A 72089-nucleotide genomic window follows, 5' to 3' on the forward strand; every position below is an offset into this window, starting at 1 on the left:
AGTGTGGGTCCACACACCTTCAGTACACAGGTTGGCATTGTGCCCTAAAGCTGAGCATACATATACTGTCCGACGTGGTGGTTTTGCTCCGAGGTACGTACCCAAGAGGAATGTTTGTACCCGTGTAAGACCAGGTACGAGGATGTTCGTAAAAGAACTGTTTACAATATGGAGCATCGGTGCACAGTCCAAACGACGAGTACCGAGAGGATCGGTGGGGTCGACTGGGGTATATTCAGAGAATGCAATACTACAGAGAGGCCAGAAACAAGTGAATGACAGTAACATGCACAGCAGGTTGGATCTTACCAACATAGGTCCCACCAAGTTACATACGACATGGTATCTTTTTTTTTTTTTTTAATGAAGTTAAGAATCACACACACACACCACACTTTTAGGAATAGATATAATGCACAAAAGAAATTTAGTTTAGTTCTGAAACTAAATTTAAGAAAAGCAAGGGAATACTGAACGCAGAAATCAGGATGAGGGTTCATCTTGGTTTCGGAGGAGCAGGGTCATAGAGTCAGGAGGGTGGACCTTATAGGGTTAGACGTAGGTTATAATCTTCTCATCAAAGCTCTAGCATTTTGCAAGAGGGACGGTAGCTTCGTGAGTACTTTTCTGCATTATTAAGAATAACAGTCGGGGCGCCTGGGTGGTTCAGTCGGTTAAGTGTCCGACTTCAGCTCAGGTCATGATCTCACCACTGGTGAGTTCGAGCCCCGCGTCGGGCTCTGGGCTGACAGCTCAGAGCCGGGAGCCTGTTTCCGATTCCGTGTGTGTGTGTGTGTGTCTCTCTCTGCCCTTCTCCCACTTACAATCTGTCTCTTTCAAAAACAAATAAACATTAAAAATAACAATCTAGGGGTGCCTGGGTGGTTCAGTCAGTTAAGCCTCCGACTTTGGCTCAGGTCATGATCTCGCGGTCCGTGAGTTCAAGCCCCGCGTCGGGCTCTTTGCTGACAGCTCAGAGCCTGGAGCCTGTTTCCGATTCTGTGTCTCCCTCTCTCTCTGACCCTCCCCCGTTCATGCTCTGTCTCTCTCTGTCTCAAAAATAAGTAAATGTTAAAAAAAAAAATTTTTTTTTTAAATAACAATCTAAGTCAAAGCAAGTTGTGCATGGATCGGTGGTGAGTGTGTTTCATAAACCAAGATTATGATTACTCCAATTCTGGGTAGCGAGAATCCAGTTAAGAAAAAAAAAAAACCCATCTATTTTAAACAAAAGTTAGAATGTGGTAAGAGAAACAAGATTATTAATTAGAGAAATCCCACAAAGCTTGGATTGGGATGACAGACTGAAGATGCCATTGGAAGGGACAGAGCAAAGGCTAGGAGCACCTACTAAGAGCCGCATTACCAAGGTATCTTCTAAAGGGCCGTAAGGAGTAAAAGGTTAAACAGACCTACCTGGAGAACGTCTTTCCTTTTGTAACAATCCTCTCCCATTTCAAAAGTACCCTCTGGCACCACTCAGCGACACCAGTATCTAGCCAGAAAGATCCCGAACAATGCGAACGCGGGTCCTTGGCTTTTCAAGACAACTAGTCTCTCGCCTGCTCGAAAGACCCGTCTCACGCTATCTCATTCCTACAAGGCATGAAATGTGAAATAAGGCCTTTTGCCTGGCAACGTGCCACGATGTATAGTCTTACCACTTCTGGAACCTGTGCTCCCCACAGCCCAGAACTCGGTAATGCATATCACAGCCCTTTGAAGGTTCGGTCATTTCCAGGCGATGAGCGGGTTTTTGTTTTTGTTTTTGTTTTTAATAAAAGTAACACTTTACCGTAATTCCATTGTTATAAATACAGACTCTGTCTCTGCTTTTTGGACTCCAAGCCGGGGAAAAAACGTCCTGTAACTCCAGGCTATGGGTCACGTTCCACTTTCCTGGCACACAGTAGGCCCTTCAGGAACATTTGCTGAGGAAACTGGCATTGTTTGCCAAATCATAACATGAAGACCCTGGATGTCAAGAGAAAACACCTGTCGGGAGAAACATTCTTCCTACAGGTTGTATTTATCCAGCAAAAACAAAAACAAAAACAAAAACAAAAACAAAAACAAAAACAAAAACAAAAAAGATCTAAAAAGGTATGAACATATGTATGGGATTACGGGAGCAAAACGAATTGTTGGAATTTGGTTCTGCCTTTGGAGATTAAGGACACACATAGCCATTATATGTGAGATCAGCTGCTGTGGGCAAAGACGTACCTTCAAAGTATACACAGAATCCAGGGAGTCAGAAAATAACACACACACACATACCCGTCCACCACCCACGACCCCCACACACATACTCAAATGATCTCGTACACACTCATATGCACACATACACACACGACTCCTCCCCCCCCACAGTCTCTCACACACACATTTAGTGACAGCGACTGACTGAGAGATTAGAAAATGAAGACAACCCCCGCCAACGTTAATGACCCTTTTGTTAAAGATGACAGCCGGATCCCCCGACTTTGATGTGTAACCTGAATTTCTTCACCCAAAGACAGCAACAGGAACAGACGTACGGAAACATGAAAGAAATAGGTAAGGCCTTTTCCTTAAGCAGTCAGAAGCAGGTATTTGCAAGATGAGTCACTTTTCCTGCCCACTTGAGAGCATAGTATCTGAAAGGAGAAAAATGTCAATTGCTTTTTGGAAGAAATTCATCAGTGAGCCCACGAGCAAACACGTGTCCCTATTTTCCTAACTGAGGTCGTCGGCTTTTATATCGGGGCCACCCCTCCTCTGCTCGCTACTTTCTTTGGCTTCACCCCACCCGCCCGGCTACTTGGTTCTTTTCCACCATCTAAGCATATGCATGTTCGTTTCCCTCCGAATTCCCTCGTGTGCTGGAGGCCAAACGTTAGGTCATTCACGTGTGCGGGATCTGTCGGCACAGCCCGTCCTCGGAGCTCCCGACTGCAGTCATGCAGCTGGCCTGACCTGACTTGTATGGGCTGAAATATGAAGGCACCCAGGGCATAAACAGCCTCCTGCGTTCTGCTGGCAGCCGGGGAGGCGGTGAGGGGCAGGTACATCGAGGGTGCTTATTTCTCCTTTTGCTCCCCGCCATCTGCCCCGACTCCAAATTTGTTGCCAGTGCTACCTCTCCCTACCGCCTTCCTTCAGGAGAAATAAATAACTCGCCTACCAACACACACTCTGAGGGTTGGGATCGGCCTACCAGCATGAGGTTCTGTTCAGGTGCGGGCACCCTGTCTGGGTTTGCGCCGAAATGCAAAGCAACAGAAGGGTATGGATAAGGGAGTGAGGGGGTGTGCAGGCAGCTTCATGATAATTCACAATAAAAATGGGTTGGCCAGGGTTTTTTTTTTTTCCCCTCCTCACTAACTTGTTAACTGTATTTCTTCTTAAAAATCTTTGCAGTGAAGGGGCATCTGGGTGGCTCAGTCGGCTGAGCCTCTGACTTTTGGTTTCAGCTCAGGTCATAATCTCAAGGTTCCTGGGATCTAGCCCCCATGTAGGGCTCTGTGCCGACAGCGCAAGGCCTAGTTGGGATTCTCTCTTTCCCTCTCTCTCTGCCCCTCCCCAGCTTGTGCACGCTCTCTCTCTTTCTCTCTCTCAAAATAAATAAATTAAAAAAAAAAACTTAAAAAAAATCTTTGAGGTGTAGTTCACACACAATAAACTGCACATACTTAAGGTGCACCCTTGGATGATTTATTGGCAGGTGTGTATGTTGTGAAACCATTGCGGCCAGATTGCAAATGCTTCCATCATCAACTCTAAATGGGTCCTTGTGCAGGCGGCCAGTTTTATTTGGAAGCCTTTTTGATTTTTTGTGGGGGGAGCATTTGACCTCACCTAGAAGCCCAGGGCTCACTGTGGGGGGGGGGGTCACTGATTGTATTTAAGAAATCACCTCTTCTGCAAGGGGGGGAAAAAAAATCCCTTCGACCCAACAAAAGACTTGCGACTTCCAGTGTGACTCACCCTCAGGCCTGGGGCACATACTCGGGCTCTGATAAGAGGCAGTCGATCTGTCCTCCGTTTGTTTATAATGAGTCATGCTGGAAACAGGCAGCTACTTTTCTTCTCTCCCATGTCACGGTTAGGCAAGAATCAGAGGCAGATACACCCCCATTCAAAGTGCGGTCGGCCTTAAAGCGTCCAGCGACTCCAGCGAAGCTGGTTTAAGGAGCTGTGACTCGATGGGGACCCCTACTGGTGAAGACAGGGAGCGCCGCGTCCCGGAGTTGAGGCCTTGCTTCCTCGCCCCACTCCAAGGACAGACAGATCCTGTAGGAAGTTACAGATTTGCAAGAGGAACGGGAAGGAACGGCTGAGTTTTCTGTGCATCCTGCCCAACCCCCGATTATTAGTGACAGAGTCGGGCGTGAGTCACAACCTTCAGCCTATGCCCACACTGGAGCGATTAACCACATAATTGCTTCAGCGATGGACCTTCTTCCAGCTACAACCCCCATCCCTCCCACCCCCGTGGTCGGGCTCTAGGCCCTGAGCCAGCCATCTTCAGCCGCATGAATTGTGAAGGCCCAGGTTCAAAAAACCGAAGTTTCTTTTATTCTTTTAGACAAGGCCTTCTCGGCCCCGATCGAAAATTCCTACACACAAGTCCTGATGGGGGGCACGCGGGATGTGTCAACCAGAATTAATGTCGCGATCAAATCAACATAAAGCAGATTTATCTGCTGTTTCCGTGTATTGCGGCAAAGCACTGTTTGGGGAAGAAATCACCATAGCAACCCAGCCGCCCCAGTTACAGTAAGCTCAGGGCGACCAAAATAAAAATCCTTCCCAGTCTTAGGATTGGCTAGGGAGAGCTACTGAACATCCACTTTGTTTGCAGACGACAGTAGCCAGCATACATTTTGGTTTCATAGTTCACTGCAAGGGATGCTTTAAAGAATAATAAAACTCCACAGCCAGATTACAAATGGAGGGGTTCTAGGCCATCCTCCCTGCCAGTTTAAACGCAAGCAGACCTCACTGCCAAACAGCAGCATTTTGTTGTTAAAACAGGTTTCAGAAAAGGGCTCATGGTGACTTCTTGTGGCCTGCCGGTTCCTTCCCAAGTTGGGGGTACATGGTACTATAAATGTTAGGTTTTAAGACGAGGCAAATCAGGGGCGCCTGGGGGGCTCAGTCAGTTGAGTGTCTGACTCTTGATGTCGGCTCAGGTCATGATCCCGGGATGGTGGGATTGAGCCCTGCTGAGCATGGAACCTGCTTGGGATTTTCTCTCCCCCTCTCTCTCCCCCTCCCCTGCTTGTGCTTTCTCCCACTTTCTCTCTCTTTCTGCCCCCCTCCCCCAAAAGAAGCCGCAAATAGATACAAAAATGGGTTTTCTGTGGTTGTGAAAGGAAAAAAAGTAAAAATCACTTTTGTTTCCCTCCACCCTCAGGACCCCCAACAGTGGGTTTTGCTTCCACTAATGATCTGTTCTCTCTCTAGCATCTTCCTTTTTTTGTTTTTTGTTTTAATTTTTTTTAACGTTTGTTCATTTTTTGGGAGACACAGAGAGACAGGGCGTGAGCAGGGGAAGGGCAGAGCGAAACGGAGACACAGAATCAGAAGCAAGCTCCGGGCTCTGAGCTGTCAGCACAGAGCCCGATGCGGGACTCGAACTCACGAACTGTGAGATTATGACCTGAGAAACAAAGTCAGACGCTCAACCAACCGATCCACCCGGGCGCCCTGCATCTTCCTTCTTTGGCTCCACTGCGCTCCTTTCTTCTGATCACCAACACACATGATCACCTTGGGAGTGCTGCTTGCCTGTCCTCCTTGTCTCCAGACTCACCGTGCCCCCGTCTGGTGTGTGCCCTTGGGCTCCCAGGAACCCCTGCCCAGGATGCCCTCTCGTCACAGTGTGAGGCCACCAGCGCGTCCAAGCTCAGCTCCCAGCCCCGTGGGTCTCCCTTGAAGTTCTCTGCCGCTTTTGATTCTGGTGGCTGCTACACATTGAGGATCTTCTAAGAGTCTGCCTCCTCTATGCTCTCACTCCCAAGATTTGGGCATTTTCTAATTTTCTCTTGCATCTTTCTCTGTGTTAACCATTTATCTGATGACTTTGGTTCTCACTTCCGTGCAGAGGTCAACTGCACCTTGAATTGAGACTGTCTGCCTATCGGCTATCTTGAAATCGACTTGGTCAAAACTGAACTTCGCTTTCTTTCCAACACAGTGGGGTCCTTCTGCAGACTCTTTGTTTCTGTTCACAGCATCGTCGTTTTTCTGAGCCTGGGACACCTGGGTGGATCATTCGGTTGAGCATCTGACTCTTGGTTTAGGCACAGGTCATGATCTGGCGGTTCATGAGTTCAACTCCCGCACTGGCTTCTGGGCTGGCGGCATGGGGCCTGCTTGGGATTCAATCTCTCCCCTTCTCTCTGCCCCTCCCCTCCCCTGCTCTCACTCTCTCTCAAAATAAATAAATAAACTTTAATGACAACAACAAAAAAAACCCCAGAACTTCATTTTCTTTCCAACACGGCTGGGTCCTCTTTGGTTCTGTTCACGGCATCATCGTTTTCTGAGCCTGGGCTTAAAGGCAAGTGTTTAGACTCCCTGGCATTGACTTTCTTTGCCATTCCCCTTCGATGCCTATTCAATTTCTGTCCTTCTTTCCATTTCCAAAGCTATAATCTTCATTCTGGCTGTCATTCTCTATTGCTTGGGTTATTGCAAAGCCTTCTGAATGGCCTTTCCACCTCCAGTCCTTCCTTCTAGGTAGAAAGGGGCCGCAGAAGGAAAGGGGGCCGTGGAGTTTGAGTCCCACCTCTGCCGCTTATTTCCTCTGTGACTTTCATTTTTTGCTCTCTCAATCTTACCGGCCCCATTACCAAAGCAGGGATGTTCCCTGCTTCAGGGCGTGAGGACGTACTTGGGGTAAAGTACCTAAAATATCTGGCACACTGTAAGTGCTCAATTAATATTTCCATTTCAAACTCGCTGCTCCCAGGCTGCAGTTGTAAAACAGACTTCTTGCTCACGCCCTTCCCTTATTTGAGCATTTCTTTTTCTATGAAAATAAGAACGCCTTGAGCCTAGCACTTGAGACCCCTATGATATGTCTCCAGCGAATTGCCCCAACTCTGCCGTTCTCGACTCCTTCTTTTAAACACCACCATTTTCTCCATGTCTTTGCTAAAGCTCTTGCACGTGGACATGCATGCTCCGCCCTTCCCTCTGAGGCCATTCTAGATCCCTACAGCCAGATGCGGCATCTTCCTCTGACCTCCAAAGCACGTCTACTTCTCTCGTGCATCTGAATTGTTTTAGTTGCTTGGGTTCTTTCTCTGACTTGCCTTCACTGCAAGGCTGAATGTCCCTTGATGGCATGTGCTGTTACGGCATCGAACCCAGAGCTGGCCCTCTGCCCTCTGCAGGAAACGCCTTACGCTGAAAACGAAAACAAACCTGCCCAGTCATGCTTCTCTTAGTCTACCGAACTATCTTCTTCCCTGAGCTCCGGTTGGGCGTCCCCCTGCCCAGAAACAAAGTTGCACAGAGAAGCAAATCTCTCAGTGAAAGGCACGCACTGACACCAAATTCTGTTGGAAAAGGGTCCCCAAAGATCATCATCTTAAATATACTGCACCGCTGCCGTTCCATCAGACCTGGTCTATTTACTGTTTTCATGAATCCCGGGAAACTCCCTTGGTGGAAATCACAAACTGATTTTGTTTACCTGTCTCCCAGGCCCTTGGGGAGCACTGTTCTTTTCATGTAGAAATATCTTTGTCGGGCAAATGGATCCTTGGGAATATCTAAAATTCCTCTTCTTTCTTATTCATGAATCAGTCTCCCGAACACTCATAGTCAGGGGCTATAGGGAAACAGAGCTGAGATGAAACATTCAGTTAAACTTTTGTAAACAGAGAAACAGGGGTCCACAGAGCATCTTAAAATGAGTCTATAGTTCTTAAATTTGATCCACTTATAGTCTGTAGTATTAACATCTTAGTTATCAAACAACAGTTCTTAAACATATGCATATGTATATTACCCACCTTCTAGTTTACAAGGTGCAATTTGGGGATGATTGAGGCTGAAAACACGGTTTTATCATCATATGGAAGCTCATGTTGGCAACACCATTTGCAAAGCATGATTTTTTCAGAAAGTTAGAAACGTGGCTCTCATACAAATAGAAACAACAACAAAAGGGGTCAAAGATTTTATTAGATTCAATGCGCGAGGAAACCAGTTAGATGTTAAGACTGATTTGAAAGAAAATTAAAGACCCAGAGATTGGTAGCTGGTCAGATGAACGCGGAAATAAAGTTGCTAATGAACGTAGCACTGGTTCCTGTCTCACCAGCCAATAACCTTGCAACACTACTGAACAGGAATCGCTTGTATTGCTTTCAGGTTTTCTACAAGTTAACCTCTAGTCTCATAAAGTTGTGAAATAGTAAGAGGTACGCAGCCATGGAAAATCAGATAATCCCCAGGGAGCATATGTGTCTGGACAACATCCAGCTCTTTTTTACTTTATTTTATCTATTTTTTAAGTAGGCTTCATGCCCCGCATGGAGCCCAACGTGGGGCTTGAACTCACAACCCCAAGATCTAGAGTGGAATGTTCCACTGACTAAGCCAGCCAGGAGCCCCGACATCATCCAGCTCAGTAATCTCTTTGACCTTTTTTCAAATTTTATATACTTGCTTTTGAAACTATTAACTAAGAGAGGCATGAAAACAAACTAATTTGCTTTCTCTGGGACATATTTGTAATGAAATGTTTGAAAGTGGGCACAAACCTCTCTCCCCCCACCACTCATCACCAATGTTTCAGCATGGGCTCTGGAGTCAGACTGTTTGGGTTCAAATCAAGGTTCCATCATTTACTGCTGGGTGACCCTGGGCAAATGACTTAACCTCTCTGCTCCTCAGTTCCCCCACCGTAAAAGAGGCTTTTAAATAATAGCACCTTTGTCTTTGTGATGAAAAGAGATCATGCACAAGGGCTCAGTAAATGTGAATTGAATTATATCACTACTACTAAAAAAGGGTTAATTATTCTACCAGTCTTTATTCCAATATTAAAACATTTTGCAAAATAACCTGTCTTATGCCTTGTTACAAAGGGATCGGTTCTACATTTTAAGATGGAAATGAAAATAACGAAATCCTCAAGATGAGCCAATTAGTAAGCTAATTAAATAATAATTAAACATAAGAGGTTACAATAAATTCTAGATGTGTCGCAAGGATTATTTACTTTCAACTCTGACGCTGAAGGAACAAGAATTTATGAGTCAGGGGTGGCAGGAAATTAATCTCTCTGTTGAGTTAAGATGTTCCAGGCATTGTGCTTAGCACATATTCATTACACGTCAACAAACGAGTGTTTTCAGAAGAATACTCTTTTTCTCCCCCACTCCTTAAGGAAATACGCACAAAATAAAAGGCAGTAAAGGAAAAATAACCGAAAAGAAAAATGTGCTGCAGCCTTAGAAAGTGGGTTTGTCACGCAAGTCAAACGCAGAAGCTGGGGTTTGCAATCATTTATTGTGCACAACAAAAAAGAAAGCACGTTACATATTGTCTTCCTTTCTGATTATAGTTACCAACATGTTGGTAAAAACGACCCGCTGGGAACACATGTCCTTTCACTATACATTGTTATTTTTATTTTGCCCACAGAATGCTGAGGAAAACACTGAATAAATACACATTTTATTAAACACACACACACACACACACACACACACACACACACGCCTCTTGTTACAAATTGATATGAATCAGTCTCCCTTTTGGCTTACATAACCTTAAATTAAAAAAAAAAAAAAACAGCAGGGGTGTGACCCACTAAAAACCTGTGGATAAAGACGGTTAAGTACTGAAGTTCAGAATTGGGCAGGAAGTAGCAATAAACCAAAATAGAAAGCAAAATAATTAAGAAAAATGACAACTCATGTTGAAGTCTGGATACATTTGAATGTATTCAAGACTGAAAAAAGAACTTTCCTAAACTGCTGGGTTTTAGGAGGATGTTTCTGGGCTAAACTGAACACAAAAGAGAAGAGAAGTTCCCTAAAGAAGTTTTCTGAGCCAGAGGAAAATCAAATTATGCTTGAAAAACAAAAGCAAAGACTAACGACACTCCTGTCTCTCTGCCCCCACCCACTTCTTTGGACTGACTTCGGGGTAGGCTTTCTTGCTGGAGGCCATTTATTAATTCTATATTCTGTTACCTCAACACAACCAAATCTAAACTTAACCCTCTGTGTCCCGATGGGTGCATGGATGGGACAATTATTTTCAGTGAAAGTGCTCTCCTATTTCATACGTGCTGCTTTTTTTATGCAAAAAGGCTGAAAAAACAGTATAATGCTGATCTCAGTTTTTTAAAAAAGGTTTGGAAAAAAGCTAAGCGTGAGTTCATAAGTGAACTAGATCTTTACTATTTTGAAAGGAAAAAAAAAGGCAAAGGTAACAATATGATGCTGGAAAATAAAGCGATACGTTAGTTTTGCAAATTCATGCATTAGTCCTTTGCCAAGAGTCTCACGTTGTACAAATGTGTCAAAGAATGTGATAAAAGTGAATACACGATGGTTGTACTGAAGGCTCCCCACAACTGGACACACATTAAGATGTATTTCCTTAGTGGGAACGGGAAGTGGCAGCGGGAGACTTGTGTCTACAACGAGCACGTTCGAGTTCATTAGAAACCATCGTCCATAAATTAAATACACGTGAGGCAGCACGCCTGCCTGTCTTCAAGGGTCCGGTAGGTTCAACAGCAAATGACAGAATCAGAGCAGGGAGACAACAGCGCCCTGAATACAATTAAGACTGTTATCTATGTGATACTAGATAACAAGGGCTGTTTAAAATGGTAGATTTAGGACTAGGGCTTATTTCTGAAGACTTCTATCGGAGGGAAACCCACATCAAAAAATGTGCTATGTTCGGATTTGCCTTTTATGTAATGGAAGAACAAAATACGGCAGGTGGGATTACACAAGAAGAAAACAAAAATAGCAATTTCATCTGCCACAAGCAGAAGAGCTAGAACTGGGTGAAGAAAAATTGTTAATAGCCATTTCCATTTGGGGCGGGATGTCTATTTTAATGTACTTTTAACTCTGACTGGACTCTGAAAGAAATACAAAATGTTCTCAACATTTTGTGTTCTATTCTCAAGGGTGTATATTTATTTTAATGTTCATTAATTTTTGAGAGAGAGAGAAAGACAGACACAGTGTGAGCAGGGGAGGGGCAGAGAGTGAGGGAGCCACAGAATATGAAGCAGGCTCCAGGCTGTTAGGTGTCAGCCCAGAGCCCGACCCGGGGCTTGAACTCAAGGACCCCGAGATCATGACCTGAGTCAAAGTCGATCGCTTAACCAAATGAGCCACCCAGGTGGCCCTCAAGGGTGTATTTTTAACTCTGGGGGGAAAAAATGAGTAGCCCAACTATTTATTCTACCTTAAACTAATTTTTGTTTCCTGTCGTCTTCTCCATTCCTCAGATCACTGTACACAGTTCCGGGTAACGACACGGTTCCTTGATATCTCTCAATTCATTCTTGTCCTACCCTGGCAGAGCGTTGGAAATCCACGTCTGCTTTAACCTTATCAACAAGTGTTAACATATGGAGGGATCAAGACGTCAATATGAGTGGAAAGGCCGGTGGAAAGAACGTCTGTGGAGGCTAAGACCGCTCTCTGTTCTGTGCTCCCGCGTCCACTCTGAGTTCAAACACTGTGACAAACGAAAACATGGCCGACGCGGAAAACGCGAAACTGCGCGGTGTGGCTGGCGGCACTGCTGTCTACGTCCGCATCAGCTCTTGAGGTAGAAAATTTACTACTCGTTACTAGATGTGTGAATAATACCTTAGTAAAGCTGAAATAGAAAAGTTTAAAAACTGCACAAAGATGCTATGAATGTCCTGTATGTGCACCTCAGTAAAAAGCTAACCTCACTCAATCGGAAGGTTTGAGAAGGAGATGGCTTTGTGAATTTTTAAGTGTGTAAATTTCTCTAGAATTCTTAGATATTCTATGCGCTGATCTTCCATTTACTTGTACTTCTTTCATCTCCACTCCAAGAAGGAAAACCCGATCTTAAAGACTCGGGGGGCCACCCGTTTGCTTGTCCCTGAGTCCTCACACAGACGCCAGCGAGCACGCTGGCCCAGGGACACGAAGCGGGGAGCAGAGGGTGGGCTGACGCTGCATGTGGAGAGGATCTGGCGCTGGTGGTCTCAGGCGTGTGGGGAGAGGCTTGGGGGGGGAAGAGGAAGTCTTAAGAGACTCTAACGAGCCCTTTGGGCTTAGAGATCTCGGAGACTCAGGAGGTGAGAGGTCTGCACGATGGCGCGTCCTCAGCGCTCCTTCACCATCAAATTCTGGAAACAGGGAACAATTCATCTCACGTTTAAAAGCTGCTGGCTTTGCACAATCGAGCTCTGGTACGCGTCACACACATTTGGGGGATGAGGAACCAGCCAGTTTCACGGGGCGCCATCTTACGTCTTACGTCAGTACGAGGAAGTCCCCGTGGGTTTTTCTTAAAGGGGGAAGCGCGCATTTGCGGAAAAGAGGGTGAGAACTGGCAAGGAATGGCAGACAAGGTTCCTTCTCGGCGTTCCGGGGGCCCGTCCTGGACAAAGAGGGGAGGGACATGATGGTGTGTCTTATCGGCCTGCGTGGGAAACATAAATTGCTGCTTGCGTCAAGAGCGGCCTCCTATAAGCCCCCACAAGACGCCTCACCTGATTCTGACTCCTGACCGAAGAGCGGGACACGCTGCCTCTGGCCCTGACGGCTCAGGGAGGGAGGCGGGCCGGCATGGGAAGGCTAAAATCAGTGCCTAAACACAAAGTCCAGAGGGGCATCTGGGCTTGTGGTCCGCTGACCCCAGAAGCGGACTGCGCGGTCGCTGGGTGCTGAAGAGAGCGGAGTTCTCAGCTCGTGATTCATCTCGGTCTGTTCATTCCGGTACAGGGTGGCTGCAAATCACAGTCACGGGATAAGAAAACGGCCGCCCTCGTTCACTTTCTCATTTTGCCTTTACACACAAACTCGGCATAAGGGGTGTGGATGAAGTCATAGAGCTGCTTCGCGTTCGAGGCGTTGCCCAAAATACCCGCCAGCTTGTCTTGCGACAGGCTGGCCAGCTCTGCGATGTTCTTGACGTGGTGCATCAAGGCGCGACAGTTTTTGGCATTTACCCCTGGCATTTTCAACAAGAAGTCCTGGGGACCCGGATTATACTTTTCTGACTCTGGGAGGGTTTCCGAATCCGCCGTGACGGCCATGGCCGTGGCTGCGTCGGGCTGCGGCTTGTTCTGTTTCAGCTCCTCGAACAGCTCGGCGGTGGCGTGGGGGGAGGGGCACCAGAGAAGCCGGAGTCTGGGGAAGTGAAGCGTGAGGAGGGTGAGCTTGGAACTGACGTCATTGCCGGAGATCTCCTGGTGGAAGGCACCTCGGGAAGTGAGCGAGAAGGGCTTGCTGGGGTCGAACTCGATCAGGAGCACTGGGCGCTTGTAGTAGCGGGACATGGAGATACACTGGCCGTAGAGGCGGCCGTTGTTTAAAGAGCCAATCAAATCACTGATGCTCTTGCGCTCCACGCACATTTCTGGAGTCAGAATGTAGTCTCCGACCTCCAGCGTCACCGGTTCAATGTCAATGCCCCGACGGTGGATCAGGGATGGGAGTTCGCTGCGGAACTCACGCATATCCACAACTATACTTTGCTGTGTACCGTTCTGCTCCTGGCCACCTGTTAACAAAAGGTGGCAAGGTCAGTGATGTCACTGAGGAAGAACTCTCAAGGACGAAGCAGAACAACTAAAGTTTAAAATCTGGGTTGCTGCTGCTAACCTCGGATCCGCTGTCATATAACAACCCATGCTTATTCCTCCTTTTTCTCTATTTTCAGAAAGGTCTGTTTACAGAGTCACTAAAGGCGATTTTCTCTTAAACTGAACAGAGTTAAAAGGAAAAGTCACAAATGACTCCCGAACACCAGCGTTCACTGTTGCCTTCTCTCTGCCCCTCTAAGAACGGTCCCTGATGGTTGCACACGGCCCCACTCTACTCCTGATTCCCACGGCAGAGTCTGGCACATACTAGATGCCTAAAAAGGCTCGCTGAGTAAACTGCCTTATAAGCTGCTGTGAGAACCTTTGGAGCTGTTAGTGCTTGTACCAGTGAGTCCGGAGGTGGGAAAATGGAAGAAGGTGGGAAAAACCGTAAGCCGGTAGACCAGAACTTCTCACACTTGAATGTGCACAGAACAGCCTGGGAGCAAGTTAAAGGCGGTTCTGTGTTCAGAGGGTCTGGGGTAGGGCCCAAGACACCGTGTTTCTAATGAGATCGCAGGTGGGTGCTAAGGATGCTGGCTGAAGGACTACACCTGGAAGGACCAGGGGCTGCTGTAGGCAGAATGGTGGCCCCTGTAAGATGCTCCGCATCCTAATCCCAGGAATGTGTAAATATATTACTTTACGTGACAAAGGGGACTTTGCAAATGTGACTAAATTAAGGATCTCAAGATTGGGAGATTATTCTGGATTACCCAGGCCCACCTCAAGGGTCCTTACAAGTGAAACAGGGAAGCAGGAAGGTCAGGGTCAGAGGCGCTGTCTTTGAAGGTGGAGGAAGGGCCAGGAGCCAAGGAGCACACGTGCCTCTAGAAGGCGGAAAAGGCAAGGAGATGGGGTCTCCCCTGGAGCCTGTGGGAGGGGCACAGCTGGCTTATACCTTGGTTTTAGCCCAGTGAAACCCATTTGGCCTCCAGAATTTGAAGAAAATAATCATAAGATAATAAATATATATGTTTCGGGGCACCTGGGTGGCTCAGTCAGTTAAGCGTCTGACTTCGGCACAGGTCATGATCTCACAGTTTAGGGGTTTGAGCCCCGCATTGGGATCTGTGCTGACGGCTCAGAGCCTGGACCCGGCTTCCGATTCTGTGTCTCCCTCTCTCTCTGCAACACGCCCCCACTTGTGCGCTCTCTCTCTCTCTCTCAAAAATAAATAAACATTCAAAAAAATGTATACTGTTTCAAGCCACTGGATTTGTGGCAAGTTGTTGTGGCAGCTGGAGGGCCTGGAGGACTGAACTCAGAAGGACAGACTTCTGTAAACGGCGTTCTGCATGGCTCCTACGTGCTCAAATCTCACTTCCTTCGTATGGCTGATGTTCGGTAGTTCTGCATGAAATGTCAGCAGCCTATCTGAGTCAACGAGAATCTTCTTCAAAAAAGACATAGATGCTCTGAGGCCAAGTTTCCCAAAGTAGGGTCCCGGGATCACTCCTATCAGGAGGCCCTGAGAGGCCGATCCCATTCCAGACTCACTGAGTCAGAATTTCCATGGAGGGGGGGCCTGTGGATCCGCAGCTCTGACAAGCCTCTGAGGTTATTCCCGAGGACCCTGACGTCTGGAGTCCTGCTGCTCTAACCGATCTCGCTCTGGACGCTACGTCGACTCAGTCATATTGCTTTCCTCATGCCACCTGGCTGGCAGCAGCCACCGCCAGGGGGAAGCGGGGACTTGGGGAGGGGGACAGGGTTATTCCTGGGTCACACCGCACTCGGAATTCAGCAGCTTTTGCTGGCATGCCACGGCGCAGACCGCAATGAGGGCACCACACACCCGGGATGTGGAGACGTGCCAAGAAGCAACACGTGGACACAGGAAGAGAAGTGGGGACGTGCCCCGCACAGCTCCTGCCTACCTGTGAGGTAAACCGGCTTCTCTGGGTGAAGGTAAGAACCTAATTGCCACCTGCACAGGTTCCTTGAGTTCTGTATCTCAGCCAATCACATTTGCGAGCAATGCCGGGGCGTGACGGATTCCGAGGTTGGGGCGCCTGGAGCACAGCCCCCTTATTTTACAGATGAGCAGCCAACGGCCCGGGAGGGACACATGGTTAGCGAATGTCAGCGCGGGCACCGGGTGTGGGAGCAGGCAGCCACCTGTACGAGGTTGCTGAGAAAAACCTCACCTCTGCGGAGAAGCTCTGGAAACCCACAGCCTCCTTTACAGGCGACGGGGGTGCCCAGCAAAGGGCAGGACTCACCTGCTTTCCGCGTGTCGGTGGGCGAGCCTGTGGACGCGGAGCCTCTCACCAGGTCCAGGTTCCCCTCATCTCTCCCTTCCCTCCCTTCAGGCACAACCATGCTAGCCTTCTCCCTGGGGCGGAAGATATTTTAAACATTTGTTTCAACTAATTTCAAAATTCCAGATTTTAAATTTCCATACATTATAAGAAAACGATCTGCGTGACTATAGTGGCAAAGAGAACACAAGAAATATGTTAGACCAGCAAGCACAGTAAATACACACGGATGAACGACGGGCAAAGGAAGGAGAAAAGAGTTTCTTGGTTGGGTGCTACTTCTGATCTTCTGGAGTCACAAAATCTGTTGTTTAGTTTCCATTCTGTGCGTCCTTCAAGCACTTTGACACATGACATAAGCATGCAAAAATGCCACAGAGAGATGGAGATTTTTTATAAAAATGTGCTAATGCGTTTCTGAGCGTTAAAAATAATGCAAGCCACTTATATTCCAATACTTTCAGAGTAAATCATAGGTAGAAATGTTAAAAATCCGTGATTAAGAAAATGAAAGCACAGATGATACAACTTTGATTTAAAAAAAACAGGTGGGAGCCCCATTAAATACTTGGAATTTTACAAGACAATCCAGAGTAATACAAATTTCCAACAGAGATTCAACACAAAGATCTACGTCTCAGGTGAGACAACAGAGCAGCACGGATTCATTCACTCGTGCATTTGCTGAAAAACCTTTCCGGAGTGCTCCTCCCTGCTGTGTGCTAGGTGCTTCGGATTTAAATATGGTTACACAACAAATCCTGTCTTCGAGGTAGCTCAGTATCTCACAGCTGGTCGACGGACAGGACCGAACTATCATAACTAAGGTTTGTGGTTGGGAACTACAATCCTCAATGACCAAAGAAAGAGCGGACCAGGTTTGCCACAGTCGTATTTTTCAGAACCAATGAAGTTGGTTATAGTCAATTCATGAGCCAGCAAGCGCTGTGTGGCTGACTGGTGCCGGGAACGGCAGAAAGGATGCACAAAGCCGGGTCTCCTCCCTCGTAGAAACGGAGTCGAGAAAACAGAGCGAGGGTGAAACAACAGCGGCACTGACCAACGGCGGTCACAGAGCGCGGCGTAAGGTGAAACAGAAGGGGGATATTTAGTACTCACTAATAATTTCAGGAAGGGCTGAAGCAACAAAGATTTTCCAGTTAAAGGAAATAAAACCAGATGGACCAATTTTGCGACCAACTCTGGATAAGTGATGTTTTAGCCACTACGAGATACCACCAAAGAACAGAAATTACGATTTTAAATCCTATATATACCCTTTGAAACAATATACAAAGTTATTATTAGTACAACGTTTTATAGCTAAATGGCCCAAGGGGGCGGCCACAGTACCAGTTCCATTTTTCCTATTTTTCTCAAAATCAGTGTCCACCGTGGCCCTGCTGAAATCGGCTTGGCAGTGGCCGTGGCCCCATCAGCCACTCATTACAGATCCGTGACACCCACTAGACTCTAGTTGAGGACAAAGAGCAATCTATTCAGAAAAATAATTGCTCGTTGACTTCTCTTTCTTTAACATTTGGGATTAATATTAGGGATTTTTTTTTCTTTATTTCCACTTACTTTACTGGTTACGCTACATATCACACATGGGGGCATCCCAATCTTCTGATTAATTTGTAGTCTGTGAGCGGCATAGTGGGTTAGCATACGAACCCGTATTTTGTGGAATCTGAAACCACTCACTGGCTGTGTGGTCTCAGGCAAGTAGTTTAATGGCTCTGTGGTGCCTCAATTTCATCTGCAAAATGGGGACAATAATAAAACCTACCCTAAAAGAGGCCCGTCAGGAGGATTATCCAATACATGTAAAGTACTCAGAATAGCGCTTGGCATATAAAAAGCATTATAAAAGGTTAGTTGTTATTATAATTCTACTTTTCTTATAATGTGGTAAGTTCACCCCTTAATTATCCATGATAATGCTAAAACACTGGAGATTTGCCTTCAAAGGATTCCACGAGGGTTTCAATGAATAAAACAGCCAGTTTACCGTGAAATGTTGTACAGCATAACAGCAAATGGAATCTGAGAAAAGATAAGCTCCTGAAATGGAGCCTGGATTGGGAGGAAAATCAGAAGTCTCCCTCAAATGAACAGAAATCTGCCATAATTATAAACATTCACTCCTTTGCCTTCAACATTTAGCATGATTACCCAAGTTCCATATGACAGAGAGAAAATAATTACAAGTGCAGACCCCTCTTCCCACTTAATCTAAAGTACTGAGGTTCCTTATTTTTACTTCAGCATCTTTAATGATATTTGAATAGCTTGTATAACGTGATGATGTAGGGAGGAGGTGCTGAACCGTAAGTCTCTTCCGACGGGCACGCATTCTGGCCTTCATGCTAACTCACTTTGGGATCACGAGCTATTCAAATAACCTCACCCCCGCCTTTGCAAAGCAGTGACCTCTCCAAACTATGTCTACTCGGAACGTTATGGCCAATCTTTCTACCCGGGGAGCGTTTTATTATCAATACTTAGGAGTGCCTTTTTTTTTTTTTCTCCTGTCATCGGTAACCCACTGATCTTGCCCAGACAAGCCATCTGTTCACTGCCAGTTTGCGGGATTCATTCCTTTCTGGTTGTTTTAAATAGTAGCACTGCTTTTATTCTTACGACATCACCCACGGAGGTCCTGGCAAAAGCACATTGTCTTTTTCTCACATTAAATTTCTCAGTATGGGCTCAGTGCAAATGCTCTTTCAGCACCACACCTCATATATATTTTCCTTTTCAAAACAAACACTTCTCAAATTCCCCAAGTTTTCTGGGAAAGTAAATATCTTGAGAGTCTAGATGGTGTAACTTCCTGATTGCTGTGTAATATGGGAAGATCTAACTTCTAATAAGTAGACAACCACCATTGAGTTAGGAGATTAGGCTGGACCACAGATAAAATTACATTAAACTCTGATATGGAAATGATCATGTAGACGGAAAGGCAGGGGACAGTCCGTATTCCAGATTCTGCCGGCTGGTTTCTAGGACGTGCCAGGCTTACCCACAGCTTATCACCGAGCCATTTGATGTGGAGGCTTGCTCCAAAACACGAATGGCCCGGGGTCCCCGGCAGCTTGCTACAATCTACTAAAAGGACTCTTTTCTAGATGAGGTTCCCTGATGTGTTCGACAAGAGGCAGCCTGGAGCACAAAACCTCACTCGCTCAGGCCTTCTCCCCCCCACATCCCACCAGGCTCCTTTGGCTACACCGCTGCTGGAAAGGCCCAGTCTCCTGAGGACTGGCCCTTGACCATCTTCTGGGAGTTGAGCTCTGAACCCTTGCAATCGTCTGCCTCATCAAGGGTTTTGCACGCCAGAGGCCTGGGGCCACCTGGCCCCGGTCTGATCAGATGCTTTATGCTAACTTGATGTGGTGTAAATACCCGCTTTTGCTCTGGGGGGCTGGAGAACTACAATCACGATGGGTACTCTGTGCTCACGTGACTGATCCCCAGTAAAAACTCGGGGCCCCAAGGCTCTGGTCAGCTTCCCCGTTGACAACCCTTAGCACGTGCTGTCACTCACCGCAGCTGGGAGGATGAAGCACATCTGTGTGACTCCACGGGGAGAGGACACCTGGGGGCTTCCTCCTGGTTTTTCCTGGACTGTGCCGCATGGGTTCTTACCCTCTGCTAATTTTAATCTGTATCCTTTTGCTGTAATAAACCATGACTGGGAGTATACCAGTGTTTTCTGGCTCTCGTGGGTCCTTCGGGTCGATCCCTGAATCTGAGGAGGGTCTCGCGGACCTTCACACGAACGCCAGTAACCTAATCTGAATGGTCTTAGCTCTAAGTGCTCATTTGGGACTTGGTGACCATCAACCAGAGCACGCTTGGGCAGAGGTGTTTTAAGAAGAGCGAAGGAACAGTGAGGAGGTACCGACCCACATCTAGTAGCACCAGCTCCGGTTGCATCTGCAAATCTCTGAAATCTGTTCCCTTCTCCTCGTCAGCCTAATCTTGGCTACCACCTTTTCTCCTGACTCGCTTCCCTGTTCCATCCCTTCCCCAGTTTGATGCCAGAGAGCGCCTCTAAAAATAGACTTCCCACTTAGAACGCTTCGGTGCTGTCTCACTGCCTCCACAGTCACGTTCTCGATCCTCACCAGGGCTTCCTGTATCTCGGCGCCTTCACGCACACTCCTCTCCGCCCTGTCGACTTAGCACCTGGGGCACATTCTTCACGCATCGGCTTACGCGTCACCTCTCCGACGAAGCCACCCGTTGTCCCCACACCGGGCCTGGTCTCTCTGGCACCCACTACCACACCCTGTTCTTTCACCACTGTGGCCGGGCTCCATACAGGTCCGCTTAGTGTAATACTCATGGTCACTTAACGCTCGTCTTTTCCACCAGAGGATGAGCTCGAGCAGCGCAGGGACTTCTGGCACTGCTGTGACTACAGCATGCTCCTAGAGGCACAGGGCTTGGCACCTCGGAGATGCCCGGTACATGTCTGTTGGCGGTTTTGAGTCATGGGGGAGAGAGGGTCTAGAAGGCACAGAAGAAACGCTAAAAGCTCTGGACAGGAAGAGGCAGCCTGTTGAATACCTGGTTGGTTATCACACTTTCTGAAATATTTTGCCAAAAAACATAAGTACACGCATATAAACCATACCACAGAGCCTGTTAATAGAAAATACTTTCATAGGCTGAAAGGACTGGCCAGAAGCTGGAAGAATCCACGGCCAAGGCACATCGTACTCACAGAGGATTTGGCGGGGGGGAAGGGTACTGCCCATGTAACGAGCTGAGCCCCTCCACAGGGACCCAGCGGCACGGATTCAGTAAGCACCCGTTTCCAAGAAAGCATGCCCCGGAGGAAGTGGGGTATGGGGACATTTTACGTGTACACTGAGAGCCCACAGCCAGTGTTAGAGGAAGGCTGTCCATTGTGAAATTCTGTGGGGAGCCCTGGTGGGCTGACAGCCAGTGACAATGATTTCCACCCTCTCGTTGCCACTGATACACTGCCAATGTCTGAGGCTTGGACGATTGGTCAGTCCAAGCCACAGTCTCCTCCACTCTAGCCTTTTCTCTAGCTCAGCTCGAGGATGCCCCATCCAGCCCCTGCCCTGGCTTTTGAGGCCCCTCAGAGATCACGTGGCCCATCTTCCCTCACCAAGCTGCCACCTCCTGGACAGCATCCCCTGGTGCGAGGTTATCAGATTTCCCCAGGACCTGGGGGGGGTAAAAGGTAGCTGACCGGTTTGTGCGTACCTCACTTAGAACATCTGCCTTATGTTACAAAGAAGAGCATTTTCGATTTGGATTTGGCATGCTGCCAGACGCTCGTCCTAAAACTCATACATGAATGTTTGGGTAAACGTCACACCGTCAAAAAAAAATGTCTTCCTGGGGTGATTCTGCCGCTGATGATCTGAAGTGACTGGGTTGTAAAAGCATTTCCCGGCCAAAGGGAAGGCAGTCACCCACCCCAGACCATGGAAATCTTACAAGGAGGAACTAAATCATCACTCCAAGGCAAAGGAGAAATCTCGTGCATGGGGGTATGGGAAATTTAAGAACGTTATTTCTTAGGAAAGTAGTCGGTCGAGCTGAATTTTTGGTGTTTTGCGTCACATGTCTTTACAAGCAGAGAAGCAGATCTCTCCACGTTTCCAATATTCTGTCAAACCATCGAAAGGCAACCCGAGGCGGGGGAGAAAGAAGAAAGGTGCATGTACCCCAGGGATGAAGCGGACCACAGGTTTATCTTGACGCGATCCTCCCAGGGTCCCCCCTCTCCATCCCTCCTGAGGGTGATAATGCTATGCCTCCACTCAGAGAAGCCCCTAGACCTTGAAAGTTTCCATGTATTATTACCTTATGAGTTTTTCAAAAGCTTCCTTTTCTTTCCGCAAAGCAGTGAGATAGCGCTGTTCTTCTGTTGAGCCTCCGTATATAAGAAAGTAAACCCTGCCAGTTAAAACAGAACTCTTTTAGGCTGTAAAAACATAATTTTTAATCCCTAAAAGGAAGAGCACAGCACAGCATTTGAAATCAGCAACCTAGAGGGCTGCAATAATAAATATTTGACCAAGAATAAAAGGTTCCATTAATCACACACCTAAAAACGAAGCTGCCTAAACCCCCACCTGTTAAAAGTCTCATTACCACATTTTTTTGCCCCCTTCACGGAAAGGAGGAACAGAGTTTAGGTAAACACTGAAATATAACTAGAGGGAGAGAGTAAGTCTTGCCTCAGAAGTATAAACAAATCAGAAAACACAGAATCTCGGCGGCTTCTCTTTTGTCACTTTTCTCTTTACCCCTCTGCCAAACGATAATTTGAAAAGCTGGCTGCTAGTTATAAAACGCAGCTTGTGAAAGTTCATGCCAGCGAGAAATAAACACATGCAATCTATATGACCTTTATCTTCCTTCTTGGTTCTCTTTTAACCATGTCTTAACAGAACCGAGTCAGTGCACATTTTATATAAACACATGGGCATGGAAGACATATGGATGCTATCAGCCTCAAGACAATAATTCGATATATTATTTTCTCTTAGGAAGGGCAGCTTTCCTATCTTGTTTGTTGCTAAGAGGCTGAATTAAGCACCTTGTCTGTCCTCCTTCTTCACCTTTTACTGGAGGTTTTCAGCCCTCAACTTTTCTTCCAGATGTCATACTCCTAGGTTATCTTTCTTTGAAGTGTGGACCGCTCAAAAACAAAAAAACATACAAAAAAAAACATTGGACAATGAGTCCAGAGACCTCAGCTGTCCCCCAGAAGTGCGACATGGCCACGGGCAAGTAACTCATCACTTCTGGGCCTCAGTTTCCCACTGATGGAGACCAGTGGAACCCCAAGGTCCCTTCCAATTCTCACATTTTGTTTTCAAATATCACACTGTTCCATTCTCAGGCAACAGACAACTTTACAGCGAACAAGCTATCTACACAGGTGATCAATAGCAAAGTATGAAAAATCTACCAGCCTATAATTATTTGACCAGCTTCGTCCAATCTCTTCATCCTGTGTTATTTCTGACCCACCTGCTCCATTCATCTCTGCTCGGGAAGGTTGTGTCAGTTAAGCCGCTAGGAAGGTTTCTTTTGGCTCTGTTTTTGGTTCAGACTGAGTTCAGGATATTAATTTTGCTGTTTATTTCCTTCAGATAATTGGAGGGCCAGAACACTATATTCTTTGAGAGGCATCATTTTCTCAATCTGATATTTCTCTAGATTTTTTTAGCTGCTAATTCTTGAAACTCAAGAAAACTTGGTACAATAATTCCCCAAACACTTTCGTTTTATGTGGATGTAACTTAGAGTCACTTCAAATTTATATGGATGACCTTTCAGAAGATCGAAATTATGGAGGTGAGTCATAACTACAGTAATTTTTGGTGGAGGTTATGATATTATAGATTTTCTGGCCTTGTTCAGATCCAGCACCCCAGAAGCTACAACCAATGCATAAGGCACACAGTATGGAACAGCAGGGCAGTAAGTAATGGGAATACAAATCATTCCCTAGATTTGTTGTTCTGCTAGAACATCTGACACGCTTCATATGCAAACTTCCTAGATTGGTCAGAAAGCAAAAGAAGGTTTCATAAACTCCACCCACCCATCATGACAACAGAATGTTAAAGACAATCCATGTGTAGCTGGTGCGGTGTCTGTGTTAAAGCCTGAAGAACTGTGAGATTGGAGCCTTTCAGAAACAGTTCAATGGATGGAATATTACTTGGCCACGAAAAAGAATGAAATCTTGCCACTGCCACAACGTGGATGGACCTCAAGGGCAGTGTGCTAGGCGAAATAAGCCAGACAGAGAAAGACAAATAAATACCATATGATTTCACTTATAAGTGGAATCTGAAAAGAAACAAAACAGATGAACAAACAACAACAGAGAGAGAGACTCAGACAGCGGACACAGTGATGGTTGCCAGAGGGGGTGTGGGGAGAATGGGGAGAATGGGCAGAATGGGCGACGGGGATGAAGAGGTACAAACTTATAAAATAAATAAGCCGCGGGATGAAAAGTACAGCATTGGGAATATAGGCGATGATACTGTAACACACTTATCATGGTGAGCATTTTAGAACATATATAATTGCCCAATCACTGTGTTATATGCCTGAAACTAATCGAATAGGTCAAGCTATACTTCAATAACAAAGATATATATATATATATATATATATATATATATATATATATATATATATATACACGCATCAAAAAAGAGAGAGGAAAGAGCTCATGTTCTTTATAACTTGCCTCAGAGGCTTCCCGGGCCTACTCGCCCGGTAAATCTCAAGCTGGCGAACAAACGTTAGCTCGGCGTCGTACAGAACCACGTATCTCGGTTCCACCTCATGCAGCACCCTTGTCAGAGCATAGGGGTCACTGCAGCCCAAGAGCGGGTGGATGATGGTGAGCGGGTCTTTCAGTATTCCATAAGCGGCATCGGATGACAAGTTTAAGTCAAATTCCTCGTGCTTGATTTCTTCTAAGGAACTGTCTGGGCTACTGCCCGTGTCTCCAGGACAGCCTTCCTTGGCATCCCCTTCCTCTTCCGGTTCTTCAGGCTTTCCTATCATCTGTGTTAAAGTTAACCGCCGCTTCTTCTTCTTGAGAGTCCTTTCTTTGGGGGCAGCCCTCTGTTTGCTGTGGGGGTCTTTAGGCCTTTTGTGAGATTTCGCCATTCTCTTTGCACTGTCCTCATTTCTAAATTGCACCCACACGTCCTCGGCTTTGCTGTCCCTCTCAAAGGTCTTCCTGTAGAGCCTCAACAAGAAGGCCTCTGCTCCGATCGTGATATACTCTCTCAGTTGGGAACACGTTCGCTCATCACTTGCACAAATCAGTACCTGACCTAAAATGACCAAACAGCGTAATGTTACCATTACCTCACGTGTCCCCCCACCGCCACCACACCCCCGTTCTCTGTCTGCCTGCTCGCCTCCTCCCCTGACAAAGAAGACACATCTTACCCCTTGGCGCATTTACAATTTGTTTAAAAAGGGTCTCAGATGCTTATCAAATGCTTTCCCTCTCTGACAGGATTAGTGAAATCTTTTGAGTAAAGTTGAAGCCAGAAACATTTAGTCTTAGGAAAGCCTAGCCGTGGTATAATGGAGGCTTTACAGAAGCTTTTTTTAATTAATAATTTTCCAGAGGATTTTATATGCCAAAATAAATTCCAAATGGATTACTGAGTCAAATGTTAAATATTAAATCATTAAAAAAAAAGGCAACTACTCTCCATCTCTGTGGATGGAGATGATTTTCTAGGCTTAAAAACAGTGGAAGATATCTCAGACAAGACTGATATCTATAATCTGAGAGGGACTCTATATAAGAAAAAAACTGTGCATTAAGAAAGCTAAAGACAGAAAAACGACTTTACAAAACAACTATCATAAATGATAGTGTCTTTAATATATAAAAAGCCAATACGAACCGAGGACATACCCTAATTTGGCCAAGGAAAAGAAAGACAATTCACCAAAGAGGAAAAAGCATTAAGAAAACATTGAGCTTGGGGCGCCTGGGTGGCTCAGTCGGTTACAAGTCCGACTTCAGCTCAGGTCATGATCTTATAGCTCATCAGTTCGAGCCCCACATCGGGCTCTGTGCTGACAGTTCAGAGCCTGGAGCCTGCTTCCGATTCTGTGTCTCCCTCTCTCTGACCCTTTCATGCTTGTGCTCTGTCTCTCTCTCTCTCTCAAAAATAAACATTAAAAAACATTTTTTACATTAAAAAAAGAAAACATTGAGCTTAGCAAACACCAAATTTCAAATGAACATTTTTCTCCAAATTAATAAAATTGTTACACATATGTATGTATATACACACATGAATATATGATCTCCAGTCACTGCTAAGTGAAAAAGAGATGAGCTCTTACATTGCTAGAAGAAATGAAAACTCATAAAAATTTCATGTAAGTCAAATGTGGTAATATGTCTCAAGAACGTTATCATTTGACTTGCTAATTATATATCCAGAAATTACATTGCACTGTGACCTTAACAATGTGAAACAGAAAATACAGAAAAGAAAACCTGGAGGAAATACACCAATGTGGCTTCTAGACATAATTTTTTTTCCTTTCTCTTTTTTCTTGGTACTTTTCAATTTTCCTAAGGGAGCAGGCATGACTTGGAGTCTTAAATCAAAGTACCATACGTTCTCAGATAGTATCACCAGCGTATTTACTCATATAAGAATTATGTGCTTGCCTTTACTGATTCATAGGAGTTCAAAGTCTCAATAGACTAAAGAAAAATCTAGTTTTTTTAAACATCTGGTTTTGGGGCGCCTGGGGGGCTCAGTCGGTTAAGTGTCTGACTTTGGCTCAGTCATGATCTCACGGTTTGTGGGCTCAAGCCCCACGTCAGGCTCTGTGCTGACAGCTCGGAGCCTGGAGCCTGTTTCAGATTCTGTGTCTCCCCATCTCTCTGTCCCTCCCCTGCTTGTGCTCTGCCTCTGTCTCTCTCTCCAAGATAAATAAACATTAAAAAAAAAAGTAAATATCTGGTTTTATTTAAAAAAATTTTTTAGCGGGTTTGGTCTACGATGCTAATCTACTAGTATACTCATGCTTGAAGAGAGGGGCCCTAAAACTGGAATTTTTTTTTTTTAATTTTTTTTTTCAACGTTTATTTATTTTTGGGACAGAGAGAGAGACAGAGCATGAACGGGCGAGGGGCAGAGAGAGAGGGAGACACAGAATCGGAAACAGGCTCCAGGCTCTGAGCCATCAGCCCAGAGCCCGACGCGGGGCTCGAACTCACGGACCACGAGATCGTGACCTGGCTGAAGGCGGACGCTTAACCAACTGCGCCACCCAGGCGCCCCTGGAATTTTTTTTATCAGGGCCACATCAGTGTTGATCCATAGAACAGTTGAGACGCCTTTGGAAAGACACTTGCTGAGAATATAAAACAAGCCCATTAGCTTTCTCCTCGGGGGATTCTAGATTGAAATCGTGGTGAATGTGTATGTGGAGATTAGCTGCATCTTTAAATAGAAGTCCTGAGAAGTCAACCAGCCCAGCAAGACAGCCTGCTTTCTACAAGGATGCAAGGATTCAACCAGGAGAAAATCACATCAAATGAACAGAAAGGAGGCTGCCACTAGGATTTCTGTGTTCATTCGGCACTTATTCTTTTACATCTGATAAACAAAACAATAGTAAGTTACTTTTTTTGTTTTTAATCTTTTTTTTTTTAACATTTATTTTTGAGACAGAGAGAGACAGAGCATGAACGGGGGAGGGGCAGAGAGAGAGGGAGACACAGAACCGGAAGCAGGCTCCAGGCTCTGGGCCATCAGCCCAGAGCCTGACTCGGGGCTCGAACTCACGGACCGCGAACTCATGGACCTCGAGATCATGACCTGAGCTGAAGTCGGACGCTTAACCGACTGAGCCACCCAGGCGCCCCAATAAGAGTAAGTTACTTTTAAAGGACTAATAACGAAGACTCATTTGTTCCATTTTGAAAGCAAACGTCCTCTTCTCTTTTTTTCCTACCTGGACCCCCAAGGGCTTCACTTTCCTTATTTTCCGCCTCAATTTCTTTCAGTACTTCGGTCAGAGCTTCCCACTTCGGGTTGCTTTCTAGCACCAATTCCTTTTTTGTTTCTGTATGGGAATAAAAGGATAACCTCATTCTCCAGGGTAGTATTCACCTGTAAAGTGTTCCACAGGCTTTCAAAACAACACAACACAGACAACACAAGCGTCATTCCAAAAGCTTGTTCTTTTGAGCTTCCTTCCTGATGCCAGATAGAAACTACTTTCTTGAAAAAGGTCTCTTTAAGGTCTAAATAGAAGATATTTGAAACCGACATTAACAGAGGTTTCATAGTGGGGCGCCTGAGTGGCTCAGTCGGTTGAGCGTCCACTCTTGGTTTCGGCTCAGGTCATGATCTCACGGATCATGGGTTTGAGCTCACATCAGGCTCTGTGCTTACAGCATGGAGGCTGCCTGGGATTCTCTCCCTCCCTCTTTCTCTGCCTCTCTCTGGCTTGCACACATGCTCTCTCTCAAAATAAATAAATGAACTTTAATTTAAAGGAAAGAGAGGTTTCATAGTGCCTTGAGAGAAAGTTACATGTACGTCATGAATTTCAGATGATTCTGTATTAGTTGTCAACCGTGATACTATATATAAGCTGCTACATAAAATGAAAGAATTAGTACAGAGGAAGAGTATTTATTATTTCTAATCCGCATGACTTTCACATTCCTGAAAATGGAATACAAGGAGACCACAATCAAACATTTCTGTAAGTACCCAAACGCATCACTAATGTATTTAAGTTTTGAACTAGACCTTTGAACTAGGCAGAAAGTCAGCATCAATCCTATCCCATGCTTTAAAAAACCAATGATATTTGTCATACCCACTAGATAAGTATTGGAATAAACCCATTCTCGCCTCATTCTGGTATATTTATTTTTGTACAGCTAAAAGGAATGTTAAATATTCTGTTAAGACTGTAAGTGCCAAAAGTAGTTATTATTCTAAAGTAAAAAAAAAAATGTATCAATCAATAGTTCTTATATAGCAGTAAGAACACTCCTGACTGATATTTGGCAGTTGTTACCCGGAATCCTCTAACAACGGATTCTAGGACTTGCCACGTTGGATACTTTCAACTTACGTTACACATAACACGCCTTTAACATACAGGCACGCATTCTTCACACAGCTGAAGGAGACTGAGGATTACACGTTGACTTGGTAAGAATTTTCACACCAAATACTTAAATAAGAGACACAGTTAAAGATGAAGCCTACAGGATACCTTGCACTTGTTCAATTTCCGTTTTTTCAGACACTTTGCCTTTTTTGTTCATTTTGGCATCTGGAAGATGATAAACCCTTGCTCGAGCATTAACAAACATCGAGGTGCTGGAGTCAAGAAAGAGCCAACCTAATATGAAAAGTTAAAAAAAAAAAAAGGCCTTCAACTTGGGATGAATTTTAAAGACTCTCTGATGGTCACATGCCCTATCTATACAACTGCCTGCCATCGTGTTCTCTGAACCGTACCTTCTCCCTTACTGAGGCCTCACTGTTTGATTAGGCCAGTGGGCTTTCAAAGTGTGGCCTACTGACCTCTGAGGGCCACCAAAACGTTTTCAGGGAGTCTGGACCTCAAAACTATTCTCAGATGAGTAATAATTCCTTATTTGGTTTTTTCCCCACTGTGTTGACATTTCTGGTAATGGTGCAAAAGCATTGGGGGGTAACACTGCTGGGCACCTGAGCGTCATCAAGGCAGTGGAACCAGAGTACTAGTGGTCAATGTGTTCTTCACTGCTGTGCATTCGTAGCTTATTACTTAATGTCCCTGATGAAGCAATAAAAACTATTAATTGTAGGGGCGCCTGGGGGGCTCAGTTGGTTGAGTGTCTGACTCCTTCTTTCTGTTCAGGTCATGATCTTGAGGTTGTGGGACTGAGCCCTGCATCAGGCTCTGTGCTGAACATGGAGCCTGCTTAATATCCTCTCTCCCTCCCTCCCTCCCTCTCTCTCCCTCCCTCCCTCTCTCTCTCCCTCTGCCCCTTTTTCCTGCCTGCTTGCTCTTTCTCTCTCAAATAAAACAAAATAATTTTTAAAAGTTAAAAACATTACTAATGGTAGTAAATCTTGGCCTCAGAGGACAACGGACCCCATTTTGAAAATCAACGGTCTTGTCAAACAGTGACAGAGGTCACATTAGTGGGGCAGATGTGGCTGGTAGAAAAACAAGACGGTAGTCAACTGTTCAAGTATGTTTCTCTACAAATCTCTTCAGTCTTCAGCACTCTAGCTGATGAAACCCTAAAGTCCCTTGCTGTTTCTTAGGAGAAAATGAATTTGAAGTTCTTAACAACTAAACTTCCAGAACACAACCTATTTCTAAGTTGGGGACTGCCTGTAATATACAGAGTCTTTTCTAGAAATAAGATTGCCTGGAATGGATATGAATATTTATTATTATACAGAACAGAAGTTCAGTAGGCGGAAACATTAGCTATCAATAAAACCTACATCCTTATGCTATGAACATAAAACGTAATTTGAAAGCTTAGTATACCGTGTAGTTGAATATAGCACTCCCCACATCTGATTCCCCAACAAAATCCGACACTTTATTCAAATCAGCTCCCATAATAATATTAGTATTTTTATCTCCCACCTGAATTCTGACCAAAAGCCTTCTCTGTCGCTCTCAGAGATTCCAGAAGATTAAGGAATGTGATACAATCATACTGAGAGAGATACTGCAGCAAAGTTCGTAATATCTTCAAATCCTGAACCAAGGACTTAGTCTTGGCTCCAAGCTGGTGCCACAAGGGATCCAGATAATGGCGGATCGTCTAAAACAAGAATACAGTTTAGTATGGCTAAAAATATATTCGATATAGCTATTATTTTTTTATTTATTATTTGAGAGAGAGAGCGAGCGAGCGAGCGTGGGAGCAGGGGAGAGGCAGAGAGAGGGAGAAAGGGAATTTCACACAGGCATCACGCTGTGATGTGGGGCTTGAACTCATCAACCATGAGCTTGTGACCTGAGCCAAATTCAGACGCTGAACTGACTGAGCCACCCAGGTGTCCCCAATCATTTGTTTTCATGAAACATCAAAGCTTACAGCTTAGACCCGCCCAGTTTCTGCCCAGTTTGGCTGTGACCCTATCCTGGATACATAAAGATGTGGGATCCAGCTGAACAGGGAACAGAGGGCACATACCAGGGAAACTACATATCAAATTAAATAACGACGTACCTTAACTTTGTGGTGTAAGTGATTTGCTTGGGTTTCCCACCCCCCCCCACCCATGTGATTCATGGATGGAAAAGAATTTGTTAAATTAACAAGGGACTACATTTGAATATTTTCTGGGATCCTAAAGTGTTGCCTAAAATGAAGGCTAGCTTTGGCATGTACTATGTAGGTATCTACGTATCCACTGCTACGTATATACACGTCCTTCACAAACTGATTCTTTTTTTTTTTTTTTTTTTACTCTTTATTTATTTTTGAGAGAGAGATAGAGTGCAAGCAGGGGAGGGGCAGAGAGAGAGGGAGACACAGAATCTGAAGAAGTCTCCAGGCTCTGAGATGTCAGCACAGAGACCGACGCAGGGCTCAAATCCACGAACGGCGAAATCATGACCTGAGCTGAAGTCGGACTCTTAACCGATTGAACTACCCAGGCGCCCCACAAACTATTTCTTAACTAAAAAGGATAATACCTGTAGCATGCTATGGAAGCAGTATCACTACACGGCACCTTACCCAACAAATTCATACTCAGAAGGAGTATCTGGGTGACCATATAGTTTACTGTCCAATCTGGGGCTCTTATGAAAATGAAATTATATTATTAATAATCACTCCGGGACAACAGACAGATCCTAGAACTATCCTAGACAAACTGGGACATATAACTGCATGCCTGCTTTGTAAAATAATCTACAAAAGTTAAATTTTCCGGGCACCTGGGCAGCTCAGGCAGTTGAGCATCCGACTATTGATTTCTGCTTGGGTCATGACTCCAGGGTTGTGGGATCAAGCCACGCTCGGTGTGGAACCTGCTTAGGATTGCCCCTTCCCCACCCCCCCACCCCCTCCCCCCGCCGCCCCACCCCGCCCCTCTCTCTCATTCATGCTCTCGCTCTCTCTCCTATTCTTTTTTTAATGTTTATTTATTTTTGAGAGAGACAGAGACAGAATGCGAGCGGGTTAGGGGCGGAGAGAGAGGGAGACACAGAATTCGAAGCAGGCTGCAGGCTCTGAGCTGTCAGCACAGAGTCCCACACGGGGCTCGAACCCATGAACCATGAGATCATGACCTGAGCCAAAGTCGGACGCTCAACCAACTGAGCCACCCAGGCGCCCCTCACTCTCTCTCTTAAACAAATGTTAATTTTCTGGGGCGCCTGGGTGGTTCAGTTGGTTAAGCATCCCACTTCGGCTCGGGTCATGATCTCACGGTTTGTGGGTTTGAGCCCCGAGTCAGTCTCTGTGCTGACAGCTTGGAGCCTGGAGCCTGCTTCGGATTCTGTGTCTCCCTCTTTCTCTGCCCCTCCCCTGCTCATGCTCTGTCTTTCTCTGTCTCTCTAAATAAATAAATAAATAAATAAATAAATAAATAAATGTTAAAAAAAATTAAATAAATAAAAAATAAAAAAATTTTTAAAATGTTAATTTTCTAACAAGATGAGAGTCATGTCTGCATTTACATCTGGTTGCTGAAAGAATACCCAAAATAATACTTTGACCTTTACCAGGGAATGAGAAACAGAAACTTAGTACAAAACCTATCAGGTTACATTTTGTTTTTTAATAAGGACGCACACATTCTATTAAAAGAATGGGAAGGGTTTTTTTGTGGTTTTTCTTTGTGGCTTCACATGCACTAAACTGTAAGAACAGAGGAACAAAACATAATGTAATTAGTTTTATGTATCATTATTTCAATAAAAGCACTTTCTGGAAGAATCAGAGATATGAGGAGTTAAATTTTTCCTTTTAAATAATCACTGTGAATTATTTCCAGTGACACAGAGATGCATTCAGAGCTTAAAAGACAGGAACTTGTTCCACCAAAATATAGAAAAAAAAAAAAAAAAGCTGCCTGGAATTTTTTTTAAAAGTCAGCGTTTTTTGGATCTACAATTCAATTTTAGACATTTACGCATCTGTATTAATATTCATCTACAATAGAAAACGTCAGTTAGAATAAAAGTTCCTTGAACTAAAAGTCTTAACATTTTCTCAACTGAAAACGTAATTTTAGGACACAGCAAGGTTCACATTCCTCAGTAATGAAAACTCGTCCCAATTATTTTTATTCCAAACAGAAGATCATAAATTATGAAAGCATTCTCATGTAAAACTCTTCTATCTGTAGATATCCAATGCTGTCATTTCAGAGCAAAAAGGTTATTTTTCCTTCTCTTAATTATACTTGAAATACAAGATAATCACTGCATAACGGCAAAAATAAAGAGTTGTGCTTACAGGTCAATCCATGTATCCTACTTCAAATTATTACTCTCCAGTAAACCGAACAGGTTGTACTTAAATCACCTCCAGATTAGTTTTAACATAACAACAATTTCTGGGGCGCCTGGGCGGCTCAGTCAGTTAAGCGTCCGACTTCAGCTCAGGTCATGATCTCGCGGTTTGTGAGTTCGAGCCCCGCACTGGGCTCTTTGCTGACAGCTCAGAGCCTGGAGCCTGCTTCGGGTTCTGTGTCTCCCTCCCTCTGTGCCCCTCCCCTGCTCACACTCTGTCTCTCTGTCTTTCTCAAAAATGCATATAAAAAAACATTTAAAAAAATAACAGCAATATCCTATTGAGGACATTGCAATTAGCAAAAGAACTTGGATTCTTTAAAGCTGTAACCTCACACACTGTGCTTACAAGGAAAAGAGGCAGAGTACCTTGTCAAACGGTTTTCCAATAGCATTTTCTAAAGACAAATCTTCAACTTCGAGCGATGGGTTGTGGCATTTCAGTTCTTTCAGACACGCATTTAGGATGTCCAGGATGGCAGTCTGTATGGCGAGCATGGCAGGCGTCATAGAAACGTGAATTTCTACAACTTCAGGTTTGTGCTGTTCTAAGAATGAGTTTACTGCTACATGGAACCTGAAGAGACAAATCGTTTCCAAACGTTTTCTCCGAGACCAGAAATAACACGGCTCTCAGTTTTTGCTCTCACAGGGTTTTTGGAAATGCAACTAAGACACAAACCAAACAGACAGCAAAATGACAATGTTTCCAGAAATACTTTTAATCTCAACGAAAGGATGCATTCGTTGAATAAGGCGGGGGGTCAGCAAAAATATGGTCTGGGCCCAAACCAGTGCCTGTTGTTTTTTTTTTTTTTAATGTTTATTTATTTTTGAGAGAGAGGGAGAGAGAGACAGAGCACAAGCAGGGGAGGGGCAGAGAGAGGGGGAGACACAGAATCCGAGGCAGGCTCTAGGCTCTGAGCTGTCAGCAGAGCCCGACGTGGGGCTGGAAACCATGAACCATGAGATCATGACCTGAGCCAAAGTCAGATGCTCAACCGAGTGAAGCCACCCAGGCGCCCCGTTTTTATTGTTTTTTTTTTTTTTTCATTGCCTGTTTTTAGAAATAGTGTTATTGGAACACAGCCGTGCCCAGTGTTTATGTATTGTCTATGGCTGCTTTCCTGATGTAACAGCAGACTGGAAGCATTGTCACAAACCACATGGCCTGCAAAGCCCAAAATATTTACTATCAGGCCCTTCACAGAAAAAGCTTGCCTATCCTTGAGACAGCATAATCAAGAAAGGCAAAAGACCCTGGCAATTACTCTCAAATGCCATGTAGTGTAACCAAAATACGTATCAGCATAGGTGCGAGATGTTTGAACATTGGAACCTTCCGGGTTTTCCTAGACATTTACAGGAATTCTTCAAAAATCTTTTCGCTTTGGGGCCCCTGAGTGGCTCAGTCAATTAAGCGTCCGACTTCCGCTCAGGTCATGATCTCACGGTTCATGAGTTCGAGCTCCGCGTCAGGCTCTGTGTTGACCGCTCGGAGCCTGGAGCCTGCTTCGGATTCTGTGTCTCCCTCTCTCTGCCCCTTCCCTGCTCGTGCTCCGTCTCTCAAAAACAAATAAACGTTAAATAAAATTAATAAAACAATCTTTGTGCCTTATTCCCCGACGGGTAATTTTCAGAGGGAGTTTAGTTCTCCTAAACCTGTTATATACCTTAGGCTCTAGATTCCCTGGGGGTTTCGCTAAACGTAGAAGAGGCAATAAAGTGGCTGCCCTTGGATGGATGTGACGGGCTACCAGAAAAGGAAATATCAAATCTGTCTCTCCTTTTAAAATAATCACAAATGAGGTAACCATATGTTTCTATTTGATGCACTTGGTATGGACCCGGCTATCGTATGTCAAGCGCAATTCCTATAAATTTTACATCACTTTCAAGTGCACACTTAAGTCGTAGTGGATTCTCTCACAGAAATCTGTCACATAAGGCTATTTACCTTGGCCACAGATACAGCTTCCCTACGAAAAGATTTCGCATCACTCTTTCCACGTGACAAAAACCAGTGTCAAAGGCGACAGCATTGTCTGTGAAAGCTTTAATAAAACCACGCTTGTTTTTCTGGCGAAACAGACGCAAGATGAACGCTTCTTGACAAGACTCGATTATCCTGTGCGCTCTATACACCAAGATGCCTGGGAGGAGATAATAATTTAGATTACAGAACAGACAAGGAAGTTCATGCTCGTTTTCATTCACTGACTTTACCACATTTCTCTTGAGCACGGGCGGTGTGCTCGTCTGGGCCGGAGATACAGCAGTGAACACACAGATGGCAATCTGTGTCCTTGTGGTACTTAACGATACACAATATAAACAAAGAGACGATTTAGTAAGTTGTACAGCGATAAGGGCTGGGGAGGAAAAAAGGAATCCGAGGAGGAGGAGAGGGAGTGTGTGTGAGAGGTGATGGGGGGCACCTTTAGGCAGGGTCGCCTCGTTGAGGCTCTATCTGGGCCAAGGCTAGATGGAAAAGAGGAGGTGAGCCTTGTAACCACGTGCACCAAGACCGGTCCAGGATGAGGGGACAGTAAAAGCAAAGGCCCTGGGGTGGGGTGTGTCTGGCACGGCGGAGGAAGAGTTTCTGAAAGCAAAGTGCCTCGCTGACTCTCCTTTCATATGTGAACCAGATGTGGACTACAGAAAAGAGGGCCATTTCACAAGTCTGGGTAACATCTGTACCACCTACTAGAATAATTCAATTTTTGGAATCAGAGGATATTCAACTGAGAGATAAACTAGTCCATTAAAATAAAGACCTTTAATGAATATATTTACTACATCTGGGTTTGGGGGTGCTGTGATTAGGACACTTCTGAGATCACAAAAACAAGGACAATTATTATACGTTTCCTTATTCATAAAATGAGAGCACTGACCAGATAATCTTTCTTTTGTGTGTATAATACATCCACGAGATATGACACATATATGCCATTTTGATGCAGTGTGATTAGCGAGAAATTAGGAAGACGTATGACATAAGAGTGCACGGATGTCATTTCTGAATCAAAAACTGAATTATTCTGTGATGATTCTTAGTCTTTGAGACTGACATCAAGCCAATTACCTTACATAAAAATTTGTCATAAATGTGCTTATGTGTTTTTGTACCAGTTCCCATGACTCCTAGCATCTGGGAAATGACATTAATAGTGATTTATGACCCCTTTTAGTAGTTCAGGAGGCTCAATTCAGATTCTGCTCTTTTGGCGTTTAAATTTTGGACTGAGGTGGAGAGAGCTACCATCTATTCTAATTCTAGCTAAGCACACTATTTTTCAGATGTGCTAAAAATCAGTAAGTGTTATTCAGGAATTTACAGACAAAGGGTTTTCGATAACTGCAATACGTGTGCATAACAAATTTACAACTCAGAAAAGATCCTGGACTTAAGACGCTGGCTTTTCCAAGTACTTTACTGGGCTACACTTTGCTGGCCTAGACTGAAATATTATATAAGGTTGAAGTGATAAAGGTGGGCTTCTAAAGGAAAGATGGGCCTCAATTTAAGACAATGTTCTGCTCCAGCTCACCTGGTGGCTCAGTTGGGTAAGCGTCTGACTCGTGATCTCAGCTCAGGTCATGATCTCACGGTTTTGGTTCGTGAGATCGAGCCCCGTGAGATCCTGCCCAGAGCCTGCTTAGGATTCTCTCTCTTCTCCCTCTCTACCCCTCCCCCGCTCGTGCACGTGTGCACACATGTTCTCCCTTCTCTCAAAATAAATAAATAAACAAACATTAAAAGAAGAAAAAAGAAAGAAAATGTTGTGTTCCAAAAGGCTGTCATTCTTTTGGAACCCAGATGGAAGAAGAGAATACTTGATCCCGGGCACTGGGGTCAGGTACTTTTGCAGACTGCTATTCATTTAATCCTCAGAATTCTAGGATGTAGGTATTATTATGAGATCAGGAGAGGCAAACAGGTTGATCAAGGTCATCCGCCAAGCAATGGGAGGCTAAAGGTCCCAAACCATGTGTGCCTGAAGACAAAGCCTGGTTTCTCCTAAGTGACACCCCCTGAGGACTCCCCACCACCCCCGACACACCGTTTGAAAAACCAGCAACAAGAAAACACGGCAGGTGTATTTCTGGGGGCAACTGCGGTCTCACCAAAGCCTCCTTCCATTTCATTCTGATGCTCCCACAACAGTTCGTTATCTCATCCTGTACTGCGAGTACTGCTTTCCACCTGCCTCCTCCACGACAAGGACATCACAACGAGCAGTCATCAGAGAATGCTTGACTGTGTGCTGAGCATGAAGCTAAGAATTTTATAAACGTGATCTCATTTCACCCGTGTGCTAAGCCTAAGAGGAAGGCACTGTTACAGTCTCCCATTTATGGGTGAGTAAACGGAGTCCTGATGACATTAAGAAACGTGCCAGGGGTCACAACTTTGGTACACAGGGGAGGCGGGGTCAAACCCAGAGGGAGCCTAGCTCGAGAGTTCACCAGTCTCTAGTTCATCTGTCTCCAGGACCTACCACATCCCTGCCGAACAAAGGACCCTTAGGACACTAAATGTTTGTTGAGTGAACAGAAAACTGGATTATAGCACTGGGCGCACGAACCTAACATGTAACATGGGAGGGTTTTTTTAAGTGTCCCGTGGAAAGTGTGTTCTGAGTTCTATTTGGGGATGTCAGGAGCCGTTTTAGCAATGAAAGCCTCCTGTCCCGTCTCCTGCCAGTACAACCAGGGTCACTATCTACACAGTTCTCTCTGCACCGGGGAGTTGCGTTTGGCAGGGACCCTTGGGTGGGGTATGGTGGCGGATACCACGAGTAGCAACGGCAGTGGCGGAGGTGGGGGGGCAGGTTAGGGCCGGGGACATTCAGAACTTTCCGGAGGGTTACATGTCTCAAGGACTGCTGTTTGGTCTGTCAGAGTTGTGGTCAAAGTGTCATTGCCAGCCTAGCGGGAGCGGGGGGGGGGGGGGGGGGAAGAGGGGGTTGGGAGGGGGGGAGGAATGATCCCTTGGGGAGCAGAATCGGGCGGGGTTCTTGTCTGGCATTGATTCACCTTCCATGCAGCAAAGCGGCGGCAGCAGCAGCGCCACCTTCATTATTGGCTGCTGATCAGATATGGGCCGGGAATTTTGCGCTTTTAATTAGGAACTACCTATAAGCTATAATTTGGAGGTTTCTTTGATTCATCCCGCTCTCTGCCTAAGTAGGCTGAACGGTTACTAAAAGTCAGAGCAATACTGACATCTAGTGGTAGTTCCGGTACACTGCCCCCATTTTAGCCACTTAAAGGAATATAAAACTAAGCTGAGAAGAAAGCAGCAAACAGTGGAAGACTTTACGATGCATCAGAATTTCTGGTTATGAAAAGCCAATGCTTTTTTTTTCTTTGCTATTATTTATAATTTAGTATGTACCACGCACTATACTGAGCCGTTTATTTTTACTCACTTAATCCTTAAGATAACTCTAGGAGGTGCTCTTTTTCTCAATTTAAGAAATGAACCCACAACTATATGGCCAACTCATTTTCGACAAAGCAGGAAGGAAAAATGGAAAAAAGTCTCTTTAACAAGTGGTGCTGGGAAAACTGGACAGCGACAAGCAGAAGGATGAACCAGACCACTTTCCTACACCATACACAAAAATAAACTCAAAATGGATCAAAGATCTAAATGTGAGACAAGACACCATCAAAATCCTAGAGAACACAGGCAGCAACCTCTCTGACCTTGGCCGGAGCAACTTCTTACTAGATATGTTGCTGGAGGCAAAGGAAACAAAAGCAAAAATGAACTATTGGGACCTCATCAAGATAAAAAGCTTCTGCACAGCAAAGGAAACAGTCAACAAAACTAAAAGGCAGCCTACAGAATGGGAGAAGATATTCACAAAAGACGTATCTGATAAAGGGTTGGCATCCAAAATCTATAAAGAACTTCTCAAACTCAACACCCAAAAAGTAAATAACCCAGTGAAGAAATGGGCTGAAGACACGAATAGATACTTTTCCAAAGAAGACATCCAGATGGCCAATAGACACATGAAAAGATGCTCAACATCACTCATCATCAGGGAAATAGAAATCAAAACCATGATGAGATAATACCTCATACCTGTCAGAGTGGCTAAGATTAACAACACAAGAAACAGCAGGTGTTGGTGAGGATGCAGAGAAAGAGGATCTCTTTTGCACTGCTGGTGGGAATGCTCTGGAAAACAGTATGGAGGTTCCTCAAGAAACTAAAAATAAAACGACCCTACAATCCAGCAATTGTACTATTAGGTATTTACCCAAAGGATACAAAAATACAGAGTGGAAAGGGTACGTGCACGGGATGTTTACAGCAGCATTATCAACAGTAGCCAAATTATGGAAAGAGCCCAAGTGCCCATCAACTGGTGAATGGATATAGAAGATGTGGTGTACCTATCTATACGATGGAATATTACTTAGTCATCGAAAAGAATGACCCCTTCCCATTTGCAATGATGTGGATGGAGCTAGAGTGTATTATGCTAAGTCAATCAGAGGAAGACAAATACCATAGGATTTCACTCATGTGTGGAAATTCAAGAAACGAAACAGATGAACACGTGGGAAGTGGGCGGAGAGAAGAGAGGGAGACAAGCCATTCTTATCGACAGGGAACTGAGGGAGGGGGGTGGGGGATGGGCTAGATGGGGGATGGGTACTAAGGAGGGCACTTGTGATGAGCCCTGGGGGTTGTATGTAAGAGATCAATCACTGAATTCTACTCCTGAAATAATATTGCCCTGTATATGTTAACTAACTAAAATAAAAAAAAAAATGAGAAAAGAGAACTGAGGCTCACCAAAATTACATAACTTCCTTGTGAGTGGTGGCATCCCCATTCAAAGCCAGGTGAGTCCGACCTCACCACCTGTGTCCCAGCTTATTACAGTTATAAATGTTATAAAAGTATAAAAACACTCTTCTTCAATCAGTGTACCATGAGCCACATAAAACATTCGTTCATACATTGATTCACTAAATGCTTCCTGAGGGTCTTCTGGGTCAGGGCAATAGTGGGATATACCATTATGAATGTCACAGTCGCTCTGCCCTCCAGAAGTTTACGGAAGATCACAGCTTATTCACACAACGTTCATCCAACAAATACGGGTTTAATACCCTGCGTATCAGGTTCTTAGCCTGCGATGAACAAATTGTTCCTTGTGCTTATGAAGCTTGTTATCTGAGAGTGAGACAGAAAAATAAACTGGCAAATATAATGGGTGGTTCTTTAGTGCTAGGACTGGGGAGAAGCACACGATAACCCGAGGACAGAGAGGTAGGGTCCTCAAATGAGCTTTGGGGGAGATCAGAAAAGGTCGCCAAACAGACGAATAATAATGAGAACGGATTCCTTTTCTATATTAATTCTAGCTGAAATGAAGCCATTATTTCTCAAAATAATTAAGCAACGACTCGGTTTAATTTCAAATCACGGGGGGGAGAAAAACTCTTTAAAGAGAAAACCAAATATTTTAGGAAATATACAAAGAATATCTATAAACATTTCAAGGCTGATTAGGTTGGAAAAGCAAATGCCAGCCAATTACGAAGTATTAACCAGATGGGAGCTTAGAGAGCAAGGAAAAGTCATTCTTACTTATTCAGGCTACAAGTACTTTTTAAGCATCTAAAATGTGTCCGGTATTGTGCTAACCCCTGGGAGTACGATGCTGAGTCAAAACACCCGGTGCTGCCCCCAAGGAGGTTCTAGTTTAGACTTTAGCAGTGGGGACAGGCACAAAAAAGTGCTAGTTTGTATCATTATACAAATAATGACAAGGTGTCAAATTCTTACCAGTGATTAAATCTGAAGGTATTCTATTAGTCAAGAAGTCGACCACAAGTATCCGACTTGTTGCAAATATCACACCTCCTTGGGTGTAGACCTCGTAGCGACTGTTACTTGTGATTTCATTTGTTACCCGACGAGGGAGGTGTTCCACTCCTTCAATCTTCAGCTGACTGATAAAATACTCCTACATCAAATCAAGTGTGATTAGCAGTCTGTTTAATACAGGGCAGTTTTTACTAGGCGGCAAGGTCTTTGTATTTAAAAAGAGAGACAGGGAACTTGAGGAATATACAAACCAAGTCACTGCTTTGGGTGATCAACCAATCATCCACATGCAACCAGGCTTTTATTTTTGTTGGGTTTTTGGGTTTGTGCTGAGGCATCACTGCACTTGAGTTATGAGCATTTTAACAACAATAACAAAGACTTTAAAACCCTCAGTTTAAAGACTTCGGCTAGCTAGAAAATACTTGCCATCAAAGCCAGGTTTGCAGGCAAGCACAGGGTGTGAGGAGATCGCAAGGAATCCTCTTCCCAAGCCGAGTTTTAGACTGGTGGCTCTGTCCCCATCCGCCCCAGCGGGGCTTCAGGTCAGTGGGAGCTTGGCCCTTTGTGTCTTCAGGGCAACCCCTCCTCTCCTGGGGGCCCTGGGTTGTGCCAGGTACTGGGGATCCCTAGACAAATCAGACAGTATCCCTGCCCGCACCGAGTCTGTGGGCATTCTTCTCAGCGGCCACCTGCCTCCTGGCCACCTGCTCTACCTAGGGGCGCAGCACACTTGTCAGACCAGGCTGTGCCACCTCTCAATAGCAAACGCCCCGTTTTGGCACAGGGGTGTCCGTCTTCTGTCCTCAGCGCCCTCCATTCCTTAACCGCCAGGTCCTCAGCTTCCAGCTCCCTTCCCTTCTGACCCTCCGCCCCCTCCCCCCAGCCTGGGTCAACCCCCTCAGACCCTCCTCTTCCCTCCAGGGCTCTCCCCAGTTTCAGCCTCTCCTTTCACATCCTGCAATTACCCTCTGAGACTCCCCCATCCCCGTCACTGTTCCCTTTTCCAGATCCCGCTCTTCTGACCCAACAGGCCCCATGGTACCCAGCCTGGGGCCTCTCTCATCGTCATCAAGGCTGCCTCTCTCCGCAGCCTTCTTTAGCCATCGCGTCCTCTTCCGGAACCTCCAATCCTTCTCTCTGCCCCTCGCCTCCGGTGGTGACTCCCCTCCCCCTCTCCGAGCCCCTCCGGCCCTCTGCGTCCTTGCACCCTCGGCAGGGACGTGCAGCTGTCTCAGAGACCCCCGTTCCAAGCTCTTGCACCAGTGTCAGAGACTTGCACCCTGCTCGGGACCCCTCGCACCCCCGGTGTCCCCGCGCCGGTGTCAGGGACTTGCGTCGGCCTCGAGACTCCTCCCACTCCCGTGTCCTGCCACCCGCATCAGGAACCCGCGTCCGCCTCAAGGACCCCTCTCATCCTTCTCAGTGTCCCCGCGCCCGTGTCAGGGACGTGCATCCTCCAAGGGACCCCTCCCACCCTACGTCCTCGCGCCGGTGTCAGGGCCCTGCATCTGCCTCACGGACCCCCATTCAACGCCCTCCCCCGGCGCTAGGGACCGCCGGCGCCCTCAGACGCCTCGGGCCCGCGCCGGGCCTGCACCCACTCGGGAAGCCCCCAACTCCCTCGGGGACCCCCTCACCCCCGCGCCGGCAGCCGCACCTCCTCGGCCGGCTGCGTGTTGAGCACCAGCACTAGGCACGCGGGGTGGCAGTGCAGCCGGAGGAAGTGGTAGAGGAGCCGATCCGCGCCGAGCCCGCGGGCGCACACTACCAGCCCGTCCGCGTCCAGTAGTTCCAGCACCAGCTGCCGCTCATACTCCAGCAGCGGCGCCATAGCGGTCGGCCGAGCCGGCGGTACCGGCTCCATGGGCGCCCTTCCGGGGCCGCGGCCGAGCTCAGCCGAAGAGAGCCGAGCGGGAGCCGAGCTCAGGCGAACAGAACCGAGCGGGAGCCGAGCCCAGACGAACAGAGCCGAGCGGGAGCCGAGCTCAGCCGAAGAGAGCCGAGCGGGAGCCGAGCTCAGGCGAACAGAACCGAGCGGGAGACGAGCTCAGCCGAACAGAGCCGAGCGGGAGACGAACGTCGGTCGAAGGAAGCCGAAGGGAGCCGAGCCCGACAGGTCGAGAGTCAGCCGCACTCAGCTGAGGAGGAGCCGAAGCCGCGAGGAGAGCTGACCGAACTTAGCCGAAGAGGAGCCGAGTGGAGCCGAAGATTCGTAGAGTTCCCCAGCAACTTGGTGCTTGCGCGCTCCTGACAGGTGTCCGCTCCAGACCTCAGACTCCAGCCCACGGCCTTTAGGGACTGCGTCTTGCCTTGTCCCTTCGATCGGAGGGTGGGGCGGCCTGGATCTGCAACTAGAACCCAAGCTACCCCAAAGCAAGGAGAGGAGAATTAAACCCAAGGAGTTTAGTTCCCCAACCTCGGCAATGAAAAAGCTGTCAGTTGTCCAAGCGCGCCTAGAATTAGTGGCCCTCTTTGCCACGGTGAGGTTTCAGTTTTACTTTTGCAGTTGGCCTCTGTCTCCCTGTAAACATTTTTTATTTTTGGAATGAGCAGAATAGTTTACTACTTTCAGGCCCTTGTTTCTCTCGAAATGTCTTGAATGCAATAATAATCTGTTTCTTAAAAAGTCGCTCCCGGGTGTCCCCCCAGCCGCCGCATCCTTTCTTCCACTAGAGGGACACCTTCGGAAGTTTTTGTTCCACACAAGGACCGCCTGATAATCCAACCAAAGGAATTGTTCTATGTGGACATTCCTTTCCCCCCAACTTAATTATTAGAAAATGAAAATCAACCGTTATTCCATTACCCAGAAATAGTCACTGTAATACTATGAAATGTGTATTTTCAGGTTTTTTTTTCCCTTCTCACCGCACAATTCTTTTACCGATGTGAGATAGTAAGTGAGGCGGGTTTCCAAGTTTGTCACTGATATGTGACAAACCTCGAGCATACTATTTAGTATTCTACAAAATCCTTTTACATGGCTGATAATATTTCTGTAATGAGGATATCCCACACTTATTTATCTAAGCCCTGATTAATGGACATTTAGTTTGTTTCCACCATCACCCCCTATTATAAATAATATTTCACTGAACATTTTTGCACATAAATTCAACCATGCTCCTAAGATATACTTAGAATGGATAATTAGTGGGATAAAGAGAACCAACATAAGGCTTTTCGTTACATTCATAGTGCCACATTGCCCTCTAGAAAGCCTGTACCAATCTACATTCACATCAGCAGGTGCAAGAGGATCTGTTTCTCTATCTCGTTACGGCTTAACCAGGATTTTACTCACATTTTGTCAAGATTAAAACAACGTGTAATAATTTCCTGAATGGGAAGGTTTGCCTGCAATTTTCGACAGGCAGAATTTCCTGTGAAACAAATATTAATCTCTCCAATTCTGAAAGTGACCGATGGAGCTTCAGGGAAGTTATACAACTTGGCCAAGACCACGGAGTGAGTTAGTGTATTGCTTAGACTTAGTTCAGGACGTGGCAAGCAGGAACGCACCACGTATTTAGGGTGTGCATGCGGATGAGGCAGTGCTGAAGTTCAAACCTGATTCCCATGCTGTGGTGTGCAGAATAATGGCTCCCGAAAGATGTCCAAGTCCTAATCCCTGGGACCTGCAAATATGTTCCCTTCTGTGGCAAACGGGACTCTGCAGATGTGATTTCAAAACGAGAAGATTATCTGGGATTATCCAGGTGGGGCCAGTGTAAATTACAAGCATCCAGGGAAGGGAAGGAGGGAGGCAGGAGGGCCAGAATCGGAGAAAAGGATTTGACAGTGAAAGCAGGTGTTGGAATGATGTGGAAGAGACCATGAGCCAAGGAATGCAAGCTTTAAAAGCCAGAAAAGGCAAGGAAATGAATTCTATCCTAAAACCTTCTTAAGGAGCATGCAGCCTTGCTAACCTATACTATAGACTTCTGCCCTCCAGAACGAGGAGAGAATGAATTTATGTTGTTTCCGGCCACGAAATTCATGGCAGCTACTTACAGCAGCAATGGGAAACATACACAGTCACTCACTATTTCCATGACACTGAGCTCTTAAGATATCCCCAGCAGACCAAAACCAAACAGAACAAAACAGAGTATAGATAGTGAAGCAATAATTTTGGAGGGGCAGTGGTCAACATACACATAACATTTGAATACTTGTATAGATACATATACACACGAAGATATATTCACTCAATAAACACTTACTGGGCACCTGCTACATGTCAGGCAGCGAACCAAATGCTGGAGGTTCATCAGTAAACAAAGCAGGTGAAATTTTTGCCACCATAGAATTTATCGTATTCGAGCGGGAGCTTGCGTACAAAAATGTTTATTCATCAGATCGTTTTGTGAACTATCATTATTTCTCAGATACTGCTCCTAAATGTCCAAAGAAGGAGGCTAGTTAAGATCTCTTCACACGTCTCTACTGAGTGGAATATCATATGGCTATTAAAAGGTGTATGTGGCAAGCTATCTCGTGCATGTTATTATATGCTGAAAAAAAGCAGTTACAAGACAATAATGTCTAGTACGGTCCCATTTGTCTAAAAACATTAGCAAAAAACCAATGTTTTCCCGTGACTGCTTAGGAAAGCTCTGGAATTAAATCTCTTAGCAAAAGCGATTGTTCCTGGGGAGGCGAAATGAGTGGCTGGCATTGCAGTAAGACCTTTACTTTTCCTTTGATTCCCTTCCATGATGTTGGTCTTGCTTACCATGAACATGTATTGCTTGTATAATAAAAATGAAGCCAAAACCAATTCCCAGGTGCTATATACATACTTCATCAGCGCTAAAGATGATCCTCTTGTGAATTCGAGATTTAATATGTGGGTGGTGGGCAACACTTAATGTCAAAAGTTGGCAGGGGCGCCTGGGTGGCTCAGTCGGTTAAGCGGCCGACTTCAGCTCAGGTCACGATCTCGCGGTCCGTGAGTTCGAGCCCCGCGTCGGGCTCTGTGCTGACAGCTCGGAGCCTGGAGCCTGTTTCAGATTCTGCGTCTCCCTCTCTGTCTCTGACCCTCCCCCGTTCATGTTCTCTCTCTGTCTCAAAAATAAATGAACATTAAGAAAAAAAAAAGTTGGCATCTGGGGAGGCAGACATAAATTCTCACAGATTCTGTCTCGACTAAAATTTTAGTCTTTCCAGTGGGCAAACGTTTTCAACATAAGGTGACGGGACTCTTCTTGTCCCGTGCCTCTGTCGCCACAGTTCTCCTAACCTTTTTCTTGTTTCTTAGGGTGTTCTGATCTCCACAGCCATTTCCCCTCCAGGACACTTTGTAAGTTCTAGTTCTTTTTTGCCCGTGAGGACACAGGGCAGGTAGTTGGCCTTTGGCCTTTGGCATTGGGCTGGGAATGAGATTAAGCATCATTTTTTCCCTCTGCCCTGAGATAGAACCCAGCATATCTCAGTTAACCTTAGGTTGACCACGACTGTGATTTCTCTTAGCGACCTCAGCCTTGCTCATACCTATGCGGAATGTCTGCTAAATCCAGAAGCTGGATAAAAAGCGAATGTTTCCTGAGTTTAACCCTGTCCTAGGGCCAGAGTACCTTTGAGTCTCTTAGAGTTTGCTTGTGGTGGTTTAAGGGTTCAGGCTTTAAGTCAGGAAGACCTGGGCTGAAAACTCAGCTTAGGTACCTACTAGCTGTGTGACCTCATGCAAGTTACTTAACCTCTCTGAGTTGCCTCATCTTTAAAATGGGGGCTGATAATAAGAACTACCTCATGTGATGGGTAGAGAAGTTAACTGAGATGAAGAAAATAGCAGGACGTGAACATTCAACCAATTTTAATTTAAAAACTTAATGACAACCATTTTATTTTTTATATGTTTATTTATTTATTTTGAGAGAGAGAGAGAGAGAGAGAGCGAGGGAGGGGCAGAGAGAGAGAAGAGGGAGAGAGAGAATCTGAAGGAGGCTCTGGGCTGTCAGCTCAGATCCCGCTCGGGCTTGAATTCATGATCCATGAGATCTTGACCTGAGCCCAAATCAAGAGTCGGATGCTTAACTGACTGAGCCACCCAGGTGCCCCAGTGACAACTGTTTGAAAACACTCTAACCCATTCTAGGACCTGAAGCACATGTATTCCTACGGATTAAAACCAAACCTTCCCTCTTAATGCTGAGGAGCATTTGGTGCCTGGATCATCCCTGCCCTCTAACAAAGGGAAAGTTGCTAACCTTTGGGGTCCAGTTTCAAAATGTTTTAAAGATGATTATGAAAGGAAAAGAGAATATCAAGAGTTTTACGCAGGGATAAAGAGGTTGCAGGTTGAGAACGTGATGGAAGATAGCGGTGTTGGGAGTGAAGAGCAAGCAAGGAGGTTTCTATGTGGGGCCCAACGTCCTGGGACTGCCTCTCAGGGAAGGTGTCCAGTCCACCATCTGGAAGGGCGGAACTGAGAGGCGAGGTCTCTCAGGTCACGAGCCACAGTCTCGCTTGGCTAAGAACCTTCCATCCGGAGCCTATAACATCCCCCCCGCCAAGTCTGTGTACTAGGGGTTGGGTTTACAACTCACGGCCCAGCTGAGACGACACTTGAAATTACTCACAACACATAGAATTGCAATGCATCTGCTGTATTAAAATTTCATGGGGAAAGCAATTAGGAAAACCTAGAGGCTTAGATAATGTCTTAAAAATTGGGTAACGTCTTACCAGGTAATGAACAGAAAGACATCCTGAGCTAGAGTGTGCTTTTAATGATCGTGCAAGTTAGGACAGCTACTCAGCTAGAGACAGGTGGGCAAGTGACCTAATCATGGCGACAACAACCAGGTCACGTCTATTGTGGGCTTGCAATGTGCAGACACTGTGGCTGGGGCGGGGCACATTACTAACCACCATCCCGGCTCTACCTCGCTCTGTTCAGCTCTTTCCTCTCCCTTATTCGGGGCTGGGGGCTTCTTCTACTGCCATGATTCTCCTTTGAGTTCAAGGTGTCCTGGGGCACAATGAGGTGGTGCCCACTAAGATCATAAGGTAGCTACTATTATTTTCCTTATTTTACACGTAAGGAGAAGAGGACATAGGAGGGTAAGGAGCTTGTCCACGGCCCCCAAGTGGGAGCAGGAGCAAATTCTACTTGACTTTGAAAACTGTGGACACCCCCGCTCCCCCTACTGCCTCCTTAGATGCCTAACACGGGCAGGCCATGAATGCCATCCTGAGTCACTTTGACTTGAACACGTGACTCATATGGTCCACATCCTTTCTATGCTTGTACATCCCTTTAACATAAACTCAGAATACTCTTGGATCAATTCCTCCATGATGACAGTAGTAGACTTGTGTCTGTGGGTGGCAACCACACTTTAAAAAAATTTCTTGGGGCACCTGGGTGACTCAGTCGGTTAAGCATCCCACTTCGGCTCAGGTCACGATCTCATGGTTCATGAGTTTGAGCCCCGCGGTGGGCTCTGTGCTGATGGCTCAGAGCCTGGAGCCTGCTTCAGGTTCTGTGTCTCCCTCTCTCTCAAGAATAAACATTTAAAAAAAGTAAAAACATTTCTTTTTTTAATGTTATTTATTTTTGAGAAAAAGAGACAGATACAGAGACAGAGCATGAGTGAGGGAGGGGCACAGAGCAAGGGAAACAGAATTCGAAGCAGGCTCCAGGCTCTGAGCTGTCCACACAGAGCCTGAGGCGGGGCTCAAACTCATGAACTGCAAGATCATGACTTGAGCCAAAGTCGAACACTTAACCAACTGAGCCACCCAGGTGCCTTGCAGCCACATTTTTAAAAAGCTACTATGAATTCAGCAACAGTTTCAAATAGATCTGTGGTATATTAAACCGGACAGCGTCTACGAGCATATGCAAATTTTTAGTATATGACCTTGAGAGGCCTGTTACGATTCTGTCTGCGGGCAATGGATGGTACGCGTAGGAGGGAGGAAACCATTGCAATACCTACAGAGCTTCGCCGGGGACCTGAGGTCCCTGGAAGACCCACTGGTGTGTGTTACTTACATTAATTGTCTGAAAATGAAGTCACCTGTGTACTAACACTGTGTCATTATTCCACCGAGAGAAGACTTGCATTTGGTTAACTAATTATTATTCATAGAGGCACAGGGAATTTAATCATTAAACTAATCTCTTTTCTCAGAAATAAGGACTTTTGATGACTCTAATTAAAATAAAAATATTTTTACTGTTTGACAACAGAAAAGGAAAAAAAAAAGTAAGAATGAATCTGAACCTGAAAACCAATTACTTGCCCCTCTTTGCAAGGACATTAAGAAATGATAGTGGTTCTTATGGATTAGGCAATTAGCCTTCTGTAGGAATTTATGAGGAACCCCGAGGAAACTCTCCCATGGGGAAAAGAATATGTGAGTCAGGCAAATTTTGTGAAGTGTGTTTTTCTTATTTTTATTTATTTATGTTTTAATTTTTATTTTTTTAACATTTATTCATTTTTGAGAGGCAGGGAGAGACAGAGCATGAGCGGGAGAGGGGCAGAGAGAGAGGGAGACACAGAATGTGAGCAGGTTCCAGGCTCTGAGCTGTCAGCACAGAGCCCGACCCAGGGCTTGAACTCACCAGCAGAGAGATCATGACCTGAGCTGAAGTTGGCCGCTTAACCAACAGAGCCACCCAGATGACCCAGGTTTTTCCTTAATTTTAGAGACATTCCTTTTCCCTTACCGTCTTCTCCCTCTTAGAATGTATTCTGACAAGGAACAGAGGACTGGCTACATAGTTTGTGGGGTCCAGTGCAAATGAAAATTCAGGGCATCTTGTTAAAAAAGTAATGGCAATTTCAAGATGGCGACAGCAGAGCGTTCAACCAAGCCTGGGACCCTTCAGAGCTTGGGGTCCGGGTGGCTACGCAAGCCCTGACCATGGCGCTGACCAAGAGCTTTGACCTTGTGAATAATAATGATCTAAGAGCTGTTCGTCTTTGTCAGTAGGCATTGATGACGCTGTTGAAATCCATTTGCCTGACTTGGAGTTAGTGTCATGTGTGGGGAATGGAGAGTAGGGGTGGCGGTGGCGGGGCCGTTTCCCTGACATCTTGTTCATGAGGGGACTTACACAGAGACTTTCGGTGTTTTCTCCAAATGTGGTTCCACCTACCGTCTCATAGAAGCACAGACGGGGGAAGAAACATAGGTAGAAGATGCTAAATATGGGTCCGATTATTGGACCACATTGCTTGTAGTGACCTGTGACAATCTTTAAAAAACCATGTCATTTTCCTATAGGAGTTTGTCATTGGGGTAGGCATGTATACAGAATTAAATCTGTAAATTATAAATAACAATCAGCTATCATCCCAAGCATACATGCAAAAATATTATGATTGCCAAAATGTCCTAATATCTGGCTGCAATCCACCCGCGGCCCCCCCCCTCCCCCCCCCGCCGCAAAACCCTGTGGCTTTTTATTCATCAAAAACAATTGATTTTGGGGGCGCCTGGGTGGCGCAGTCGGTTAAGCGTCCGACTTCAGCCAGGTCACGATCTCGCGGCCCGTGAGTTCGAGCCCCGCGTCGGGCTCTGGGCTGATGGCTCAGAGCCTGGAGCCTGTTTCCGATTCTGTGTCTCCCTCTCTCTGCCCGTCCCCCGTTCATGCTCTGTCTCTCTCTGTCCCAAAAATAAATAAACATTGAAAAAAAAATTTAAAAATAAAAAAAACAAAAACAAAAAAACAATTGATTTTGTTAAGTGAAAAAAGCAAAGTACAATGTGATGTGTAAGAAATTTTTTGTGAGTGTAGTGCTTGAATATACATAAAGAAAGTCTGGCAGGATATATAAGAAGCTAAAGTTGTTGGTTTTCTACTGGAATTTTCAGATGGGAATGAGGAGGAATGGGAATTTTTTTCATTGTTTATCTTATATTTGTTGTTTTGAACTACATAGTTAAAAAACATATTAAAAGTTAAAACTGGGGCACCTAGGTGACTCAGCCAGTTAAGGGCCCGGCTTCAGTTCAGGTCATGATCTTGTGGTCCATGAGTTTAAGCCCTGAGTTGGGCTCTGTGCTGACAGCTCCGAGCCTGGAGCCTGCTTCAGATTCTGTGTCTCCCTCTCTCTCTGCCCCTCCCTTGCTCACACTCTTTCTCTCAAAAATAAATACACATTAAAACAATTTTCTAAGCTAAATACAATTAACATAAATTAAAATAAAACGTAACAAAAAATAACACAAATAAGACATCAAATATGCATTGTGCTGTATTTTGGGGATAAAAGTACTAATTTGTTAAATAAGTGAAATTAAATTATAGCCTATTAAAAACGTCCTGTAATTGGTGCTCCTGGGTGGTTCAGTCGGTTGGGCATCCGACTTCGGCTCAGGTCATGATCTCGAAGTTGGTGGGCTCGAGCCCGGCGTCGGGCTCTGTGCTGACAGCTCAGAGCCTGGAGCCTGCTTCAGATTCTGTGTCTCCTCCCCTCTCTGTCCCTCCCATGCTTATGCTCTGTCTCTCTCTGTCTCTCAATAATAGATAAACGTTAAAAAAAAAAATTCTGTAATTATTTTTTCATGGCCTGGTCTTTTCCTGACCTCTGAGATGCTTAATTTGGAGTTTACTTCTTATATCTTCCTAAGAAATCCCATGGGGTGAAGGTGCTTTCTTACTAAAAAAAAAAAAAAAAAAATGGGCTCAGGAAATTCAGTTGATTCATTTCAAAAGTGGAATTTATTATTATTTAATGTAAATATATTTAATGTAGTTTTACCGCACAGGGAGATAGGATATAGAACCCTGACATTTAGAGTGAGGCATTATGTTTAGAAGTCAAGACATGTACTTGGAACAACAGAAAGGAGGAAATAATTTGATAGTTTACCTATCCTTTTGGTGGGAGAAATGAACTCGTGGAAGAGCTTATTCATGGGAATTACTCTTTAAGACAAATAAATCACAAAGCAGGTTCTCATCCTGCTCCTAATGCCAGTAGCCTCCGGCTGAGAAACCTGTACATTAAGAAGCATCCAGGGACGCCTGGGTGGCTCTGTCGATTAAGCATCCAACTTCGGCTCAGGTCATGATCTCGTGGCTCATGCGTTTGAGCCCCACACGGGGCTCTGTGCTGGCAGCTCAGAGCCTGGAGCCTGCTTCGGATTCTGTGTCTCTCTCTCTCTGCCTCCCCGCCCCCCCCCGTTCACCCTCTGTCTCTCTCTCAAGAAAAATAAACATTAAAAAAGAAAACAGAAACATTAATTCCCCACCTGCTGGAAGCATTGAGGGCCAAAGGTTCTCTGTCCTAACCTCTAAGACTTGTTCTCAGAAGAAGCCTGTCACTTCTTGGGGCTAGCCACGTGTAATTAGAATGGACATATTTGGCCGTTGGCAAATCCCCACAGTGGTTTCTTGGCTATCATCATGTGCCTGGGCCGGGCTGGCGGACTAATTGGCTTCATCGAGGGATCTCCATGCTCCACATTCTCCAGATATTTCCTCTTGGCCACGTTTGTTTCTTGGGAGAAGAATCCACCCGTGTGTTACCAGCTTCCAGAGCTCTGGGACTTTGGCCAGGAGGTTGCTGCAGAGGAAAATCTAATACTGGTGATGCCTTGCCTCTGGCTTTAGTGGAGCTGTTCATCTCTACTTTAATATGCTTCTTCCGGTCTGAGGTAGTTTTCATACATATCATTTCTCCTTTTTAGGAGCTTATTTCAAACCTGCAATGGATGTTGGATTTTATCAAACAGTTTTCAGCATGTCTTGGTACAATCATGATGTTTTCCTTTGATCTGTTGAAGAACTATGTTGAATTCTCGATTTCCTAGTATTAATCCATTCTTGATTTCCAAAGTATTTTAGTTAATTAGCTAACAGCACATTTGGAAAGCAGTGTATCTGTGGGGGTAACCATGGTAACCAAAAGACTCTCCATGTCAAGGTGGTTCAGCCCAATGGTCCTGGCTGGCAAAAGCAGGGGGTCTGGAAACAGGAGGCCATGTCTTGGAATCCAGTTTCTGCATCGTACCAACTTCATGGCTGTGGGCAAGTTTCTTGAGCCTCAGTCTTTCCACTTGTAAAATGGGAATACAGGAATGAAAAGTAAATCATGGGACTATTTTGAGTGTTAACCGAGTTAACCTGACACATGGTCATAGCTTGGCAAATATTGGGCGAAGGATTTCTTTTTAATTTTTATTTAAAAATTTTTTATTTTACATTTATTTATTTTTGAGAGGCAGAGAGAGCGCGCGAGCAGGGGAGGGGCAGAGAGAGAGGGAGACACAGAATCTGAATCAGGCTCCAGGCTCTAAGTTGTCAGTACAGAGCCTGACGTGGGGCTCAAACCCACGAACCGTGAGATCGTGACCTGAGTGGACTGAGCCCCCCAGGCGCCCCAGGGAAGGGTATTTTTGAATGAAGTAGATGCTGACAAGAGCAGAGCAATTTGGTAACCATGGATGTCAAAAGTCAGTGTGTAGGTAATTTTTTAAGTGTGAGCTGCAGCTTTAAAAACTATATTTCATATCAAAATGTCAAGATTCTGAGAAAACCCATATTTCTCTTCCAATCTTTTTATTCACCACCCATTTTAGTCCAAACACCAGTTACATATTAAATTATATTATTAAAATTAAATAAAGAAAATGTATTTGGATGAAACTTTTTCTTACTTCTTTCCCCAGCAAAATTACTATGGCCCCAAAGAATGAAGATTGTAATGAAATAAACGGAAATTGAATATTAACTTTGTGAGTGAATTTATTTTGAGTTAGCAATAAATCCAAGGGAAGGAACTGAAGAATAAATGTATAGATTCAATTTAGTTAAAATATAGATGCATTCTGGATTCTATGAGTGTATGTGTATTGTATTTGTATCGATCTATATGTAATATAGACCAGTGAGTTTGTGCTTTGCCAAAAGGTAGCACATAGAGTACATGTGAATACCATTGCAAAAAGTTAATCTTGATGTGTGTGCCTGTGACAATTAGTATGCTTTGTTGTTTTGGTTCTAACTGACCAGCATTAATGCAGATTTCTACCTTGATGGGCTCAGTAATAGATCATGTAGCCTTTGTCATCTTTTCATATCCTATTCTTGAATATAGTTAGTGTTTACTATCTTTTTGGGATGCGAGCAATTGCTTGTTTATTTTGATGAAGGAAATAAATTACCTTCCCATAATATCAGAGTGAGTCCCTCATCTCATTAGATAACGGAATTTAAAAGACTCCGAAATGATTCCAGACTAGTTAATAGCATCTTAATTATCTCACATCATTTCAGGAGAAACAAAACGTCCCTCTGGGGTATACTTTGTCTTGGTAGGAATAATGACTGATGAAGGTCTAGGGAATAGGCATGTATTAATGTATCAAATTCTTCAAGAAGAAACACACAACTCAATCAGATGTGTTGACTGAACTCCTGCAAAGTGGCTTGTTGGAGGTGAGAGGGGACAACACCCATTAACAGGAGGAAGAGGGACAACACATGTCTGGGACAGAGTAGACAAGGCCAGTAAAGGAACTGGTTTCCTCTCCCATGGAGCACGATTGGACAGTTGAATTCTCTGGGAAGAGTTTCCCTTACAGGGTGAGGGGAGGAAAGAAGTAAGAGAAAGCCTGTCGGAAATTGATCGAGGGCAGGAGTGAATCATGTTTCCACTCAAACTCTGAGCCTGACTGACACACTACCAGGGCCAGGCCCAATGGCTTTGGCATCACTGCTCATGTCTCCAGATGTGCAAGCACATAGGAAACCAACTGACGTACGAAAGTAGAGTGATCTCAAAACCGTAGGATCAAACTCAGCAATCAGAACAAGACTCGCTGGGGGAGCCTGGGTGGCTCAGGCAGTTAAGTGTCCGATTTCCGCTCAGGTCATGATCTCACCGTCTGTGGGCTCGAGCCCCTGCTTCGGATCCTCTGTCCCCCTCTCTCTGTGCCCCTCCCCCACTTGTACTCACTCTCCCTCTCAAAAATAAGTAAACATTTAAAAATTAAAAAAAAAAACAAAACAAAAATCGCCTTGCGAACTAGGGGTGTTGCAAGAAACTTTAGGATATGTCTCATATTTTAGGATATTTCTAAAGTATATTTTAACACAATTCTTTGGAGCATTACATTTGGAAACATTACATTTGCGGGTAATAAAGAGGAAAGAGGTGGAGACTGGAAGGATTGTATGGAGAGAAAATCCACACTGGATAAATGAAAATCTGCAGTGGACACAATTGCTATACAGAACACAATTGTCTGTTGTGGAAAATGGAATCAGAGCAGTGCGAGACGTGTTTAAAAATTTCTCCCAAAACCCAAAGGGAGAGGACAAAGACATGAACACAGACTTAAGAAAAGATCAAAGAAATGCAGACTAGAGGGAGAAGAATGAGAAGAATTTCAGAAGGAGCAAACAGCACATAGAGACGGAATCATTCAAAGGAATAATAGAGATGCCTTTTTTTTTTAGCTGAATAATGTTAAATTTATGGTTTACTGAGCACAGGCCAAAACAAACTTATGAAAATAGACTAGCGAAGAGTATAACCCACATAGCATCAAGGCTAAGAGGGTTTTATGCTTGATTCTTTTCCACACGTGTCAAATAGAAGGAGTTTGCAGAATCATACTGCCATACGTTAGACAGTGACTGTAAGTTGTACCCTGATTCCAGAGGGTGTAAACATGTGATAAAATGTTCATTTTCAAATCAATCAAACAGGCTATTTTGATGAAATGTTTGAATGTTTTTTGAGAGAGAGAGGGAGAGAGAGCATGTACATGAGCAGGGAAGGGGCTGAGGGGGAGAGAGAGAGAATCTTTTTTTTTTTTTTTAACATTTACTCAGTTTTGAGAGACAGAGAGGGACGGAGTGTGAGTGGGGGAGGAACAGAGAGAGAGGGAGACACAGAATCCGAAGCAGGCTCCAGGCTCTGAGCTGTCAGCACAGAGCCTGACGTGGGGCTCGAACTCAGGAACTGTGAGATCGTGACTTGAGCTGAAGTCGGATGCTTAACTGACTGAGCCATCCAGGTGCCCCTAGGGAAAGAGAGAATCTTAAGCAGGCTCCATGGAGCAGGGCTAGATCTTATGACCTTGGGATCTTGACCTAAGGTGAAATCAAGAGTCAGACACTCCATTGACAGAGCCACCCTGGCATCCCAAAATGTTTGAATGTTAAGAAGAAAAAGAATATGATGGGCATTCTGACAGGATAAAAGACTACTTACTTAGGAAAAAAAAAATAAGGCTAAGATATTTCTTATCCGCAAAACCAGTGATCAAAGGTAAGGATCTGGCTCCTCTCTTGTTCATGTGGGAAGGCAACAGACAATTTCAGACATGATCAAGATGTATATCTTTTTATTAAAAATATTTATTTATCTTTGAGAGAGAGAGAGAGAGAGAGAGAGAGAGAGCACAGGAGAGGAGGTGCAAAGAGAGAGAGGGACACAGAGGATCTGAAGAGGACTCTGCACTGAGAGCAGAGAGCCCAATGTGGGACTCAAATTTACAGACCTCGCGATCATGCCCTGAGCCAAAGTCCATCACTAAACCAACTGAGCCACCCACGTGCCCCAAGATGTGTATCTTAACATACACTTCCTGAAAGTATTTACCATCACACTCCAGACAACTAGAAAATCAATCAAATTATAGAAATTAAGAATGTGGAACTCAAGGTATAAAATAACTGCTTACACGAAGTCTAAATTAATCCTAATATAGCTATAAAACAATGCAAATATTTAAAGAATCTATCAAGTGAAGCATATAATGTATAAATGTATTAATTAGGGTTCTCTTGAGAAAAGAAACAAATGAGGTGTGTGTGTGTGTGTGTATGTGTGTGTGTGTAGATTCTAAAAAGATACAGGAAAGTCAATGGTATAATTCCAGTCCGAAGGCTGGCAGCCTGGAGATCCAGGAGAGTGGATGATGTAGATGAGGTCTAAAGGCAGTCTGCTGGAGACTTTTCTCTTACTCATGGGAAGGTCATTCTTTTTGTTCTATTTAAGTCGTCCTGACATTATGGATGGCAATCTGTTTTACTCTATTAAGATGTTAATCTTGTCCAAAATTACCCTTGCAGAAACACCCACAATAATGTTTGATGAAATATCTGGGTACCCGATGGTAAAGTTGACACATACAATGAACCATTACAGTAAATAAAAGTACTTTAATGATGATAACCAAGATCTAAGATGACAAATTAAATCCATAATGCTGGGAAACATTGAGGAGAGGAGTGAAGGAAAGAGGGGCATACACAGTGGTGTGCTGGTAAACCAGCTCTCTGCAAAAACAAGTACTAAAATGTCACTAAATGTAGAGGTAAGAAGAGATGTGTATAATCAGCTGTTGTGAGTCAGTTCAAGGTGCCTCCAGCACATCCTATCCACGCCCAGCACATATGTTGAATTTTCACCTACTTTATCTCTCATCTATGCTTCATTTTCAGTTTGCGTTTGTCTGATAGATCTTCTTCTATTATTTTAATCTGCCTTTTTGGTATATACATTTTAAGCAAAATAGAGTTTTCGTTTATTTATTTATTTTTAAATGTTTATTTATTTTTGAGAGAGATCCAGGCAGACCACAAGTTGGGGAGGGGCTGAGGGAGAGGGACACAAAGAATCCAAAGCAGGCTCCAGGCTGCGAGCAGTCAGCACACAGCCCAACACGAGACTAGAACTCATGAACTGTGAGATGACGACCTGAGCCCAACTTGGACAGTTAACCAACTGAGCCACCCAGGTACCTCTAGAGTTTTATTTTTAATAAACCTTATTTGAAACTTCTTTTGGGGGCGCCTGGGTGGCTTGGTCGGTTAAGCGTCTGACTTCTGCTCAGGTCACGATCTCACAGTCCGTGAGTTCCAGCCCCGCGTCGGGCTCTGTGCTGACCGCTCAGAGCCTGGAGCCTGTTTCAGATTCTGTGTCTCCCTCTCTCTCTGCCCCTTCCCTCTTCATGCTCTGTCTCTCTCTGTCTCAAAAATAAATAAATGTTAAAAAAAAAAAAGAAACTTCTTTTAAAACCTTATTTGAAATTCCTAACCATTTGACAGGGAAGTGTAGCCCATTTATATTTATTGGCAATGTCAGCATGTTTGGTCTTTTTTTTCTTTTTAATTTGAGTACTGCTGAGACATAATGTTACATTAGTTTCAAGTGTACAACATAATGATTCAACAAGTTTATACATTACTATGCTCACCACAAGTGTAATTACCAACTACCATCCATGTAGTTACCATACTATTACAATATCATTGACTATGTATCTTATGGTATGCCTTTTATTTTCATGACTTAATCATTCCATAATTGGAAGCCTCCAACTCCCCTTCACCCATTTTGTCTATCCCTCTATCCCCCTTCCCTCTGGCAACCATCAGTTTGTTCTTTGTGTTTAAAGGTCTGATTCTGCTTTCTATTTGTTAATTAATTTGTTTTGTCTTGTAGATTCAACATATAATGAAATCATATGGTATTTGTTTTTCTCTGACTTATTTCACTCAGCATAATGCCTTTGAGGTCCATCCATATTGTCACACATGGCAATAGCTCACCCTTTCTTACGGCCAAGCAATATTTCATTGTACATGTTAACCCATTTAGTCTTATATCTGATATTTTGTTTTATGATTACTGCTTTTGTACTTTATCCTTCAAAAATTGATTTTCATTGCCTCTTTTTCCCTACTCTATAATCTTTAGGGTTTTCTAAGTTTCCTGTAACACAGTTTTCTACAGTGTTCTTTCTGTTTTAAACTGTCTCCAGTGTGGATTTTAATTCTCCTATTAGAGTTTAGATTTCCTTAAATTCTTTTAAAATTTTATTTGGCTTTTCCCCCTGCATTTTTGCCTTCATCTCTTATGGCCTCCTACTTTTGTTTCATAGAGGACTCTCGATTTTCTATCTATCTGTCTATCTATCTATCTTCCTTTAAATTGATCAATATAAAATTAATTGCAATTTTAACAATATTTAAAAAAAATTATGTCCATGTCTTTTAGAAGATGATCGTTAAGTTCTGTTTTTCCTCTAAGTCTTTAAGGTAATGTTCTCTTTCCTTATGCTTTAATACCTTTTTATAGCCTCAAATGTGAATCGTAATTTTAAGGTTTTTGCACCATTTAATTAACTATTCCACCTAAATATTTCTGATGGATAATAAGATTTTTGATATTTTATGATGATGTATCATGGGTACTGAGTTGCAGAGCACTTAAAGAAAAGTACATTCTGTATGTCTTTGAAGTCCTGGAATAAAAGTAGCTTTAAAATAACTCATGATCTATAGAACTGACTTTTATGTACTGACAAGAAAGTATAGATATAAGAGGAATTGTTAGAAATGTATGTAGATGAAAAACAAAATGGCCTCATTTTATTAGTAATATTTATTAAATCAGAAAAATTAAGTTTTATTTTAGCCTTTCCCAAAACCCTGTTCAAAGTTTGATATTTTAATATAATTCATAAGATTTAGGGTTTAACAATAATACAAGCAAGTTGGATATTTACAAATTTGTTTAGTGAAGAAATCTCAGAAAAAAACAACCCACCAACTTATTCAAAGTTGTCTTGCCTCTTCTTGCCTTTCTCAGGAACAGTGAATTTCAAGTGCATTAGCACCAGAAATTTATGAATATACAAATATCTATGCTCATGCATCAGACTGAGCAAGCCCCTAGTTACAGTGGAACAGCTTTATATTTCATATAAGATGTATGCAGCTTTCCAAATGTTGTTTGTTTCTAAATGTTCCTATAGAGGAATGTGAGAGATGCCTATTTTTACAGTCTTAGAAGGCACATACATTTTCGGCTCCGGGAGTGAGAAACACCTGGTGGGGTAAAAAGAGCCAAAGATACTCCATTTGGTCTTCAGAACAGTTATCAATATTCCACAAGAGCACCTGTGCTGAGAATTAGCCCGTTTTTGCTCTCAGACACCCTACTGCGTGATTCTCCTTCTTGTTGCCAGTGTGCAGGCGAGGGGTGCTTCATTAACGGGTCTTGAGTTAAATATCATTCTAATAGAGCTGCAGGGATTTCTGCCCACATGCACTTGGTGAACGTGACCCAGAAGTTCCTCTTAATTCACTGCTTTGGTGTAGTTCAGTATCTAAAGTGACAGTGGGCTTTAGGGATGGAACGTGTACCTCAGTCATGTACATCTGGATTGAGGTCCACTGTTGGCCTTAATTAACAGTGTGGCCTTGGTAAGTCACATAGGGCACCATTTGTTAAGTGATTTGTCTTAAGTTAGAGTCCCCACAAGTAGACACCGAGAAGAGGATCCTTGTGTGTATCAGCAAGGCTTCAATCAGAGAAGGAGAACCACAGAGAGTAATGCGGAGAAAGGGACTTATTAGAGGGCTGAAAAGTGGGACAACTGAGAAATTATAACCAGGAACCCTTTATTCTGAGTCTCTGTTGCCTTATCTATAAATGTGAGATAATGATACCTTCCTTTGAAAAATGCTAAACACTGCAGATTGAGTGCTCAAAAAAGTAAATTTCCTTACACAGCTAAAGCAAGCTCTAGGCAAAGCCATTAACTAGGTCATTGGCTCCAAGAATTTCATTTTGCAGACTGACACAGTAACTTTAAAACATGGTGAAAGTTATGAGCGGCTGCCAACCTTTTATTTTGCCAAGTTAGGACATTAGATAAGCAATTACTAACTATGATCACCATCAAGTCAAAAAAGAAATGACATTTTAAAACAAAAAAAAAATGTAGGCGGGCCACTTATTATTGTTAATCTTAGCAACACTGAAGGATTACACTGCCAATTTAGCTCTATAATGACATGTTCTTTTTTTTTCCTTTTACCACAGCTCAGCGAACAACATCATAGGCAGGCATTTGTATATAGGTGCATCTTGAGAACAATGGAACTGAGCAACACCCCATGGTAGTCTCTTCTCCAGTTATCTGCATCCCTATTTCTCTGTGCTTCCTCCTCATTGGTTTGCAAGTTGCCCTTTTTCCTCCTCTGGAAGGAATCGCACTGTGATAATCACTGTTTCCCATCCTCCCCCTCTTCCTGGACACCTAAAAGACTACATTTCCCAGGCTTCTGTGGTGGGGGAAGCCATGTGACTAATTCTGGCCAATGGCTTGAGAGTAGGCGGGTCCTCTGACACTCTAGGGTGAAAGCGTTTAAAGGCTATGTGTGATTCTCCGTGTTGTTTCTCCCTCCATAGTGAATCATCTGTTGGAAGTGCCATGGGAAGTAGTTACCACGTGGAAGGTGGCGTCCCCAGAAAGCTGCCCAGACTCAGGGCTTTGCAGGAACAAGAAATAAACTTGCATAAAGCCCCTGAGATTTGAGTTTTGCTTACTACTAGAGCTTAACTTGGTCTGCTAACTATCCGACACCAGCACCATCAGCGGTTGGACACAAGCAAGCTCGCATCTGATTTTGTTAATTACTACACAGAAATAAATATCAGTCTGGAAAGAAAATAATATATGATTTTCAATTTTTAAGAACTCTAATATCTTCTTCTATCTTATCCACAACAGGGAAGCTATGTTGAATTCTTCTGTTAAAGATCTAAATTAAAGTCACGTAAGTTGACGGAAAAAAAAAAAAAATCAGCCATCCTTGAATCTCCTTTATTACTGTCCAGATGTGTTTTTAAAGCTGCTTTGTTTCTGGGAATTCTCAGAGAATCTGGATAAGTATCTTCCCTCTGGCTTTTTCTCCTGGGTCTTGTTATTCTTTTAAAGTTCTTGTTACATAAGGTGCCATATAGCAGGATATGTTGCTTTCTGTTGTTTTCAAACGGTGCAATGGACACTTCTCTTGTTAACTTGATTCGAGCTAGCAGCCAAGCCCATTTGGATATGTAGAAGATTTTAAATTGTTGATTACTGCTTATTTGTTCTTTAGGCATTTATGTGCATCTACTTACTGAATTCTGGCCTCTGTAAAAATAGATGAAAGATGGCAGGTTTGTGTCTGAACGGTGGCTGCATTCTCGCATCCTCCTAACTATGGTCTAGTAAAAAGAATGTGCTTTTCCTACTAGTTTGGAGCAAGTTCTGAGAGTCACCATAACCTGGCTTATTGGCCAGGACTCAGTCACATGTTTACTCCTAAACCAATCATCTGGGGGCAGAAGTCAGGAAATCACACTACAAGGGCAGCCTGCCTATTTTTGTTAATAAAGTTTTATTGGAACACACCCACAACCATTCGTTTAGAATGTTGCCCACCGCTGCTGTGATGCTACAATGGCAGAGTTGAGTAGTTGTAATGGAGACCATATGACCCACAAAGTCTAAATGTTTATTGTCTGGCTATTTACCGAAAAAGTTTGCCGACCCCAGGGCCAGGGATGTATTAGTTTTCTCTGGCTGCCATAACAAAATCACAGACCGAATGAAAAGCAGAAATGTATTGTCCTATGATTCTGGAAGCTAGAAGTCTGAAGTGTCCGCAGATTGATTTCTTCTGAGGCCTCTCTCCTTGGCTTGTAGATGGCTGTCTTCTCTTTTTATAAGGATACCTATAAAATAGGTCCTATCCTAAGGATCTCATTTTAAATTAATGACCTCTTTAAGGACCCTATCTCCAAACGCAGTCACATTCTGAAGTCCTAGGGGTTGGGACTCCAACATATGAATTGGGGGGGGACACAAAGAAGACCTTGAGCTCTGACTGGCTGTGGATGGGTGACATGTTCCACTGTGAGGGGAGGGCTGAGAACCAGGAGAGGTGATTTTCAAGTGGAAACCAGAATGTTACCACCAAAATACAGGAGAATGGATGCTGCTGGGTAAAAAAAAATTGCCCAGTGGGGCACTGGGGTGTCTCAGTCGGTTAAGCCTCCTACTTTGGCCCAGGTCATGATCTCATGGCTTGTGGGTTCAAGCCCTGCCTTGGGCTCTGTGTGGGACAACTAAGAGCCTAGAGCCTGCTTCAGGTTCTGTGTCTCCCTATCTCTCTGCCTTCCCCTGCTTGTACTCTGTCTCTCTATCACTCTCAAAAATAAATAAACATTAAAATTTTTTTAATTAAAAAAAATTACCCAGTGATATATTACCATTGCTTTGAATCCTCTAGAAGAGGAAAATGTATGGGTCCAGTGAAAAGAACTCTGAACAAAAAATTCATGTTTGGCTATGGGGTGAACTGACATGCTGTACAGATAATGAACCAAAATAATATGTGAGAGGAAAAAATATATACAACTATCTTCAAATGCAAAACAAAACAGCAAAACTGAAAGCCATAAACCCCAAATCATTGTTTTTTTTTTGCCACACAATTTTGAACTATTGTCTATGAAAAGTGTGGCATTAAAGATAAAGACAAGGGGCGCCTGGGTGGCTCAGTCGTTTAAGCGTATGACTTCAGCTCAGGTCATGATCTCGCGGTTTGTGGGTTTGAGCCCTGCATCGGGCTCTGCTGACAGCTCAGAGCCTGGAGCCTGCTTCAGATTCTGTGTACCTGCTCTCTGCCCCTCCCCAACTCATGCTCTCTCTCTCTCTCTCTCTCAAAAACAAATAAACTTAAAAAAAAATTTTTTTTAAAAGATGAAGAGAAAAGGGAAAGTGTACAAGATGAAGTGCTCACAAGTTGCAGATTTACATGAATTATGTGGATCTCTGCCAGGACTCAAAGTTCGTGTGAGCAAGTTAGCAGCAGTTCTCATAATGGTAGACATAGAGGGGCATACTGCCAAAAAAGAAAAAAAAATCAGGCAAAAGGTACAGTTTGCTATGTCTGGGAAAGGAATTCGTGAGCCAAAAAGCCAAAAAGGGAGAAACAAGAATGACTCAGTTCCCAGCCGCTTGTTTTCTTCACAGTCTCTAGGAAGAAAATCATGCAAATAATTAGGAACGAGCCAGCGTAGATATTCTAGAAGTGTGGTCCTCAGAACAGCAGGATCAGCATTACCTGGGACTTGTTAGAAACACAGGTCCTCAGAATGGCCAAATCTGGAACTCTGGGGGTGGGGCCCAGCGATCTGTTTTAATAAATCCTCCAGTGAGACTGAAGCATGCCAAGTGTGAGAGTCACTGAGCTAGAGAATTCAGTCACAGTCAGAATGAAGTCTTTAAGCCCGGGATCCCTGTATCAGTTAAGGAAGGTTCAGCAGCTGCAAAGAAAAGATAACCTAAATAACAGTGGCTTAAATATGATAGATGTTTATTTTTTTTGTGCATGGAAGTCCAGAAGTAAGAGTTTAGGACTGATAGTGTGGCTTCATGGCCAGTGAGGACCTATCTTCCATATATATATATATATATATATATATATATATATATATTTGGCTTCAGTAAAATGTAGGCCTTCATAGTCAAAGTGTCTCATGGTTCAAAATGGCTGCTGGAACCCTGCAAACGTATAAGCTTTTCCAAGCAAGAAGTAGGAAGCAAGGGGGAAAAAGAAACAGGAATCTCCTGGATTAATCAGCCTTCTTCTTTTTTTTTTTTTTAAGTTTATTTATTTATTTCTGATAGAGACAGAAAGAGAGAGAGAGGGAGGGAGAGGGAGAGAGGGAGCACACAAGCTGAGGAGGGGCAGAGAGAGAGAGGGAGACAGAATCTGAAGCAGGCTCCAGGCTCCAAGCTGTCAGGACAGACCTCGATGCGGGGCTGGAACTCATGAACTATGAGATCATGACCTGAGCCAACATCAGATGCTTAACTGACTGAGCCTGGGTGAGAAGGCACCCCAATTAACCCTTCTTTAAGTTTCCCTGGAAACTCCATCCACCAACTTATTCTTATATAATACTGACTAACTCTAGCGGTGAGAGAGGTCAGGAAACACTCCTTCTGCTGGTCACATTGCCACATGAAATAAATTTGAGGTTCTTTGAGTAGAAGAGAAGTAAAAATGGGAAGGCAGCCAGTAGTCTCTTCTATAGCTGCAAACAGACAGCCTCAGGGCTTTATAATCTGGGAAGGGGGAGGTGTGTCCAGCGAAGGTGTTCTTTCCCTTTAAGAGGAGAGTGGCTCACCTCTCAACTTGCCCATTCAAATAAAGATTTGAATGGAGAGATTTGCAGAAGAAATTTTAGGGGAGAATTACAGACCTGAGGTGGGGCGAACCAGATTACGAGCACTCCTTCAGGATGTCAGTTAAAGGATTTTGCCACCTGCAAAGGGTCCGTGTGTTTAGACGGCTTCCTTTTGCAACTCCAAGGAAAACCCTTAGCAGTGAGGACTTTAAACATTACCTTCTCATATTGAGGTTTTCTTCTGCAAGTGACCCGGCTCTTCAGGAAAGAAGGTCACGGTACAACACCTTCACGCTTCATGGTGGTGGCCTTGGGGAGAATGAAGGGCTTTGCAATAAGGGGAAGAGAAGGGTTTCAGAGCAGACAGACTTTGGAGTGACCATAACGTACCCCATGTACTTGGGGCCAAAGAGTGCCACACATATTTCTCATGGTACACGAAATAATTTCAGATGACTTCTAGAAATAACATCAATAGCACTTAGAGAAATGAACTCAGTTGGATCCACTGACAAGCACAGTCTTTGCCCTTCTACCTTTCCTCCTTTTCTCTGCCGGGTGTATGGGTGTGACAGCTGGAGCTCTAGCAACCATTTTTGACCATGAGGTGACAGCGAGGAAGGAAGCCATCTACTAACAATACCAGGGGAGAAAGAAAGCAAAAGCTCGATTTCATGATGTACCTCTACTTCTAGCCTTGGTCTGTCTATCTGTGGACTTCTTTTGTGTATGGAAAAAATAAATAAACCTTGAATTTGTTTAAGCCTCTTGTATCATTTAGGGATTTGCACGAGCTTCTGAGTGTGGTTCTTAACTGGTAAGAGACATCTTTTGCTATTCAGGAGTGTGATGTGCCTGTAGGCACATTAACCACGGTTGTAATTAATATGAAAAAACTACAGTTTTTTTTTTATTAGGCGGGAATTAGACTCTAACATGCTAGTCAGATCAGCAGTAGGCGTTCGTAGTGCTCTCTGAAGATAGCCGCAGGGTGTCGTTACCCTGATAGGAGGTGACACTTGGCGTTGTGGCCAGGATCCTGGTGGCAGCTGCAGGATCAGGGCTCTGTGATTTGCTAGTTGTTTGAGAGGCCGTGCAAATGCGGGTGAACTGGTAATAACATTCAGGCTGCATTGGAGAGGCTTTCAGGCATAAAATGAGATGATTTCCTTAAGGAGAAGTTGTGCGCGTCAGTGGGAGAAGCCGGCCGCAGAGGCACTTGAGTAGAGACACCTGTACAGCAAACTGGGACTAAAGTGTAATGAAGAACCCATTGTAGGTATGCAACCTGTGGCCCGGGCTCCTTCTTCCGCAGAGCAGGGGAGGCGAGCTCAAATTACGTTAGGCGGAGAGGGATAAGTGGACTTAGCTTCTAGCACTTCTTGTCAAGTGCTTCTCATGCATTCTCTACAGAGTGCCTAAGTCTAAAGGCTGTCTGGTGGGGGGGGGGGAGGGTTGACGGGTGACAATGAGTACAAGATTGAGAAACACTGGTGTATCTGGTGTCGAAGCTTACGTTATCGGCCCCAATCTTCACTTTGGCCCGTTTTTGACTTGGGGTTCAGCCGTATCATTCGCTCTGGCCAATGGGATGTTGGGGCCTGGGGTGTGAGCAGAGGCTTGCAATGTGGCTGGGTGGTGGGACCTGTCCTCTTGCGTCCTAGTGGCCATGAAACCACTAGCCCTTCAGTTTTGACCCCTGGAGCCAAGCTGAACTGAACCTACAGTCTGAAGCAGAGACATGCAGTCAATTGCGGCTGGGATCAGCCAGAGCACATCCCAACTGCAGGGCCATGAGCGTAAGCCACTGAGATTGGGGGAAGGGAGGGGAGGGGAGGGGAGGGGAGGGGTTTGCTCTGCAGCGTTATTGTGGCAGTGGTTTGCCTGACACACCCAAGGTTCGCTTAGAGAGGATCCCTGATCTCTCAAATAATGAGTTTCACTTTTTAAATCTGGGGCAAAATGAGAAAGCATTAGCCAAGTTTTTAAAAAAATGTTTATGTATGTATTATTATTTTTAACGTTTATTTTGGAGAGAGACAGAGCGCGAGCAGGGGAGGGGCAGAGAGAGTGAGGGGGACACAGAATCCGAGGCAGGCTCCAGGCTCTGAGCTGTCAGCACAGAGCTGATGTCGGGCTGGAACCCATGAACCCCGAGGTCATGATCTGAGCTGAAGTTGGACCCTTAACTGACTGAGCCACCTGGACGCCTCTATTTGTTTACTATTTTTGAGAGGGAGAGCACACGAGCGAGGAGGGTCAGAGACAGAGAGGGAGAGAGAGAATCACTCAGCGTGGAGCCCAGGGGAGGCGGGGCTCCATCCCACAACCCTGGGATCATGACCTGAGCTGAAACCAAGACATGGATGTTTAACCAACTGAGCCACGGCAGGCGCCCGTGAATTAGCCAAGTTGTACCTTAAACGGGACAGAATCATCGTCTCTGATGTAGCACATGCCTCCCAGTTATTTCTAGCTCTGCTCTGCGTTCCACTTGTGGCTGCCGCTAATGAGATTGAAATGGACTGTAATTTCACCAGGATGTTTGGATGCTTCGTGGCTTCCGCCGGTTTCCTATTTATCTTTGGATGTTTTAACTCCTGCTTTTTGCTGGCATTCCTCTGAAGACGTGATTTAGTTGTGTTTTCATTCCATCCTCTCTGCGATTGGAAGGCTTTCCGGCTGGTGTGGGAATCCACAGGATTTGGGTTAATGGGGTTGCCAGTAATGCTTGTTAAGTCAGACGTGAGTTTTTACTGTAATTAATTAAGCGTCATTTGTTACGGGCTCCTTCTTTACTTGCTGTGAGCAAGATGTGAAGTGAAAATCAGCTCTTTGCCAGGATTCTTTTTCCTCTGTGTCTTCAAATGTATGTAAATATCTCAAGACTTGGCTCTGTGTAGACAAAACAGTTTGCTTCAGATGTTTTTGATGTCACGTAGACACAACCACATTACAGCATTTTTGAAGAGTCAATTTGAAGAAATTCTTCAAAGGAATCGCTGATGCCTTGGTTTCTAAGAGGAGTTACTATTCATCACAGAATTTTATGGCCTTAAAGCATTTTGTGTGCAGTAGAGAAAAATCGCATTAAAATACGTTATGTTTAAAAATGCAATCAGTGAGTAGTCAAATGAACAAATGTATTTAAACCCTAACCAATAAAACACAAGAGCGTGATATATTGTTTTTGCCTTTCCTTCTAAGCCTGATTATAACATAAAAGAAAATTCGAAATTAAATTCAAAAATCACCATAACCATGATTTATGACTGGATTGTGTTATGGTCATGAGAGTGGAGTCTGAGAAGGATGGCATTTGCATACCACATTAAAAGTTTTTTTTTAATGTTCATTTATTTTTGAGAGAGAGACACACACAGAGAGCGCAAGTGGGGGAGGGCAGAGAGGGAGGGAGATGCAGAATCTGAAGCAGGCTCCAGGCTCCGGGCCATCAGTACAGAGCCCCATGCAGGGCTCAAACCCACGAACCGTGAAATCATGATATGAGCCAAAGTCAGACGCTCAACAGACTGGGTCACCCAGGAGCTCCAGAATCTGCATTTTAACGTGATCCCTAGAGGACTTGTGTTCACATTAAGTGGAAACACCAGAATCTATTTTGGTTGCCAGGACTAAGGCTGGGACAGCAGCCACATCACCGTTAAGGTACCTGCTATGCTCCTGGTCCCCCTAACCCCATCTTTGAATGTCAGGTTCTCTGAAACAAATGCTAAGCCACGTCCCTTGATTGGTGGAGCCATTAAACAGGGAGGGAGAGAACATACACTTGGCCGTCAGTCCTGAAGGTCTGCCACATGGGAGAGGGAATGGCCTCCTGCCTGCAGAAGACTGGGTAGATGACAGCTTGGCGTGAATGGGCCTGGCTTGGTGTGGAGGGAGCCTTGTCACAACTGCCGCATGGTACTGAGCTGGCCACCGTGGGGCCCAGCTTCTCCTGTAGGGCCTTGCCTCCTGGGGAAGCAGTTGGCAGAGGTCTCTAGGGGCCAAATCTTTGGCCGAAGACGCCATGAAACAAGACTTACAAAATGTCTCATTTATGGAGCACCTATTGTCTACTAAACCCAGGCCCTTCCTACTCCAGAAAGAGCTAAGTATCTGCTCTTTTCAGAGCAGTGAGCTAGGGGTTAGGGCTTCAGGGTTCATGGCCAAGGTTGCTCCCCTCCTCCACAAGGATGGTGGTAAAAAGGGAAAATGAAGTGCGGCTGCATTATCGGTGGGCACATGGCTTGGTACCTTCCTTCCCCCGCCCCCAGAGAACTGGACTTCTTTGTGCATGTGTCTGGGGGTGAAAGTCCAAGAGGGCTTCCTGGACCCTACCCCCAGGGTTGGTAATGGCTGGGTGTGTGAGCCACTCTGGGGCCACAGACCCCGCAGCCCCTGGAGGAGGAGCCAGGGGCTGCTTTGTCTTCTGGCATCACGACATGGGACAAAAAATAGGAAGTGGGCAAGGGGCCACCATGCACAGGCACAGAAGGAAAAGAGGAAAGATCTAGCTGGTTCCTACCTTTATCCCAATAGCCGGCCAACTAGTAAAATGTGCCCCACCGACTGTCTCAAGCTGCCACCTCCAGTTAGCAAGTCCTCCTCCCACAGGGCTAGTGTGAACAGAAGGGACACAGAATCGTTTTCGAGAGAGTCAAGCATCCCACCATCCTAAGGGTGGAGGCGGACACAGTCCCCTTTGGCCAAGCAGAACCCTTGGGGGCAATGCCAAAGAAGCGGAAGACAGATTCTGTACCCCGAGAAATGCAGGCTTTTGTTGGCAAGCAGGCAGCGGGCATAGCAGGTGCATGCTTGTGAGAACCCTTGTATGTGTCTTTTCTCGACTCTGTGCTTGGTGATATCATGTTGGGAGCCTGACGTGGGCCACGGTGGGAGTGTTTTCACCCCGGAGATTGGCAAAGGCATCTTGCTCCCAGAAAGCCAGTTGTTAAACATTGACCAGCACCTCTCTGCAAGCAGGTAGGTACAAAACACAAAAGATCCACAGAGTGGAGCTAAAGAGTAATTCATCAGCAAGTCATATGTGATTTTCAAGTGAAGTCCTCTTACAACCTGTGCAGAGCAAGAGAAATTTCTCGAATGGATTTCTAAGCTCTGGCAAATGGTCTTCTGTTATGTTTTGTTTTGTTTTTTCCAAAAATAATTCCAGTGAATCTGGAGTTTGTGGTAAAGGATATCGATGTGGATGATCCATCAGGCATTAAAAGGGATTAGATTGGTACTTAAGGTGTTTGAGCCCACCTCCAGATCCCCCAGGGGGCTTGTTAAAACTCAGATTGCTAGGGGCGCCTGGGTGGCTCAGTTGGTTAAGTGTCCGACTTCGGCTCAGGTCATGAGCTCACGGTTGGCGGGTTCAAGCCCCGCATAGGGTTCTGTGCTGTCATCGCAGAGCCCGCTTCAGATCCTCTGTCTGCTTCTCTTCTCTGCCCCTTCCCCACTTGCACTCTCTCTCATTCTCTCAAAAATAAATAAACATTAAAACAACAAAATGCAGACTGCAAATCGTCACCTTTGACGTGTCAGATTCCGTAGCTCTGGCCTGGAGCCTGACAGCTTGCATTTACAACAGGTCTTCAGGTGATGCTGATGCTGCTGGTCTAGGGACCACACTTCGCACTGACAACAGCTGGATGAGGGCAGGGGACCAGTTTCTAAGCATTTCAGTGAGAACGTGAGTGAGGCCACGGTTGGCAGGAGGGGAGTGGTGCGAATGCAAAATGAAGGAGTGAAGGAACTTATGAAGTTATTAATTAACTTACTAAGTTATTCATTATTTGGCACCTGCAATGCACTTATGAAGCACCTGCGATGCACTGGGCACCCAGTGCGAAGAGTTTTCCCTCTATAGTTTCCTGAAACATCCTCTCTCTGATTTGTAAATGCATTCAGAGAGGATGTTATGGAAAACAAAGCTCCGGAAAGCACAGCCATGACCGCCATTGTGGGAAACTGAGAGGGGACGTGACAGAGATGAGGAAGGAGAAATGAGACCCTCGTTTTTCTCTGGAATCCTGAACTTGGGTGATGATGTCATAATGTGTTTGAGATGGGCAGAATACAAGGGTAGAAGCTGAAGAAAGCTGCCTGTCTTTGTGAGGGCAGCAGAAGGAAGTATGGTAGCTCCAATTTCCCAGTGCCTGCCTCGTCACAGGGCACCCAGCTCCCCTGCAGAGCAGGTGCCAATGAAGGAGAGGGCCAGCACGGTAGGAAGGGCTGCCTTGATGGCATATTGCAAGCGCCACTTTTAATCACCAGCACACTCAAGTCTCACGCTATTCCTTTTCATTTTCTCAGTACTGTAATTGTAAATGAAAAAGCAATATTGCAACACATCCAATTATAACCAGATTCCTGTCCCCCAGGACTCATCGAAGAGAAAAAAATGTATTTATGGCCGTGAGGAGCCATTAATCTCTCCACTTATGGCTTCACATACAGTTGGACAGTGGCTGCAGGATTGGGACTCTCCCTCTCTTTTCTCTAGAGATGCTTTTATCAAGTCTCACCTGGACATTTTATTAAAAATTAGGCCTTGAAATATTGGTTTAATAAGCACCTTAGTTAGGATCCACTGAATAAGATTTCTTCTTTGGGATCCTACCCTGGGATCATTCATTCTTTCCAGGGGGCTGTCTCATTTGCATGAAACTTCTCTTGACAGTCAAAAGCAAGTCAAAAGCAGTGTTTGTTCGGGGAAAGCAGAAAGGGGGCAAATCATCCTTGGAAAATGGGGACACGAAACATTTTGTGGTTTTTGTCTGTGTGGCTGGTTGCTGCTGTGGGATCATTGGGAACCGGATGCAAGTCACTTTTCTCTTCCTTCTTAACCAATTGAGCCACCCAGGCACTCCTACTTTTCTCTTCCTTCTTATCTAGACCATCTCTTCCATAATCTTCCTGCTATCTAATGTGCATTAATACTTAATGTATTATTGCTTAATATTTATGTATTAATAAGTAGGACATTAATACTTAGTGTATGACTTATCTTTGGCTGCATAGCCATACTACCTTAAGGAGTATGGGTGAACCATACTCCTTAAGCTTAGGAACTT

The 72089-nt window shown here is 44.7% G+C and overlaps 1 protein-coding gene across 2 annotated transcripts; it reads right to left on the minus strand.

The window, feature by feature from the left end:
* Positions 1-11316: 11316 nt before the first annotated feature.
* ERCC4 (ERCC excision repair 4, endonuclease catalytic subunit) lies at positions 11317-45727 on the minus strand. Of its 2 annotated transcripts, XM_047838634.1 has the most exons (11): positions 42705-45727; positions 41003-41183; positions 35138-35333; positions 33550-33757; positions 30292-30472; positions 28912-29040; positions 27631-27741; positions 24368-24965; positions 21955-22047; positions 16057-16169; positions 11317-13749 (listed from the first exon to the last, which is right to left on the minus strand). In XM_047838634.1, the coding sequence occupies exons 1-11, from the start codon at positions 42909-42911 to the stop codon at positions 13016-13018; spliced, it is 2751 nt and encodes a 916-aa protein (XP_047694590.1). In that variant the 5' UTR covers positions 42912-45727; the 3' UTR covers positions 11317-13015. The 2 variants fall into 2 exon arrangements, with proteins under 2 accessions (XP_047694590.1, XP_047694591.1); XM_047838635.1 differs by lacking the exons at positions 27631-27741; positions 28912-29040.
* Positions 45728-72089: the final 26362 nt, after the last annotated feature.

This window comes from Prionailurus viverrinus, chromosome E3 (genome assembly GCF_022837055.1).
Source record: "Prionailurus viverrinus isolate Anna chromosome E3, UM_Priviv_1.0, whole genome shotgun sequence".
NCBI classification, from domain to species: Eukaryota; Metazoa; Chordata; class Mammalia; order Carnivora; family Felidae; genus Prionailurus; species Prionailurus viverrinus.

What these genes read in the sequence shown, in the direction of transcription:
- ERCC4 (XM_047838634.1), bottom strand. Translation starts at nt 42,911, where the DNA reads ATGGAGCCGGTACCGCCGGCTCGGCCGACCGCTATGGCGCCGCTGCTG. An exon ending in TGAAGCCCTTGGGGGTCCAG is followed by an intron (nt 24,966 to 27,630) that starts GTAGGAAAAAAA and finishes TGGTCATTTTAG; the next exon opens with GTCAGGTACTGATTTGTGCA. An exon ending in GCTTTTGAAAAACTCATAAG is followed by an intron (nt 16,170 to 21,954) that starts GTAATAATACAT and finishes CTTCCGCCCCAG; the next exon opens with GGAGAAGGCTAGCATGGTTG.